At 45.5% G+C, this 72089-nt stretch overlaps 1 protein-coding gene and 3 pseudogenes across 1 annotated transcript; all 4 read right to left on the reverse strand.

Annotated features, from left to right (window-relative positions):
* Positions 1-7063: 7063 nt before the first annotated feature.
* Positions 7064-8039, reverse strand: LOC127032819 (olfactory receptor 6N1-like; annotated as a pseudogene).
* Positions 8040-10772: 2733 nt separating this feature from the next.
* LOC127032815 (olfactory receptor 6N1-like) lies at positions 10773-11753 on the reverse strand (annotated as a pseudogene).
* A 9999-nt stretch (positions 11754-21752) lies between these two features.
* Positions 21753-22771, reverse strand: LOC127032812 (olfactory receptor 2AP1-like; annotated as a pseudogene).
* A 2995-nt stretch (positions 22772-25766) lies between these two features.
* LOC127032811 (olfactory receptor 6N1-like) lies at positions 25767-26797 on the reverse strand. The gene is given in 2 exon segments (XM_050920423.1): positions 25767-26780; positions 26783-26797. Coding segments are annotated over 2 exon segments (1029 nt in total).
* Positions 26798-72089: the final 45292 nt, after the last annotated feature.

Consider the following 72089-nt stretch of genomic DNA (forward strand, 5'->3'; position numbering starts at 1 on the left):
CCTGACTAATGATTTAAATTATGATTTAAATCAATTTGATTTAAATCAAATCCACTATGGTTTAGGTAGGGCCAGTGTCACAGCCTCATGTACCTGTTTATTATTCAAGAAATCTTAAGTGACACTTTCACTGTATGACTAGATGCTTAGTCGCCATATTCAAAATACCATTAGACAAACACTTGACAACAAACACATTTTTGGAGTATAGAGAACCAAACTCATATTCCTATATTTTCAGGACTGTTTAAAAAACATTTTGCAAGTGAAATTTCAGGGCTATTGCATGAAAAACCCTTAATGAAAGTCTGAACATTTAAAAAGAAATCTTTATTAGTCCCTTTCCACTGAATAGTAGGTCATACAGTCTATTAATAAAAAACAAAAAAAATGAATGCACACACAACATTGAGAGTACTGAAAAGTATTAATAATAGTATGTGAAATACTTAATTCCTTTGGAAAGTAAGCTCATAGGCAGAAAATCTACCATTGTGCTTTATACAGACTTCCACTTCTGTCACTGTGTCACACACATAAGGAGCAAAGAGGTATCACCACAAAAATTACCCTCAAAACTGTGATACTCACATCACCTCATTGCGCTGTCATTTAATTTTTGAGATATTTTCTTTAGCCTTTGTCTTCACTGTTAAAACTTAACTTGTCTTATATTGTTTTCATTAGTTTTATTAGCAGTGAGAAAAAGGCCTATGTCTGCATAATGGAGACACACAATATATTATATACATCTGGATAATTCTTCAGTGGATGATAATGTCAGATCCTTCTCATTCTCAGTATGCTGAGCTGAGTTGAAGTGTCTGTCTTCCCATCATCCAGATTGCTGGGACAATCACTTCTCACTGTTCAGTCTTTGTACCTCAGGTGTTTCCGGTGTTCTTGTAGGCTGTCATTGTTCTTTTTGTTGAAACTTTTTGTTTCTTCCTCCCACTTTCTGGAAGGCTCTTGTGCTGTGACCTGGGTCAAACAGCACCCACTGTGTAGAGGTATCTGATCGTGGTCAAGTAGTTCCCGTTGTATAGCATCATCGTTCAGAGGTTCCTATTGCACACAGTTCCTGGGGAAATATTTATGTGTTTGTGCATTCCTTCAATAAGCCACTGACATTGTCTAGCCTCATCCAACAGAGCACATTTGAAATACAGAGACATGGTCAGTATTTCTAGCCTCAGATACAGGGCTAAGATACAGGATGTGGACTTGAGCCTGAATACGATCTTAGCGGGAGCGGGAAAAAATCCGTTGATTATCCTTCATGTGGGAACGAACGACACAGCTAGTTACTCACTGGACTGTATCAAGGAGGACTATGTCAGACTGGGGAAGAGGCTTAAAGACATCGAGGCTCAGGTGATCTTCAGTGGGATTCTGCCGGTTCCTAGAGCGGGGCGACGAAGGAGTGACAAGATTATGGCGATCAACAGATGGCTCAGGGAGTGGTGTTATAAGGAGGGCTTTGGGATGTACGGTCACTGGGAAGCATTTACGGATAGACAACTGTTTGCTCAGGATGGACTTCATCTCAGCAAGGAGGGAAATAGAATTCTAGGATGGAGGCTCGCCGACCTCATCAAGAGGGCTTTAAACTAGAAAGTTGGGGGAGATGGTTGGGAAATGTTCGGGAGATCTCCACGCCAGAATATAACCTGGAGAGGGAAGTAAACAAAGTGAGCGGGGATACCCTTGCGGCCCCAAGATTTGATCCAAGGAGGAATAGTGGAGTAGAAACCAGAGTAACGGGTGATGCTGGTGGTAGAAAGTTTGTGCACGACGGGGGAAAGAATGTCACTGACGCCAAATGCCGAAAATTAAAAGGTTTGTACACTAATGCGAGGAGCCTAGGTAACAAGATGGAGGAACTGGAGTTACTCGTGCAGGAAGTGAAGCCGGATATTATAGGGATTACCGAAACCTGGTGGAATAGTACTCATGACTGGAGCACGGGTATTGAAGGCTATGTGCTGTTCAGAAAAGACAGGAAGAAAGGCAAAGGTGGTGGAGTAGCCTTGTACATCAATGATGAAATTAAATGTAGCGAAATAAGATGCGATGGAATGGATAAGACAGAGTCCGTCTGGGCAAAAATCACACTGGGTAAAAAAGCAACTAGAGCTTCCCCTGAGATAGTGCTTGGGGTGTGCTACAGACCGCCGGGATCGGATTGGGATATGGATAGAGACCTCTTTAATGTCTTTAATGAAGTAAACACAAAGGGGAAATGTGTGATTATGGGGGACTTCAACTTCCCAGATATAGACTGGAGGACGAGTACTTGCACGAATAATAGGGGTCAGATTTTTCTGGATGTGATAGCGGATGGATTTCTTCATCAAGTAGTTGAAGCACCTACAAGAGGGGATGCCATTTTAGACTTGGTGTTGGTGAGCAGTGAGGACCTCGTAGAAGAAATGGTGGTAGGGGACAACCTTGGTTCGAGTGATCATGAGCTGATTCAGTTCAAACTAGATGGAAGGATAAACAAATGTAGATCTGCGATTAGGGTTTTTGACTTCTCGAGGGCTAATTTTAAAGAGTTAAGGAAATTAGTTAGGGAAGTGGATTGGACGGAGGAATTAGTGGATTTAAATGTGGAGGAGGCCTGGAATTACTTTAAGTCACAGCTGCGGAGACTGTCGGAAGCCTGCATCCCGAGAAAGGGGAAAAGAACCATGGGCAGGAGTTGTAGGCCAAACTGGATGAGCAAGCAACTCAGAGAGGGGATTAGACAAAAGCAGAAAGCTTACAGGGAGTGGAAGGAAGGCAGGATCAGTAAAGAAAGCTACCTTGCTGAGGTCAGAACATGTAGGAATAAAGTGAGGAAGGCTAAAAGCCACATTGAACTGGAACTTGCAAAGGGAATCAAAACCAATAGTAAAAGGTTCTACAGCCACATAAATAAGAAGAAAACAAAGAAAGAAGAAGTGGGGCCGCTATACACTGAGGATGAAATGGAGGTTAAGGATAACCTAGGCATGGCCCAACATCTAAACAAGTACTTTGCCTCTGTTTTTAATAAGACTAGTGAGGAACCTTGCGATGATGGAGTGATGATAAACGGGAATGTGGATATGGAAGTGGATATTACTGCAACTGAGGTAGAGGCCGTACTTGAACAGCTCGATGGGACGAAGTCGGAGGTCCCGGACAATCCCCACCCGAGGATATTAAAGGAACTGGCGCGTGAAATTGCGAGCCCGTTAGCGAGAATTTTTAAGCAATCGATAAACTCGGGGGTTGTGCCGTATGACTGGAGGATTGCTAATGTAGTTCCTATTTTTAAGAAAGGGAATAAGAGTGATCCGGGTAATTATAGGCCTGTTAGCTTGACGTCTGTAGTATGTAAGGTCTTGGAAAAAATTTTAAGGGAGAAAGTAGTTAAGGACATAGAGGTCAATGGTAATTGGGACGAATTGCAACACGGATTTACTAAAGGTAGATCGTGCCAAACCAATCTGATCTCCTTCTTTGAGAAGGTGACGGATTACTTAGATAAAGGAAATGCGGTAGATATAATTTACCTAGATTTCAGTAAGGCGTTCGACACGGTTCCGCACACGGAGCTGTTAGTTAAATTGGAAAAGCTGGGAGTGAATATGAAAGTTGTAAGGTGGATAAGGAACTGGTTAAAGGGGAGACTCCAGAGGGTCGTATTGAAAGGTGAACTGTCGGACTGGAAGGAGGTCACCAGTGGAGTCCCTCAAGGATCGGTTTTGGGACCGATCTTATTTAACCTTTTTATTACTGACCTTGGCACAAAGAGCGGGAATGTGCTAATAAAGTTTGCGGATGACACGAAGCTGGGGGGTATTGCTAACACGGAGAAGGACAGGGATACTATTCAGGAAGATCTGAACCACCTTGTAAACTGGAGTAATAGAAATAGGATGAAATACAATAGTGAAAAGTGCAAGGTCATGCATTTAGGAATTAATAATAAGAATTTTGGATATACGTTGGGGGCGCATCAGTTGGAAGCGACGGAGGAGGAGAAGGACCTTGGGGTACTGGTTGATAGCAGGATGACTATGAGTCGCCAATGTGATAAGGCTGTTAAAAAAGCAAATGCGATTTTGGGATGCATCAGGCGGGGTATTTCCTGCAAGGATAAGGATGTGTTAGTACCGTTGTATACGGCGTTGGTGAGACCCCATCTGGAATACTGTGTGCAGTTCTGGTGTCCCATGTTCAAGAAGGATGAATTCAAACTGGAACAGGTTCAGAGACGGGCTACGAGGATGATCCGAGGAATGGAAAAACTGCCTTATGAAAGGAGACTCAAAGAGCTTGGCTTGTTTAGCCTGGCCAAAAGAAGGCTGAGGGGGGATATACTCGCCCTATATAAATATATCAAGGGGGTTAACGTTAGGGAGGGAGAGGAATTATTTAAGTTTAGTCCTAATGTAGCCACGAGGACGAATGGGTATAAACTGGATATTAGGAAGTTTAGACTTGAAATTAGACGAAGGTTTCTGACCATTAGGGGAGTGAAGTTCTGGAATAGCCTTCTGAGGGAAGTAGTAGGGGCAAAAGACTTTCCTGGCTTTAAGACAAAGCTTGATAAGTATATGGAGGGGATGTTATGATAGGATCGTTAATTTGGGCAATTGATCTTGAATTACCACCAGACAGGTCTGCTCAATGGTCTGCGGGGAGATGTTGCATGCGATGGGTACTGAGTTGCTGCGGAGAATTCCTTCTTGGGTGCTCGCTGGTGACTCTTGCCCACATGCTCAGGGTTTAGCTGATCGCCATATTTGGGGTCGGGAAGGAATTTTCCTCCAGGGCGGATTGGCAGGTGCCCTGGAGGTTTTTCGCCTTCCCCTTCAGCGTGGGGCACGAGTCGCTTGCTGGTGGTGTCTCTGCAGCTTGAGGTCTTCAAACCATTTTTGAGGATTTCAATAACTCGGTCCTGGGATAGGGGTTGTTATAAAATTGGATGGGTGGGGTTCTGTGGCCTGCCTTGTGCAGGAGGTCAGACTAGATGATCAGATTGGTCCCTTCTGACCTATGAGTCTATGAGTCTATGAGATACAAACATTACATGCATACAAGTTGGATAAACACAGTCAACAGGTCTTAAGTTTTCCAGTGATACCCCATATCAGCCACCTTGCATAAAGTATATATTAGCTATGCCATACCCATATCATATCCATTGGCAGAGACCCTGGATATTTTTTGCCTTCCTCTGCAGCATGGGGCATGGGTCACTTGCTGGAGGATTCTCTGGACCTTGAGGTCTTTAAACCACGATTTGAGGACTTCAATAACTCAGACATAGGTTAGGGGTTTGTAACAGGAGTGTGTGGGTGAAATTCTATGGCCTGCATTGTGCAGGAGGTCAGACTAGATGATCATAATGGTCCCATCTGACCTTAAGTCTATGAATCATAAGCATATTTTCATAAAGAATATAGAGTATAATGTCATACCCCACATATATGTTTGCTGATCTGCAAATAGTTTGGGTGCAAACGCTCATGACAATAGTGCAGAGCCATGCAAGCTCCATGATTCCCTGAAAGGTGTAAACATTATGTAAATGTTTATGTATGGGATACATATAAAATTAGTGGATAGTTAACAATGCATTATAGGAAGTTGGATCCTATGGCCACAACCATCCCTGTCTGACCTGTTTGGTACCCAGCATACACTGCCAAACAAAGCTTCCCAAAATACAGTGGGTGGACAGTGGGATATCCATTCATGGTGCACCTCACTCTGAATCTATACAAGTGCTTCTGGTGAGTACCCTGACTGCTGAGACAAGAAGCCCAGGAGGCACGCGCACAAGTGATATAGTAACCTGTAGTGAGGCAGTGTGGCTCCCCTCCAGCCCAGAGGAGGAAGAGCCCAGCTGGAGGCCAGAGTGGTCGGAGCTAAAGAGCTCTGAGCCTGCCCCTCAAAGGGTCAGGCGCCAACCTGGAACTATAAAAGCTGGCCCTCAGAGCTCAGTCGGGGCCCAGCAGCCGGAGTGAGCAGACGTCCCGCAGGGAGCTCAAAACTGGGAAACTCCTGCGATGCAGGGCAGCCACCCAGACTGGCCTGAGCTCCCCGACACCCACTACCCAGAGGAGCCACCGGAGTTCCGCTGCACCTACTACCCGGAGGAGCTGCCGGAGCTACCCTGGGCCGACTTTCCGGAGAAGTTACCTGACCTACCACCCAGCCCCGTCTGCAACGAGCCCATGCTCCTGGACCCTGCAGAGGCTGATGTCCTGACCCAGGTAGGCCCCAAGGGGGAGTACAGAAGTAACCCAGGGGCAGCCGACCCCAGTCTGGCTGCAGCCTTGCTGGAGCCTATGTCAGTGTGTTGTGGCCAGGATCCCCACTGACTGAGCAGCGGATCGCTAGCCGCTGCTAGGGCCCTAGGCTGGGATGCAGTGGAGTGGGAGGGCCTGCATCCCCCCTGCCACCCATTCCAGGTGGCAGACTCCCCCTCTCCCTGGCCTAGGAAGGCCAAAGAGTGTCATTGTTGCTCAGCCCTGCCCAAGAGCCTGAGCTTCCTGACTCAGTGTTTGCTGCCCCGCCCTGACCTAGGGCCAGGGTCTTAACTGTTATTGTTGCTCAGCCCTGTCCAAGGGCCTAAGCTTCCTGACTCTGTGTTCATTTCCCTGCCCTGACCTAGGGCCAGGCTTATAGTGGTAGTACGGCTCAGCCCTGCTGAAGGATCTGAACCCCTTGCCCCACAGGGCTGGCGATTGCTGCGAGGACTGCCAGGCTATTTTCCCGGACCCACCGATGTGTAGTGAGCCGGTGTGGCTCCTCTCCTCCCCCCGGAGAGGGTCGAGCCCTGGCTGCACTCGTGTACATAACCATAGTGACTCTATGGTGACATAACTTGAGTTAACTCATACTTAAAGTGTAGATATGGCCTCAGGTCTATGAAAAGTTTGGGAGAAGTAACAGGAACAGTATGAAAGTAGACTAAGATTCATCCAGGTGTTTAGGCTCAAGGCCTTACTGCACCCTACAGGCTCAGGAACAAAGAGGCATACATAGCTTAAATCACCCGGACAGCTTTGAAAATCTCAAGCTAAGTTATTATCTTGGAGTCTCTGCACATTTTTGTGAAAGCCACATTTACTGACTGCCTTGCACAAGGCTTCCTTGACTTCTCTGTTTCTCAGGCTGTATATGAGGGGGTTTACCAAGGGAGTCAAGAATGTATAGCAAAGAGAGAGCACTTTGTTCAGGTCTCTCAGTGTATCACGTTTCGGTATCAGGTACACAATCATTAGGGTTCCATAGACAATTGTCACCACAATGAGGTGGGAGGAGCAGGTGGAAAAGGCCTTTTGCCTCCCAATGGTGGAAGGAATTCTCAGGATGGTAGTGATGATACACACGTAAGATGTCAGGGTTAGTAGGAATGGAGATCTGGTGAATACAGAGACTGTTATGAAATCTAGCAATATGACCTGGTGGGTGTCACTACAGGAGAGTTCCATCAGTGGGATGAGATCACAATAGAAATGGTCAATTTCATTTGGGCCACAGAATAATAACTGTGATAAGAATGAGATTAAGATAATTACAGCCAAACAACCATTTAACCATGACCCAGCAGTCAATTGGAGGCAAAACTTGCTATTCATAAGAGTTGAATAGTGCAGGGGTTTACATATCGCTAAATACCGATCATATGACATTGCTGCTAGGAGACAGCATTCTGCACATGCCAGAGAACCACAGAAATACAGTTGTGTGATGCAGCCACTGACTGAGATGGTTTTGTCCCCAGTCAGGAGACTGGCCAGCAACCCGGGCAAGATGGTTGAAGTGTAGCAGGTCTCCAAGCAGGACAAGTTGCCCAGGAAGAAGTACATGGGTGTGTGAAGGTGCTGGTCAGCCACAATGAGCACCATGAGGAGGGTGTTCCCAGCCACAGTTGCCATGTAGATCACTAGGAACATCAGGAAGAGAAGAATTTGCAGGTCAGGGAGATCCTCGAATCCCAGGATGGTGAATTCTTTGATAGTCGTTTGGTTTCCGCAGTCTCTGTCTGCCATGGTTTGAGTCCAGGAACAATAAAACAAACTGTGCAATTGAATTGGAAGTACATAGAGTTAAAAGTTAATCAAGTCTCATGATTTAATTCCATAGGTATTCGGAAACTCCCCTTCCTGTCTTGATTACAGGCTGCAATTTTAAGCCTATATGTAGAGTTCAGAGCAAAGTGCCATAAGTCTCAGTTTATTTCTCAGAGTTTGAGAAAAGGTGGGTGAGGTAATACCTTTTTTGGACCAACTTCTGTTGATGAGAGACAAGTTTTCAACTACACAGAGCTCTTCAGGGTTTTGCAGACAGGACTCCGATTCCACTGAAGTTCTTGTCTTTGATCATTCTGCAGAAACTGGACTTTCTCATTAAAGAGACCTTCAGTTACCTGAAGGGATAAGCTGGAGCATGTGATTTACCTTTGGAAAATGGGCTTCCCCTTCAATTTAATAAGTGTAAATGCTCTCTCATATTTGTATTCTTTCTTCATGCTTTTCAATACGGTCGCACTTCAACCTTTCTTTGACCTGGTTCATTTTGTGCTTCCAAAGCTTTGTAGCTAACAATGCTCTATGTGACTCTTAATTATACAAGTCTATTCTACATCATTTTTTAGTCTAATGATCCTTTGTGGAAAATATTTTAGATCATGGGCAAACACCAGTCTACATTTTTGGAAGATGCCTGTCCAAGGTGATGGGCTGTTATAATGTACAGTAGAACCTCTGAGTTACAAACATCAGAGGTATGAACTGACCGGTCAACCACACACCTCATTTGGAACCGGAACTACGCAATGAGGCAGCAGTAAAGACCAAAAACAAAAAACAAAAAAACCACCACACCAATACAGTACTATGTTAAACATAAACTACTAAAAAAATAAAGGGAACATAAAAAAAAATTTCCAAGGTAAGGAAAGTGCTTCTTTGCTTGTTTCATTTAAATTAAGATGGTTAATAGCAGCATTTTTTTCCATTTCTGACCTTCACCACTCCTTCACGTCCTGTACTCTGCTGCCATCTAGCGTCCATTTCTCAGCATGACAAACTGTTTCTCTGCTATCCTGTATTGCATTCTTCTTTTCGCTTTCCCATTCTTAGCTCTTATGTCACCTGGTGCCCATTATTGAGTATAACAGCCCATTTCTCACTACTTAACATCTGCTACTATCCACAGTTAATTACATAGCACAGAGGTCCTTTTCTCTTCAGTGCTCTTTACTCACCACGTATACACCATGATACAGCTTCACCTCCCTTTTCACTTCCTTCAGTTGGCCATTTAGCAACATAACATCTCCTTTCTTGCCCTTCCACTTTGGCTGCTGTCCACTGGGCAGCACCGCTACACCTGTCCCATTCCTCTGCCCTCTAGTGGCCCTGCACTGCATAATCTCATCTCTCCTCATTTCTTACCCACTGCTAGGTGTGCGCTACTCCAAATTATAGCCACTGAGAACCAAATCCACATCATGATTGCAACATTAGTTGCTATGAGACCGCATACAACAGTAGTGGCTTTCAAAGTATTAGCAGGGGTTTCCCCTCCATCCAGTGCTTTTGTGTTGATGTGGGGTCTGCTTCCAATGGAAATGCATAGATTGAATCTACAGTGACAGAGTCCTCCTTGCTCTCCTGGCTGAGATTCTCAGAGGCCTCTAAGGAAGTTGAGTCCAACTCCCATTTCAAAGTGATTTGGGTGCCTAACACCATTAGGTCCCTTGGAAAATCCTTTCCACAGTGTTGGACCCCTACCGTCATCACCGTTGCCCAGCTCCTCTACCTCTGGCCAAGCCCTAATGTGCTCCCAGTGACTGAGCCAGCAGTGCCATGTTAGGCATCACAGGCATTCTGCCTATTGGTAGGTGGCAGCTGCTTCCTCTCGCCATAGGTTGCATCATGCCCTGAGGAGAGGGCCCTGCATGTAGCAGAGCTGAGTAAGGCATTTGGGGCTGACTGGACACTGTGCTCTGAGAACTAGCCCTCTCGGAACATGTGCTTGTTGCAGTGAGTTTTGGGGACACTCGTTGTAACAGGTCCCCTCCCTTTGAACTTCTCTGTGCAGCTGGCGGCAGAAGAGCAGCTGCTGCCCTGAAGGTCTGTAGGAAGAGTCCCCAGTCAGTGACCGTTTGACTGACTCAACTGCAGAATTAGCCTCAGTTCTCTGTGTGCCCTGGTAAAACCCCAGCTAGGTCTGGACAGTCCCTTTAGACCTCGCATGTGCATCTACTTCTCTGTGATTGCCCAACCTCTCCACCTCAAAGGGCCCAGTGAGCCTGGAGCAGTTGCTTTGCGGAGCTGGTCACAGCTGGGTGTAGCCCAGATAAGAGCTATGGTGAAGTGTTCAGAGGTCATTGCTGGGGCCTGGTTGTTTGCCTCTGGCCTGTGTGAGCGCAGTGAAGGTGGTTGGTTTGCAGAGGGCTATGCGGGCAATAAGCATAATTTCAAGGGTGGCAGATTTCCCAGGCTTATGTCCCCACAAATGCAACACCAGAAGTTACTATTTTTATTGTCCAAACATTTGTTTAGATCAAAAATGACTTTTTTATTGTTAAAATTTTGTCTCCACTCTGCCTACTGCCCAGTTAAAAACGCCATGATGGAAACATGGTTATGGCCATCTCCCACCCTGATCCTTCTGCTGAGATGGACAACACTGAGTGCTGAGATTTTCAGAGGGAGTTTTCAACTTAATTTTAATGGGCGCTGATTGCTGAAATCACCCAGGTAGCTTTGAAAACCTCAAGTTACATTATTATGTAGGTGTATCTGCACGTTGTTGTGAAAGCCACATTTATTGACTGCTTTGCACAAGGCTTCCTTGACCTCTCTGTTTCTCAGGCTGTAGATGAAGGGGTTTACCAGGGGAGTCAGGACCGTGTAGCAAAGAGACAGCACTTTGTTCAGGTCTTTCATTGTATCATATTTCAGTAGCAGATACACAGTCATTATGGATCCATAGAAAATTGTCACCACAATCAGGTGAGAGGAGCAAGTGGAAAAGGCCTTTTGTCTCCCAGTGGTGGAAGAGATTCTCAGGATGGTGGAGATGATGCACATGTAGGATGTCAGGGTTAGTAGGAATGGAGGCAGGGTGAATACACGGACTATTATGAAATCCACCAATATGACCTGGTGAGTGTCACTGCAGGAAAGTTCCATCAGTGGGATGACATCACAATAGAAATGGTCAATCTTATTTGGGCCACAGAATATTAACTGCGATAGGAATAAGACAAAGATAGTAATAGCCAAAAAACCATTTAACCATGACCCAGCAGCCAACTGGAGGCAAAACCTGCTATTCATAAGAGTTGAATAGTGCAGGGGTTTACATATCGCTAAATACCGAACATAAGACATCGCTGCTAGGAGATAGCGTTCTGTACAACCCAGAGAACCAACTAAATACAGTTGTGTGATGCAGCCACTGACTGAGATGGTTTTGTCCCCAGTCAGGAGACTGGTCAGCAACCTGGGCAGGATGGTTGAGGTGTAGCAGGTCTCCAAGCAGGACAAGTTGCCCAGGAAGAAGTACATGGGTGTGTGAAGGTGCTGGTCAGCCACAATGAGCACCACGATGAGGGTGTTCCCAGTCACGGTTGCTATGTAGATCACTTGGAACATCAGGAAGAGAAGAATTTGCAGGTCAGAGAGATCCCTGAATCCCAAAATGATGAATTCTTTGATGGCCGTTTGGTTTCCTCAGTCTCTAGCTGCCATGGTTTGAGTCCAGGAATAATAAAATACCCTGTGCTATTGAATTGAAAGAACATAGAGTTAAAAGTTAATCAAATCTTGTTAAATAATGTCATAAATATTCAGAAACTCACTCCCTCTACTGTTACGGGATGAAATTTTAAAACTAAATGTAGATTTCAGAGAAAAGTGCCAGGAGTCTCAGTCTGAGGACAAAACACTGCTCTGATGGAGAAGAGGGTGTGTATGTGGATACCAATGATTACTATGACAGCCCGGTTCTCTGGCAGTCAAGTACTGATAGACAGAGAAATGATCTTATCTGTCATATCATATCCCATCTGGTGACATATCAGAGTGTACCACTGATGCTTAAATGCTCTATTTCACTTCTGAAAATGCTCAGAATCATGCCATGTCTTATGAGTAAAAAATAAATAAATAAATCAACTGAAATTTCCAATGTGGTCTAGTGTCTGTAGGCACTGATCTTCTGTTAGAATTAATGGGAATAAATCATAGAATATGAGGGTTGGAAGGGACCTCAGGAGGTTATCTAGTCCAACTGCCTGCTTAAAGCAGAACCAATCCTCAACTTTTTTTTTTTTGCCCTGCAACCTGAAATGGCCCACTCAAGAAGTGAGTTCATAACCCTGGGCTTAGCAAACCAATGCTCAGACCACTGAGCTATCCCTCCCCCTATCAATTGAATGATATATCCTGGTATATTTAGTCTTTCAGTACATGTAGAAAAGGAGCAATTTTCTCCCCCTCACAAGAGATCAGTTTGTTATAATTTATGAAGTTGTGTAAATTCTCCCTTAGTTCCTGTGATGGTGATGTGGTGAGGGAATGACAATCCCTCTTCTGTTTCCCGACATTGGCTATGTAGCAGTAATAAAATACAGCTGTTTGGGGGGGTGGGTCTTAGGAAGAGGCAGAACCAGGTTGATGTGCAACCCTAACTAAGGAGTGACCCTCCTCACTCCATAATAAATGTGGGATGATAACAGACGAGCAAGAAAGGCACTGGGGTGGTGGGGGAAAGATGCTGTCCCTGAACTCAGATTCTAGAAACAATCTGGCATGTGTGATCCAGGCTAGTAAGACTCTATCACCACTCACCACCCCATTGAAAAGTCATGGAAGATGAGACACATTATAGAAGACTGGAAAAGGGCAAATATAGTGCACGTCTATAAAAAGGGAAATAAGGACATCCTGGGGAATTACAGACCAGTCATCTTAACTTCTGTACCCAGAATGGAGCAAATAATTAAGCAATACATTTGCAATCACCTAGAAGATAATGAGATGATATGTAACAGTCAGTATGGATTTGTCAAGAACAAATTGAGTCAAACCAACCTGATAGCTTTCTTTGACAGAGCAACAATCCTGATGGGTAGAAGTGGTATATCTTGACTTTAGTAAGGCTTTTGATACTGTCTCGCATGACTTTCTCATAAACAAATTAGGGAAATACAGCCTAGATGAAGCTACTATAAGGTGGGTGCATAACTGATTGGAAAACTTTTCCCAGTTTTCCTACTCTTTTCCCAGAGAGTAGTTATCAGTGGTTCACAGTCAAGCTGGATGGGCATAACGAGTGGGGTCTTGTAGGGATCGGTTCTGGGTCTGGTTCTGTTCAATATCTTCAATGATTTAGATAATGGCACAGAGAGTATGCTTATAAAGTTTACTGTTTATAAAGTTTATTAAGTTGTGTAGCTCAAAAGCATCTCTCGTTCACCACCAAAAGTTGGTCCAATAAAAGATATTACCTCACCCACCTTGTCCTTCTAATATTCACAAATCAAATTCATGCTCCTGTTCAGAAGGTGGTATAGAAATGCAGTCAGGAAGACGGTGCTCACCTGTAACTACAAGACAACCCAAGCTTGAAGTGATGAGGTCTCGTTTCTCAGGGTTCGGCAGCCAGGGGTTCTTGATGCACCTCTTTCTGCAGAAACTGTGAGACAGTAGAATGGGAAACTTCTATTTTCCCTGCCCCTTACTCTAAGAACAAGTGGAACTTACAACAAAATTAAAAGGTGGGTGTAGTGGGGTGGCTGCCCCATTCCTGCCCTGAAGGGGTTAAAAGCAGCCCTGGAGAGGGCTGCGCCTGGGTAAAAGGGATTAAGAACAGCTGGGGAAGCTGAGTGAGTAGCTGTGGTCAGCTCAATCATGGCCCACCTGGCCCTTATAAGAGGGCTATGGGCCAGAAGGAAAACACCCACTCTCTCTAGCTTCTTGAGAGAAGAACCTGGCTGCCTTGGAGCTGAGAAGGGCACCTGTGGTGGAGGAGGACTGGGGAAGGGCAGAGGGAGCTGGGGAACTCCAGCCAAGTAAAACCTCAGGCTGCAGGCCTTGCTAAAAGGCAGAGGGGGCCCCAGGCTCCAGCACACCAAGTGCGTGAGGGCAGCAGACAGGCTGCCCTTGGCGGCTTGCCTGCAGAGGGTCCGCTGATCCCACGGCTTTGGTGGACCTCCCACAGGCAAGCCACTGAGGGCAGCCTGCCTGCCGTGCTTGGGGCGGCAAAAACCCTAGAGCCGCCTCTGCTGAAAGGGCCAAATAGGTACCAGGGCTACAGAGAGGCAGCTCAGAGATAGGCAAAGGCAGCAGGTCCTAACTCCCTTGCCGATGATGAGTGGTTTACAGAATGCAGTCTGCCCGAGGGAGTGGAGGATACACAATGACTGGCAGTAGCCACTGAGGCAAGGTGTGGATAGAGGGTGGGGGTTCCTTTGGGAGGGGAAACCCAGAGTGTGGGGGCACTACCACAGGGCAGCACCCCTAGATAAAGGGGCACCGAGATCCGAGAGGTATACGGGGGCTAGTGGCAGGTGAGACACCAGCCTGCAGAGGGCACTCTGGGCTGGAAGAGCTAATTCCTGAGACAACCTGCAGGAGGCGCCGTGCTGGTGAGTCATTGCCCCGCCACACACACAGTGTGCAACTTAAAATCTATAAAGTTAAATACTTGTTCACCCCAATTGTAATTAAATTGTGGAATTCACAGGGATGCTGGCAGATTAAGTTCTAGCTCATGCCAGGGTACCCCCTGTTTCAGCAAGACACTAACAGATACGAAGGTGGAATTAGTCTGGCTCACTTGTGGGTTAATATTAATAAAATGGGAACTAGAATTATAAAAAAGGGTTTAATGTTTGGACTCTCTTGAATGCTGCATTAATCTCCCCTGTAATGTCTGTTTCATATTGTAATTTAATATATGAGCGGTTATAGTGAGCTTCTGTGAATATGGATCACCACACAGGAGAGGAACATTAATGAGTGTGAAGAGCTGCTCTGCCACAGAACTTAAGCCTCCCCTGAAAAAGGAAACCTATCAATACCAGTTAGGGTGAACAGATAGCAAGTGTGAAAATCAGGACAGGAGATGGGCGGGTGGGGGGTTAACAGACACCTGTATAAGACAAAGCCCCAAATATTGGGACGGTCCCTATAAAATTGGAACATCCGGTAACCCTTATACCGGGTGGGCTATAGGTGGATATTGCAGCTGTAATCTCCCTACAACTGGATTGAGAAACAATCAACAAAAGGACTAGAGACTTATTGTTCTGCTCTCCTCCCTATGAAGATGAGTCATGGAAGTCGACTGAGTTTGCAGCTCAGAGCAGATGTCAGGAGGGGGAGAAAAATTCCAAGCAAAAGGAACTAGGGATCTCTATGCTGATTGGACCCTTGGGGCAAGGTGTTTCTAGACATTAGCAAAAGATCCCCAGCTGCTTAGCCTGGGTTAGTCCTAAAGGTCAAATACAGCGTGCTGCTGAGAGAAGCCTGATTACCTTTTGAAACCTGAGACTGTGACTCATTCCTGGCTCTGTTTGCTTGCTTCTATCTTGTAAATAACTCTCTTTTCCTTTTCCTATTTAATAAATCTTCCTATACAGTAGTTCACTATAGGATTGGCTCCAAGCGTCGTCTTTGGTGTGAGACCTAAAGTGCAATTGATCTGAGGGAAGTCAGGAATAACCTGAATATTGCTGTGATCCTTGGCGTAAGGGGTCGTGTACCACAGATACACTCACCTGGGTGGCAGGACAGAGCGGTGCAGCCAAGGGGAATTTCTGGGGGTACTCTGTCAAGGCTGTTAAAGTGCCTGAGGAGTTTGCACTCAATGCAGTTGGTTGTTTCGGGCTTGTCTACATCACAAAGTTGCAGCGCTGGTGAGGGGGTTACAGCGCTGCAACTTAGGAGGTGTACACATCTGCAGGGCATCACCAGCGCTGCAACTCCCTGTTTGCAGCGCTGGCCGTACTCCCGTTTTGTCTCGGGTGTAGAGGATCCAGCGCTGGTGATCCAGCGCTGGTAATCAAGTGTAGACACTTACCAGCGCTTTTCTTGACCTCCGTGGAATAAGCAGGTATCCCAGCATACCTGAGGAAGCCTCTCTGGTAATCAAGCAGGTCTCCTTCCCCGGTTTGCTCTCGCGTTCCCCGAACCCCCGAGCAAGCAGGTCTCCTTCCCTGCGGTTTGCAGTGGGGTTCGGGGAACGCAAGAGCAAACCGCGGGGAAGCTGGTCTCCTTCCCCGGTTTGCTCTCGCGTTCCCCGAACCCCCGAACAAGCAGGTCTCCTTCCCTGCGGTTTGCTCTCGCGTTCCCCGAACCCCCGTGCAAGCAGGTCTCCTTCCCTGCGGTTTGCAGGGGGGTTCGGGGAACGCGAGAGCAAACCGCGGGGAAGCTGGTCTCCTTCCCCGGTTTGCTCTCGCATTCCCCGAACCCCCGAACAAGCAGGTCTCCTTCCCTGCGGTTTGCTCTCGCGTTCCCCGAACCCCCGTGCAAGCAGGTCTCCTTCCCTGCGGTTTGCAGGGGGGTTCGGGGAACGCGAGAGCAAACCGCGGGGAAGCTGGTCTCCTTCCCCGGTTTGCTCTCGCATTCCCCGAACCCCCCTTGAAGCCGCCCAACAGCGCTGCAGTGTGGCCACATCTAACACCACTTGCAGCGCTGGTTGCTGTAAGTGTGGCCACTCTGCAGCGCTGGCCCTATACAGCTGTACTAATACAGCTGTAACAACCAGCGCTGCAAAATTGTAGATGTAGAAATACCCTAAGTTTCGACCTGACAACCAATGAGGGGTTTGTGCCCTGGTTTGTAACTGTCTGTCCTGAGTTTGGTACTCACATTCTTGCATCTACATTGAGAGCATCACACTCACTGCCACAGGAAGTCATTGATATGAAAGACTTAACTAGACTGCAGAAGAGATTGGATGTTACTGATAGCCATATAAATATCCAGAGTTATCATAACAACAATAGAGATTGGCTTAAGCCCCAAATCATTAGGCTTAATAACCATTCCAAAACTAACTATTATAGACCAACACGACACATGTGAGGGAAGATTATTCTAGAACTGCTATTACAGTGTTCTTACATTTGCCTCCGAAACATCTAGTACTGCCTGCCCTCGGAGAGTGATACTGGCTAGGATGGCCCTTGGGTCTGATATTATTACATTCTCCTAGAGCGACACAGAGAAACTCCAAATTCCAGTTAGTTCAATAATCTGTACTTTTGATATTTCAGCCTCTGACAGGCTCTTCCCTGAAAAAAACAGCTGACCTGGCACAGATAACTTTGTAACACTTTTTGGTGAAGATCGATACAAAAATCATTTGAGAGGAGGTTGTCAAACTGTCTATAGGATTGCAGCATTAATTCTAATTGGAGATTAAGACACGCAATTCCTAGGTGGCTTCAATATCTCAACCGTAGCACCTAAGCGATGTCTATATCTTGTTTATTCCCTGGGTTCAGCTGATTCATGGATTCTCTTGCAACCTGCCAGACTCAGATACAGTGAAACAGTTTATTTACTTTTAACTAAAATAATTTATTTTTCAAATTCCCTCTCATCCTCCTAATTTTATTCTTACACTTTACTCACTTAACGACCCATTTTAATATTTCTTTTTATCAGCTTCAATTAGTTTTGATATCCATTACTCTACTCCAGGCTTCAACTGTCTCTCTCTCCAACCAAATTGGTTCAGTGAAAGATACCACCTCACCCACCTTGTGTCTCTAATATCCTGGGACCAACACGGTTACAACAACACTGTTAACAATATTCACAAGACACATTCATGCCCATGTTTGGAAGGTGTTGTGGAAAGGCAATCAGGAAGAGGGTGCTCACCTGTAACCACAGGACAGCTCAAGTTTTGAGTGATGACCTCTTATTTCTCAGGGTTTGGTGGCCAGGACTCGGTTTCTTCCACTGAGGTAATTGGGTCTCATCATTCAGTAGAAACTGGATCTGCTCAGCAAAGACACCTGCATTTACCTGAATGGATGAGCAACTGCTGTGATCTGTCTTAGAACATTAATGAGCTGGTGCATGTGATCTACCTTTGGAAAATGGGCTTTCCTTTCGATTTAATAACTGTAAATGCTCTCTCATATTTGTATTTTTTCTTCATGCTTTTCAATATGGTCCCGCTTCAACCTTTCTCCCACTTGGTTCATTTTATGCCTCCAAAGCTTTGTAGCTAACAATGCCCAGCGTGACTTGCAATTATACAACTCCCATTGTACATCATTTTTTGTATAATGATCCTTTGAGGAAAATATTTTAGATCATGGCATAGACATGCAGAGTCACCCCTGCGGTGCCTCCTGCTGGTCTCTCAGGGAATTAGCTCTTTTATCAGCCAGGAGCACTCTCTGTAGGCCGGTGATTCACCTGTCTTCTGGTCTCCGTGTCCCTCCCTGGATCCCGGTGCCTCTTTAACTGGGGTGCTGCCCCCTGGCAGTACCCCACAGTTCTGGGTCTCTCCCTCCCAGGAGAACCCACAATCCACTATCCCCACCTTTCCTAAGTATCAAGCTACTGCCAGTCATTGTCTAGCTCCCACACCCTGGGGCAGACTGCAGTATCAGCCTACTCATCACTGGCAAGGTTGGGTTTGGACCTGCTGCCATTGCTTACCCCTGGGCTGCCGCCTGCAACACCCAGTACCTGTTGGCCTTGTGGTAGGCCGCAGCCTGGGGCTTTCCACGCCGGAGTTTCCCAGCTCTGCTCCACTCAGGTACCCTGTCTCTAGCTCCCTGCAGCCAGGCCCATCTCCCTCTACAAGCAGTGGGAGACTGACCCTTCTGGCTTCCCTGGCCTTTTTAGAAGGCCCTGTTGCCCAGTTTGGGGCGTGGCCCCAGCTGCAGCCACTTCCCCCAATCAGCCAGCTTTTTACCCTGCCCAGGCCCAGCCCTCAGCAGGGCTTTTCCAACCCCTTTCAGGCTGGAGCGGGTGGTCACCCTGCTACACATGGACAAACACCAGCTTACATTTTTGGGAGATACCTGTCCAAGGTGATGGCCAGTTATAATGTACTTGCACTGCTCCTTAGTTAGTATTCAAGAGATGCTGCCATCTAATGGGCATGTTTGAAACTAGCTGCCCATATTCCACGCTTACAACATGCTTTCACCTAGTGGCCATTTTACAGTATAACTTTCCTATTATTGTATTGCCTACTGAAATCATGGTCACTGGTCAGTATTTCTGACACCCCCCTCTCATTTCCTCTGCTCTGCTGCCATCTAGTGTAGATTTCTCAGAATGGAAGCCTGTTGCTCTCCTTTCCTCGACCGATTGTTCTTGCTATAGCTGACTCTTACCCGTTCTTGACTCTCATGTCACCTGGTCGCCATTATTTAGTATAACTAAAAGCCCATGAGTCACTCCATAACATCTGCTATTAGCCACAGTTCATTACACAGCACAGAGGTCCTCTCCTCTTCAGTGCTCCCTGCTCAACACTTATACACCATTATACAGCTTCACCTCCCTTCCCTTCACCTCCTCTATTGGTCATTTGGGAACATAATGTCTCCTTTCTTGCCCTTCCACTTTGGCTGGTGTCCACAGGGTCAGTCTTGTCTGTTTAAGTGGAAGGACCAGGGATGGAGGTGGCTATATCCATGGTCACATCATGGAGTTTTTAACTGGCTATTAGGCGGAGTGGGGACAAAATTTTAAACAGTTTTTTTTATATCCATAAAAAAACATCCTGATGACTGTTTGACAGACCTGACCCTAGGAACAGCCTCAGCTACACTGGCAAAACACCCAGGTGGGTCAAAAGAACAGCCATTCTGGGTCAGATCAATGGCCCTTCTAGCCCAGTATCCTCTCTTCCAACAGTGGCCAGTGCCATAGGCTAGGGACACTATCCCTGCCCATCCTGGCTAATACTCATTGATGGACCAAACCTCCCTTAATCTATCCTTGGGTCTGGGCAGTCCCTGTTCCCCTTGGCTTGTGAGTCTACCTCTTTGTTTTTCCAACCTCCCCACCTTCAAGAGTCCAGTGAGCCTGGAGCTATTGCTTTGCTGGAGCTGGTCACAGCTGGGCATAGCCAAGAAAAGAGCTATGAAGTTGTTCCTAGGACGTGTGCAGGGGTCACTGCTGGGCCTAGCGGATTGAATCCGGTCTGTGTGAATTCAATGGAGGTGATTGGCTTGTGTAGGTGAGAGAGAGAGTTTGGGGCACTGGGCCTGGTGTAAGACCTGAGGCCTGAACCATAGTCAGCAAAGTCCAGCCACGCCATGAACCAAAGTCAGGCCATGTATTACAGCAGATGCTTACAAGTTCACTGTCCGATACATGACCTGGGCAAAGGTATTACTAGCGTTGCTAACACACAGGCACTCCTAAGAAGCAACAGACACTGGGTATGTGTGTGAACACACTCAGGAGATTAGCCCAGGCACATCCTGACCTAACACCAGGTAAGAGGGTTTGACAGAAGGGATGAATAGGGATGAATAGGGATGTTTTGCCCGAGACACCTGGAGCAAGGTACAAGGGGAGGTAACAAGCAGATGTCATGAAACACGTGAGGTAGGACATAAGTTGTTTATCTCAGTCTATGAATGTCGGGGTACCTCAATTTAACCCTTTGTGTGGCCCAGGGGACAGCAGAAATTCCCACACCTGACAGAGCTGCTTCTTGGCACTTGGCACCCATGTGTTAGTGTATCTGTAACCACAGAACCAGGATGCTAGAACTCTGCCTTGAGGGCAATAAACCTGGCTAAGTGCCTTTGTCACCAAACCGTGCCTGTGGTCTTTCTTGCTGGGTAGTACTATCAAGGTCTGCTGAACTATCTGTCTGCCCAGGCCTGCGACAACATACGGAGAGAGCAGGCAAACATGTAGACTGATGACAGTTTGCAGAGGGCTATGATGGCAAGAAGCACAATTACAGAAGCGGCAGTTTTCCTAGGCAACATCCCCATCTATGCTGCCCCAGGAGTTACTCTTTTTATTGTCCAAACATTTATTTTGATCAAAAATGACTTTTTTATGGAAATAAAAAATTGGTTAAAAATTGGTCTCCACTCCACCTGGGGCCCAGTTAAAAATTCCATGATGGTATCACGGTTATGGCCACATCTCTCCCTGGTCCTTCCACGTAGATGGACAACAGTGACCTGAGCTCTGGCTGGATTCTGTGTTGTATCCTTAGGGGCACAAAAAACGATCTGTAGCAACAAATATGATGATGTCACCCATTGTGTTTTGTTTGTATTGACTGTCTGAATTTGATTACAAGACTTTATTATTTTACAAAGAGAAAAAATAAACATGGGATATACCAGGAATTTACGTTCATTGTTAGTGAATTTTGTGCCTTACACAATGTCAGTTCTGTGTGGTTTCAGAAACTGTACACACTCCTCACAGAGGATGAACATTTAGCCAACACCCTGCAGAAAAATACCATCATACTGTGTGTGTCAGTGCTGAAAATGAGAGAGTGACAAAGCTGTCAACATCCTCACTTTCCTGGAAGATGTGTTACATGGATACAGTGGGGGACCATAAAGACTATCTCAGTAAATCCATGCAGATCATCTCCTTTTCTTTTTCCTTTTCCTTTTCACATTAGTGCTGAGATTTTCAATGGGAGTTTTCAACTTAATTTTAATGGGGGCTGATTGTTTGAATCACCCAGGGAGCTTTGAAAACCTCAGGCTAAGTTATTCTCTAGGAGTCTCTGCATGTTTTGGTGAAAGCCACATATTTACTGACTGCTTGGCACAAAGCTTCCTTGACCTCTCTGTTTCTCAGGCTGTAGATGAGGGGGTTTACTAGCGGAGTCAGGACCGTGTAGCAAAGAGCGACCACTTTGTTCAGGTCTCTCAGTGTATCATGTTTCGGTAGCAGGTACACAATCATTATGGATCCATAGAAAATTGTGACCACAATCAGGTGAGAGGAGCAGGTGGAAAAGGCCTTTTGTCTCCCAGTGGTGGAAGGGATTCTCAGGATGATGGCGATGATGCACACGTAGGATGTCAGGGTTAGTAGGAATGGAGGTAGGGTGAACATGGAGACTATTATGAAAGCCAGCAATATGACCAGGTGGGTGTCATTGCAGGAGAGTTCCATCACTGGGGTGGAATCACAATGGAAATGGTCAATTTCATTTGGACCACGGAATATTAACTGTGATAGAAATAAGAGAAAGATGGCAGTAGCCAAACAGCCATTTAACCAGGACCCAGTAGCCAACTGGAGGCAAAACCTGCTATTCATAAGACTTGAATAGTGCAGGGGATTATATATCACTAAATACTGATCATAAGACATCACTGCTAGGAGATTGCATTCTGTACTTACCAGAAAACCAAAGAAATACAGTTGTGTGAAGCAGCCACTGACTGAGATGGTTTTGTCCCCTGTCAGGAGACTCGCCAGCAACCTGGGCAGGATGATTGAGGTGCAGCAGGTCTCCAGGCAGGACAAGTTGCCCAGAAAGAAGTACATGGGGGTGTGAAGGTACTGGCCAGCCACAATGAGCACCATGATAAGGGTGTTGACAGTCACGGTTGCCATGTAAATCACTTGGAGCATCGGAAAGAGAAGAATTTGCAGGTTAGGGAGATCCGCAAATCCCAGAATTATGAATTCTGTGATGGCTGTTTGGTTTCCCCAGTCTCTGTCGGCCATGGTTTGAGTCCAGGAACAATAGAACACCCTGTGCAATTGAATTGGAAGAACATAGACTTAAAAGTTAGTCAAGTTTCATTTTAGTAAAGTTTCAATTAATTCCATAAGTATTCGGCTACTCCCCTTCCTGTCCAGATTACAGGCTGAAATTTTAAACCTAAGTGTAGAGTTCAGAGCAAAATGCCAGAAGTCTCAATTTGAGAACAGAACATTTGTATCCATGTAGATCAGCCTCTGCCATGATCAGAGCAATCACTACTAAAACAGCTCATATCTCTGGTAGACGAGTACTGATAGATCAGACTAATTCTTTTTCTACCATTATATCCCTTTAGTGACATCTTAGAGCTTAACAATGATGCTTAAATGCTGTATTTCATTTCTGGCAATGACCAGAATCATGCTTTGTCTTAGGATTCAAAATCAAACAACTAAAATCTTGGACTGAGATTTTTCAATGCGGTCTAGAGCTCTTAGGCACTGATCTTCTGTTAGATTTATTTCCATTAATTCTAACAGTATATACTGGCATATGCAGCATTTCAATTGCCTGTAGGAAAAAGAACAATTTTCACTCCCTCACAAGAGATCAGTTTATGCCATAAAATATGAAGTGGTGTAAATTCTCCCATAGTCCCTGTGATGATGATGTGGTGAGGAAATGACAATCCCTTTTCTGTTTCCCAACATTAGCTATGTAGAAGTAATAAAATACAGCTCTTTGGAGGGTGGATCTTAGGAAGAGGCAGAACCAGGCTGATGTGCAACCCTAACTAGGGAGTGACCCTCCTCACTCCATAATAAATGTGGTATGATAATAGAGGAGCAAGAAAGGCATTGAGGTGGTGGGGGGAAGATGCTGTCCCTGAACTCGGAGTCTAAAAACAATCTGGCATATATGATTCAGGCTAGTAAGACTCTATCACCACTCACCACTCCACTGAAAAGCCTTGGAAGATGGGAGACATTCCAGAAGACTGGAAAAGGGCAAATATAGTGCCCATCTATAAAAAGGGAAATAAGGACAACCTGGGGAATTACAGACAAATCAGGTTGACTTCTGTACCCAGAAAGATAAAGGAGCAAATAATTAAGCAATATATTTGCAAACACCTAGAAGATAACGAGGTGATAAGTAACCATCAGTATGGATTTGTCAAGAACAAACTGAGTCACATACCTACCTGATAGCTTTCTTTGACAGAGTAACAAGCCTATATCTTCTGACAGTGGCCTGTGCCATAGGCTAGGGACATTATCCCTGTTCATCCTGGCTAATACCCATTGACGGACCTATCCTTCTTTAACCTATCCTTGGGTCTGGTCAGTCCCTGTGCTCTGGCTTGTGAGTCAACCTCTTTGTTTGCCCAACCACCCCACCTCCAAGGGCCCAGTGAGCCTGGAGCTATTGCTTTGCTGGACCTGGACACAGCCGGGCATAGCCAAGATAAGAGCTATGAAGCGGTTCCTGGTGACTTGTCCAGGGCTCACTGCTGGGCCTAGCAGATTGCATCTGGCCTGTGTGAGTTCAGTGGAGGTGGTTGGTTTGCGTAGGTGAGAGAGTGAGCTTGGGGCACTGGGCCACGTGAGGCCTGAACCATAGTCAGCAAAGTCCAGCCATGCCATGAACCAAAGTCAGGCCATGTATTACAGCAGATGCTTACAAGTTCACTGTCTGATACATGACCTAGGCAAAGGTATTACTAGCGTTGCTAACACACAGGCACTCCTAAGAAGCAACAGACACTGGATATGTGTGTGAACACACTCAGGAGATTAGCCCAGGCACATCCTGACCTAACACCAGATAAGAGGGTTTGACAGAAGGGATGAATAGGGATGTTTTGCCCGAGACATCTGCAGCAAGGTACAAGGGGAGGTAACAAGCAGATGTCATGAAACACGTGAGGTGGGACATAAGTTGTTTATCTCAGTCTATGAATGTCGGGGTACCTCAATTTAACCCTTTGTGTGGCCCAGGGGACAGCAGAAATTCCCGCAGCTGACTGAGCTGCTCCTTGGCACTGGGCACTAGCGTGTTAGTGTATCTGTAACCACAGAACCAGGATGCTAGAACTCTGCCTTGAGGGCAATAAACCTGGCTGAGTGCCTTTGTCACCAAACCGTGCCTGTAGTCTTTCTTGCTGGGTAGTACTATCGAGGTCTGCTGAACCATCTGTCTGCCCAGGCCTGGGACAGCATACAGAGAGAGCAGGCAAGCACACCAACTGACAACAGTTTGCAGAGGGCTATGATGGCAAGAAGCACAATTACAGGAGTGGCATATTTCCCAGGAAACATCCCCCCTCATGCTGCCCCAGGAGTTACTATTTTTATTGTCCAAACATTTATTTTGATCAAAAATGGCTTTTTTATGGAAATAAAAAATTGGTTAAAAATTGGTCTCCATTCCACCTGGGGCCCAGTTAAAAATTCCATGATCATACCATGCTTATGGCCACATCCCTCCCTGGTCTTTCCACTTAGATGGACAACAGTGACCTGAGCTCTGGCTGGATTCTGCGTTGTATCCTTAGAGGCATAAGAAACGATCTGTAGCAACAAATATGATGATGTCACCCATTGTGTTTTGTTCGTATTACATTATCTGAATTTGATTACAAGACTTTATTATCTTACATAGAGAAACAACGAACAAGGGATATACCCAGTGATTCACTTTCATCGTTAGTGGATTTTGTGACTTACACAAAATCAGCTCTGTGCGGTTTCAGAAGCTGTACACACTCCTCACAGAGGGGGAACACTTAGCCAACACCCTGCAGAAAAATACCATCATACTGTGTGTATTAGTGCTGAACATGAGAGAGTGACAGAGCTGTCAACATCCTCACTTTCCTGGAAGATGTGTTACATGGACACAGTGGGGGACCATAAAGACTGTCTCAGTAACTCCATGCAGATCATCTCCTTTTCTTTTTCCTTTTCCTTTTCACATTAGTGCTGAGATTTTCAATGGGAGTTTTCAACTTAATTTTAATGGGAGCTGATTGCTTAAATCACCCTGGCAGCTTTGAAAACTTCAGGCTAAGTTATTCTCTTGGAGTCTCTGCATGTTTTTGTGAAAGCCAAATATTTACTGATTGCTTTGCACAAGGCTTCCTTGACCTCTCTGTTTCTCAGGCTGTAGATGAGGGGGTTTACCAGCGGAGTCAGGACTGTGTAGCAAAGAGAGAGCACTTTGTTCAGGTCTCTCAGTGTATCATGTTTCGGTAGCAGGTACACAATCATTATGGATCCATAGAAAATTGTGACCACAATCAGGTGAGAGGAGCAGGTGGAAAAGGCCTTTTGTCTCCCAGTGGTGGAAGGGATTCTCAGGATGGTGGAGATGATGCACGTGTAGGATGTCAGGGTTAGTAGGAATGGAGGCAGGGTGAATACACAGGCTATTATGAAATCTAGCAATATGACCTGGTGTGTGTCACTGCAGGAAAGTTCCATCAGTGGGATACCATCACAATAAAAATGGTCAATTTCCTTTGGGCCACAGAATAATAACTGTGATAGGAATGAGACTAAGATAATTACAGCCAAACAACCGTTTAACCATGACCCAGTAGCCAACTGGAGGCAAAACCTGCTATTCATAAGAGTTGAATAGTGCAGGGGTTTACATATCGCTAAATACCGATCATATGACATTGCTGCTAAGAGATAGCATTCTGTACATGCCAGAGAACCACAGAAATACAGTTGTGTGAAGCAGCCACTGACTGAGATGGTTTTGTCCCCTGTCAGGAGACTCGCCAGCAACCTGGGCAGGATGGTTGAGGTGTAGCAGGTCTCCAGGCAGGACAAGTTGCCCAGGAAGAAGTACATGGGGGTGTGAAGATGCTGGTCAACCACAATGAGCACCACGATGAGGGTGTTCCCGGCCACAGTTGCCATGTAGATCACTTGGAACATGAGGAAGAGAAGAATTTGCAGGTCAAGGCGATCCCCGAATCCCAGGAGGATGAATTCTTTGATGGTCGTTTGGTTTCCCCAGTGTCTGTCTGCCATGGTTTGTGTCCAGGAACAATAAATCAAGCTGTGCAAATGAATTGGAAGAACATATAGTTAAAAGTTAGTTAAATCTCATTAATTAATTCCATAAATATTTGGAAACTCCCCTTCCTGTCCAAATTACAGCCTGCAATTTTAAGCCTAAATGTAGAGTTCAGAGCGAAGTGCCAGAAGTCTCAGTTTATTTCTCAGGGTGTGAGAAAAGGTGGGTGAGATAATACCTTTTATTGGACCGACTACGTTGGTGAGAGACATGTTTTGGATGACACAGAGCTCTTCAGGGTTTGGCAGACAGGACTCCGGTTCCACTGAGGTTTTTTTCTTTCATCATTCTGCAGAAACAGTATTGTCTCATTAAAGAGACCTGCAGTTACCTGAAGGGATGAACTGGTGAATTCTTTGATGGCCGTTTGGTTTCCCTAGTGTCTGTCTGTCATGGGTTGAGTCTAGGAACAATAAATCTTTTCCTAGATTGAATGGGAAGGACACAGAGTTAAGAGTTAATCAAATCTCATGAATTAATTCCATAAATATTCAGAAACTCCCTCTCTCTCCTGGGTACAGACTGAAATTTTAAGACTAAGTGTAGATTTCAGAGCAAAGTGCCAGGAGTCTCAGTCTGAGGACAGAACATTGCTCTGATGGGGAATAGGGTGTTTTACGGGGATACCAATGACTACTATAACAACCCGTTTCTCTGGTAGCCAATACTGATAGACAGAGAAATGATCTGATCAGTCATATCATATACCATCTAGTGATATACCAGAGCTTAACAATGATGCTTAAATGCTGTATTTCACTTCTGACAATGGCCAGAATCATACCATGTCTTAGGAGTCAAAATCAATAAATACATCAACTGAAATCTTGGATTGAGATTTCCAATGTGGTCTAGTGTCTGTAGGCACCGATCTTCTGTAGTAATTAATGGAAATAAATCTAACACTATATCCTGGTATATTCAGCCTTTCAATTCTCTGTAGGAAAAGAAACAATTTTCACCCCCTCACAAGAGATAACTTTATCATAATTTATGAAGTGGAGTAAATTCTCCATTAGTTCCTGTGATGGTTACATGGTGAGGGACTGGCAATGCCTTTTCTGTTTCCCGACATTAACTGTGTAGCAGTAATAAAATACAGTTCTTTGGATGGTAGGTCTTAGGAAGGGAAAGAACCAGACTAGCGAGCAACACTAACTTGAGAGAGACCCTCCTCACTCCATAATCAGTGTGAAATGATAATACAGGAACAAGAAAGGCACTGGGGTGGGGAGAAGATGCTGTCCCTGAACTCAGAGTCTAGAAACAATCTGGCATGTGTGATCCAGGCTAGTAAAACTCTATCACCGCTCATCACCCCACTGTAAAGTCATGGAAGATGAGAGATATTCCAGAAGACTGGAGAAGGGCAAATATACTGCCCATCTATAAAAATGGAAATAAGGACAACCTGGGGAATTACAGATCAGTCAGCTTAACTTTGGTATCTGGAAAAAGATAATGGAGCAAATAATTAAACAATCAATTTGCAAACACCTAGAAGATAATGAGGTGATAAGTAACAGTCAGCATGGATTTGTCAAGAACAAATCATGTCAAATTAGCCTGAAAGCTTTCTCTGACAATGTGACAAGCCTTATGGATAGCGGGTAAGCAGTAGATGTGGTATATCTTGACTTTAGTAAGGCTTTTGATACTGTGTCACATGGGCTTCTCAGAAACAAACGGGAAATACAACCTAGGTGTATAAGATGGGTGCATAACTGATTGGAAAACTGTTCCCAGAGAGTAGTTATCAGTGGTTCACAATCATGCTGGAAGGGCATATTGAGTGGGGTCCTGCAGGGATCAGTTCTGGGTCTGGTTCTGTTCATTATCTTCATCAATGATTTAGATAATGGCATAGAGAGTATGCTTATAAAGCCTGTGGATAATACCAAGCCAGGAGGGGTTGTGAGTGCTTTGGAGGATAGGATTAAAATTCAAAAAAATCAGAACAAACTGCAGAAATGGTCTGAAGTAAATAGGATGAAATTCAATTCTTCCACTCTACTCTGTGCTGATTAGGCCTCAACTGTAGTATTGTGTCCAGTTCTGTGAGCCACTTTCAGGAATATGGGGACATATTGGAGAAAGTCCAGAGAAGAGCAACAAAAATGATGAAAGGTCTAGAAAACATGACCTACGAGGGAAGATTGAAAAAAATTGGGTTTGTTTAGTCTGGAGCAGAGAAGACTGAGAGGGAACAAAACAGTTTTCAAGTACTTCAAAGGTTGTTACTAGGAGGAGGGGAAAAATTGTTATCCTTAACCTCTGAGGACAGGACAATGAGCAATGGGCTTAAACTGAAGCAAGGACGGTTTAGATTCGACATTAAGAAAAACTTAATAACAGTCAGAGTGGTTAAACACTGGAATAAATTGCCTAGGGAGGTTGTGGAATCTCCATCATTGGAGCAGATTGGACAAACACCTCTCAGGGGATATCTAGATAATACTTAGTTCTGCCTTGAGTGCAGGGGACTGTACTAGGTGACTTCTCGAGGTCCCTTCCACTTCTACAATTCTATGATTGGGGCTCACACTAAGCTGGATCCTCAGCCGGTGTAAATCAAGGTAGTTTCATTTGTGTCAGTGGGCCAGATCCTCAACTGAGGACCTGTCACAGGACATGGATCTCACACTCCATCTCTGAAATTGTGCTATGAATGCTGACTGACACTGCAGTGGGAAGGTGAGGCTAAAACTGTTCATATTCATCTAAAGAAGAGCTCTGTGTAGCTCAAAAGCATCTCTCATTCACTACCACAAGTTGACCCAATAAAATATATTACCTCACTCACCTTGTCCCTCTAATATTCACAAATTCCATTCAATCCTCTGTTTGGAAGCGGATATAGAAATGCAGTCAGGAAGATAGTGCTCACTTGTAACTACAAGACAGCCCAAGTTTGAAGTGATGAGCTCTTGTTTCTCAGGGTTCAGGGGCCAGGACTCAGGATCTTCAGCTTGATGGTCCTCTTTCTGCAGAAATTGGGAGAAGGTAGAATGGGGATCTTTTGTTTCCCCTGCCCCTTATTACAAGAACAAGTGGAGCATGCAACAAAATTAAAAGGTGGGCAACTTAAAATCTATAAAGTGAAATACTTGTTCACTGAAAGTGTAATTAAACTGTGGCACTCACTGTGATGCTGGCAGACCAAGATCTAGCTCATGCCAAGGTCCCCCGGTCTCAGCAGGACACTAACAGATACACAGCAGGAATGAGTCTGTCTCACTTGTGGGTTAATATTGATGTAAGCAGAGTCAGGATGAGCTCTACCCTGACATCTGGTGGTGAATTATGGTGAGTGTGGAAAAGAACTTAGGGGGTTGATCTTGTTTGCATAGGCACACCCACTCCGTGTAGCATGAGCCCCAAATGGTCACTTTGAAAGCTGTGGGATCGCCAATTTCTCCGTTATTGGAGTACGAGGAATAAAGTGTTGTTACCCTGATTATGTGAATGAAGGACTGTGAGTCTGTTTTTTGAGAGAGGGTTTCACTACCAACTAAGTAACACTCACTAGACAAGGGATACGGGTTCCAAAACCCATTGAATTGAGAGAGGTTGGGGGCAGGTGTGTGTACCTGATGACATGGGCCCCTTTTGAGGGCCTGACACACCAATTGCACCTCCTTCTGTCTCTCCACTGTTGAATAGCAGAGCTAATTTTGATTCTATTAGAAGTCTAGCTAGAAGCTGCTGAGCTGAATTCACTTTGTGCCAATGGTGCACTGGGGCTCCCCTACTACAAGCTGAAATAATTAAGAGCTGAAACCAACAAATTAGTGAAAATTACTGAGCTGAGATCACTGAGTGCTGTGTTAACTAGTGGGGGAGCCTGAAGATATATTGCTAAGCAGCTAGCAGAGCAGTTTGCAGGATGGTTGGAGTGGCGACCGCAGTGGAGTGGAGCAGCTGGTGGAGCGGAGCAGCGTGTGCGACGACGGTTGGAGCAGCCCACAGAACAGTCAGTGGAGCAGAGCGGAGCAGTTTGTCGGGACGGCTGGAGGAGAGGAGTGGAGCGGAGCAGCTGGAGTAGCAGAGCCGTTTGTGGGGAAGGCTGCAGCAGATCTCCACAGAGAGGAGGGGCAGTCGGCCTCGGCCCACATAAGATGCCCCTTAACATCCCGTGTGCACCTCTCCCCAATTCCACCCATGCTGGGGAGGAGGGTAAATCTCTGCAATTGAACTTTTGAACTCTGGGGTGACACTGACCAGGGACAGGGTTGTTGGACTTTGGGGTGATTTGGACTTACAACCCTGAGGGGAAAAAGACACTGCCAAGCTTACTTGGAGGTGGGTCTTTTGCTCATGGTTTGTGTTATGAATCCTGTTTGTGGTGTTTCCCCAATGTAATGCCTCATTATTTCCCTCCTGTATTAAAACGATTTTGCTACACTCAGACTCCGTGCTTGCTAGAGGGGAAGTATTGCCTCCTAAAGGTACCCAGGTGGGTGGAATGTAATTATCCCAGATCACTTGGTTGAGGCTCGACCCGGTTTTGCATTACATTATTGAAACGGAACCGCTGGATACTGAACCCAGACCTTGTTGCTGCCAACTCAGAGGGGCAGAAGGGTTACATTAATAATATGAGTATTAGAATTATAAGAAAGTTTTGACTGCTTGTCAGTTGCTACCTGCATTAATCTTCCCTGTAATGTCTGTTCCATATTGTAATTTAACATTTGAGCTGTTATAGTGAGCTTCTGTGAGTATGAATCACCACACAGGAGAGGGACGTTAATGACTGTGAAGAGTTGCTCTTTCACAGACATGAAGCCTCTCCTGAAAAAGGAAACACATCAGCACCAGATCGGGTGACCAGATAGCAAGTGTGAAAAATCAGGACAGGCAATGGGGAGTAATAGACACCTGTATAAGACAAAGCCCCAAATATTGGGACTGTGCCTATAAAATCGGGACATCTGGGCACCCTAATACCGGGTGGGCAATGGGTGGATATTCCAACTGTAATCTCCCTACAACTGGATTGAGAAACAATCATCAAAAGGACTAGAGACTTATTGTTCTGCTCTCCTCCTTATGAAGATGAGTCATATGAGTAGATTTCATTTGCAGCTCAGAGCAGATGGCTGGAGGGGGATAAAAACCCCAAACAAAAAGAACTAGGGATCTCTATGCTGCTTGGATGCTCGGGGCAGCATGTTTCTAGGCATTCACAAGAGATCCCCAGCTGCTTAGCCTGGGTTAGTCCTAAAGGTCAAATACAGCTTGCTGCTGAGAGAAGCCTGTATTACCTTTTGAAACCTGAGACTGTGACTCATTCCTGGCTCTGTTTGCTTGCTTCTATCTTGTAAATAACTCTCTTTTCCTTTTCCTATTTAATAAATCTTCCTATACAGTAGTTCACTATAGGATTGGCTCCAAACGTCGTCTTTGGTGTGAGACCTAAAGTGCAATTGATCTGAGGGAAGTCAGGAGTAACCTGAATATTGCTGTGATCCTTGGCGTAAGGGGTCATGTACCACAGATACACTCACCTGGGTGGCAGGACAGAGCGGTGCAGCCAAGGGGAATTTCTGGGGGGACTCTGTCAAGGCTGTTAAAGTGCCTGAGAAGTTTGCACTCGGTGCAGTTGGTTACTGAAATCTAAGTTTAGACTTGACAACCAATGAGGGGTTTGTGCCCTGGTTTGTAACTTTCTGTCCTGAGTTTGGCACTCACACTCTTGCATCCAGATTGGGAGCATCACACAGTCACTGCCATAGGACATCATTGATAAGAAGGACTTAACCAGATTCCAGAAGAGACTGGATATTCCTGATAGCCATATAAATATCCAGAGTTATCATAATAATGGCAACAATAGAGATTGGCTTAAGCCCCAAACCAAGAGGTTTATTAAACATTCCAAAACTAACTATTATAGACTGATATGACACATGTGAGGGGAGACTATCCCAGAACTGTTATTTCAATGTTCTTACATTTGCCTCTGAAACATCTAGTACTGCCTGCTCTCGGAGAGCGATACTGGACAGAATGGCCCTTGGGTCTGATCTAATCTGGCAATTCCTATATTACTACATTCTCCTAGAGCGATACAGAGAAACCCCAAATTCCTGTTAGTTCAATAATCTGCTCTTTTGGTATTTCAGCCTCTGACAGGCTGTTCCCTGAAAAAAAGTTGACCTTGCGCAGATAGCTTGTAACACTTTTTGGTGAAGATTGATACAAATAAATCATTTGATAGGAAATTGTCAAACTGTCTTTAGGATTGCAACATTAATTCTAATAGGAGATTAGGACACCCAATTCCTAGGTGGCTTCAAAATCTCAACCATAGCACCTAAGCGATATCTATATCTTGTTTATTCCCTGGATTCAGCTGATTCATGGATTCTCTTGCAACCTGCCTGACTCAGATATAGTGAAACAGTTTTTGTTATTTACTTTAACTAAAACCATTTGTTTTCCAAATTCCCTCTCATCCTCCTGATTTCATTCTTATACCTTACCCACCCAATATGCCATTTTAATGTTCCTTTTTATCATCTTCACTTAGTTTTGATTTCCATTATTCTATTCCAGGCTTCACCCTAGTTATCTTGAGCCAGATCCTTACCTGAGGACCTTTCACAAGGCATATATCTCAATTTCTCCATTGTTAAATGGTACTATTATCACCGACTGGCACTGCTGTGGGAAGGCTAAGACTGCTAATATTCACAGAGTCAAGGTGAGTGAGGTAATGTCTTGTATTGGATCAACTTCTGCTAGTGAGAGGGACAAGCTTTTGAGAGCTAGAGAACTTGTCTCTCTCTCCAACTGAAGTTGGTCCAGTAAAAGATGTCACGCCACCCACCTTGTCTCTCTTATATCCTGGTACCAACATGGTTACAAGAACACTGCTAACAATATTCACAAAGCGTGCTCATGCTCCTGTTAGGAAGGTGGTGTAGAAACGCAGTCAGGAAGAGGGTGCTCACCTGTAACCACAGGACAGGTCAAGTTTTGAATGATGACCTCTTAATTCTCAGGGTTTGGTGGCCAGGACTCGGTTTCTTCCACTGAGGTAATTGGGTCTCATCATTTGATAGAAACTGGATTTGCTCAGCAAAGACACTTGCATTTATCTGAATAGACTAGAAACTGGTGCGATCTGTCTTAGAACATGCTCTTCCTCCTCCATTTACAAAGTGCATGGAAGGCTATATCTCCTGTGATCCCATCTCTGCAGAGATTGAGCCTGGGGAGTTAGCGCTGTATTTCTGTGCAGACAGTACAAACAATTGTCCTCATGCAACCAACCTCCCTCACCCAGAGGAATTGCCTTTCTGCTACCAGCTGTATGAGATCATTGCTCTGCATGGCTGAAATGTAACATAGTGCGCTGGAGTGCATGGCCATGCAGAGGCTGAGACTTACTCAGCAATCTTTGCTCATGTCAATTTTCCCATTGCCTTTCAGTGGAACAATTGCATAGGAAACAATGGCTAAAATAACTCAAGCCTGCCAGATTGGGTGCCGAAGCCACATAGTTTAACAGACACACAGGAAACTGAATGTAAAGTAAATGTATTCCATAGTTTGCAATTAAAAGATTTGGATGAAAGAATATTTCTCTCCCAGTCACAACCCCAATGGAAATATTTCTCCCAAGAAACTTTGATGTTATCAGTAATTACTAATGTTTGTTTATTTAACAATATTCTCACCCTTCTGCTGATTGGCAGCAGAATTCGGGGTTTTGTTGATTGGTTTCCCGTTGGAAAACCAGTGATGTGGAGTCTGGGTAGTTTCTTAGCGTAACATGTTTGTTTTTATACTATTCACACCAGTCCTGGAACAGAGATGACCACAGACAACATGCCAGAATCCTCCTTTTAGGGATCTCAGCCCATATGTCAGGAGCAGGACTAGCATGCAAGGACCTTCCCCCACACAATACTTTCAGCCCAGGACCCTAAGAGTGAAAGCTGGGTCATCACCAGTGAGTGGGAACTGGGCAAGGCAGGGTAATTCTCTGTATCTTCTCTCTGACAAGTGTAGCTGTGATTCTCTCTAATGCTGTTGCATCATGAACTAACTTCACATATTTTCCATGCAACAGCCTTCAGGGCTGCATCCTAATAGCTATTGCAATAGCTTCTCTATAGTTCCAGTGTGGTTCCTCGAATGTGCCCTGCGGGTTGCCTGACCATTTTGTGTGTTGGAGTCTCATTTCTGAGAGATTCCTGCCTCTCCCAAAGGAACAGAACATACCAAACTGGGAGAACTACTGGGAAGCCACCAGACAGGTGGGAAGCACAATGTTCTGTTTCCATAGGAACATAGGAATTGCCAGACTGGGTCAGACACTAGCTCAATCTAGTCCAATATCCTGACAGGGGCCAGACCCAGATGTTTAATAAGAAGGTGTAAGAATGCCACAGGAAGCAGAGGTGGGATAATCTGCCCCCCTTATAGCTCTCATCTGGATCTCTAATACTTAGAGATTGGCTCAAGCCCTGAAGCATGAGGTTTAGTATCTTTTCCAGAATGTTGGTTATCATTAATTAGGATAACTCTGAGCATTATCCATGTAAATATCCAATCCCTGATATTCCAAACATGTTAAACCAAGCTGATAGTTTTCTTTGACAGGATAACAAACCTTGTGGATGGGGGGAAGCCATAGACATGGTATATCTTGACTTTAGTAAGGTTTTTGATAGTCATGCATGACCTTCTTATAAATAATGAGACCATTGTTTCTTGTTCTGTCAACTGCCACCACCGAGAACAGCTTAGATCCAACCATTTTGGAACCCCCCCTTCAGGTGGCTTGACATCGAGCCATCGATCCAATCCATACTTCTTTTACTTGCTGGCAAGAATACAATGGGAGATTGTATCAAAAGCTTTGCAAAAGTCAAGATATATCACATCCACTGCTTTCCCCATATCCACAGAGCCAGTTATCTCGTCATAGAAGGTAATCAGGTTGGTGAGGCATGGAATCAATTAGTGGACTATAAGGTGGATAGAAAGTTGGCTAGATTGTTGGGTTCAATGTGTAGTGTTCAATGGCTCGATGTCTAGTTGGCAGCAGAGTGCCTCAGGGGTCAGTCCTGGTGCCAGTTTTGTTCAACTCAATGATCTGGATGATGGGATTAATTGCACTCTCAACAAGTTCGCAGATGACACTAAACTGGGGAGAGAGGTAGATATACTGGAGGTTAGAGATAGGGTCCAGAGTGACCTAAACAAATTGGATGATTGGGCCAAAAGAAATGATAAGATTCAACAAGTGCAGAGTCCTGCACTTAGGAAGGAAGAATTCCATGCATCTCTACAGGCTGGGACCAGAGTCTGCTTCCTTCTTCTCCATCTGCTGACTTGCTTTCCTCTGATGTGCTTTTCTTTCTCGTTGCTTCCTTCATGTCCATGTGTCATAGAATCATAGAATATCAGAGTTGAAAAGAACCTTAGGAGGTCATCTAGTCCTACCCCCTGCTCAAAGCAGGACCCATCCCCAACTAAATCATCCCAGCCAGGGCTTTGTCAAGCTTGACCTTAAAAACCTCTAGGGAAGGAGATTCCACCACCTCCCTAGGTAACCCATTCCAGTGCTTCACCACCCTCCTAGTGAAAAAGTTGTTCCTAATATCCAACCTAAACCTCCCCCATTGCAACTTGAGACCATTACTCCTTGTTCTGTCATCAGGTACCACTGAGAACAGTCTAGATCCATTCTCTTTGGAACCCCCTTTCAGGTAGTTGAAAGCAGCTATCAAATCACCCCTCATTCTTCTCTTCTGCAGACTAAACAATCCCAGTTCCCTCAGCCTCTCCCCATAAGTCATGTACTTCACCTCCTAATCATTTTTGTTGCCCTCCACTGGACTTTTTCCAATTTTTCCACATCCTTCTTGTAGTGTGGGGTCCAATACTGAACACAGTACTCCAGATGAGGCTTCACCAATGTCAAATACAGGGGAATGATCATGGCCCTTGATCTGCTGGCAATACCCCTATTTATACAGCCCAAAATGTTGTTAGCCTTCTTGGCAACAAGAGCACAGCATTGACTCATATCCAGCTTCTCATATTCAGTGTCCTGGAAGGTGCATCAGAGAGAGAGAGAGAGTGTGTGTGATCATTAAGGGAGCCTTAAGCCAGTTCTGAGCAGACTCCATGTCCTCAACTCAAACTGAGCATGAACCAATGATGCAGCATTGCATTTCACGGGTTTGCAGACAACCTGAAATTCTAGCCCCAACATAGTTCATCCCTCAGCTCCCTTAGCCATAGTTGTCCCTTGCCTGAGTGCACCCCACCTCAGCCAGAGCCCCTCTGCTCTTCCTGACCCAGAGCTCCTATCTCTCATTTCCAGGTCCTTCCTCAGTGTGCCCTGCCTCAGTCTGATCTTCTGTAATTCACCCTGGGGCCTTTCCTTAGTGCCCACACCTTTGCTAGAGCCCATCTGTCTCTCACCTTCCCCTCCTCAGCACTTCCTGCCCCAGAGAGATCCCCCATCTCTCTCACCTCCTGCTCTTCTCTCTGGCTTCCCACCTCAGCCACAGCCCCACGTGTCTCACCTCATCCCCCCCATTTCTCACCTCCCACTTCAGTGTGACCTGTCTCTCATCACCTGCCTCAGGGCTACCTGCCTTTGCCTGAGCCCCCCCGTCTCTCACTTCCCGCATCAGCCTGAGCCCCCACACCCCTCACTTCCCATCTCAGATTGAGCCCCCATCTCTCAACCCAACCTCACCCTGAGCTTGTTATACCAATAAAATAAAAACCATCAGGATCTTATTAAAGGGGATAAGACATTTATGTTACATTTATTGTAAGCATAATAATAAAACAAAAGATAACAGTAAGCTACGTTGTTTGGCTACGTATTCCTATCATTTACTTATTTCTTATGTATATATATTCATTCACACAATCATTCATTCAAGTTCTCTATAGATGTCATACTCACCAGCCTGAAAGTTACTCATGACAGAATACTGGCCAGGTATCCTGTCCACGAGAGTGGAGCCGAGTCCATGTCAGATGCGCACCTGATGCTCCTGGAGGGTGGTAGCAGAATCAGAGACTCAAAGTTCTTAGTCTTTAGAGTCCATTTTTATAGGGATTTATTCCTATGTCTGTCTATGGGAATTGCCTCATCCTGCTGTTGCTGAATCAATCAGTAGATGGCACATTCCTGATGGCTTCATGCTGTCAGATGTTTGTTTTTCTCATCCTTTGAGATGGTGGGGTGGTATCCAGTTTGTCCTCCGGGGGTCATCTGGTTGTTCCCACTTGCAGGGCCGGTGCAACCATTAGGTAAATTAGGCGGCTGCCTAGGGCGCCAAGATTTGAGGGCGCCAGAACGCGGTGCCCAAAATGTCTGGGATGCTCACCCTGCACTGCGGCTTTGATCAGCTCTGGCTGGCCGGCCGGGAAGTGATGTCATTCCTCCTTTGGTTGCCGGGGGCGCTGCGCTGCTCCCTGCTGCTCTAGCTCTTCTCCAGCCCTCCTCCCCCCACCCCGCTCAGCCCCGCCCCACTCCCCTGAGCTCTGCAGCAGGGCCAGGCCTGCACCCACAGAGACCCGGCCCCAGCTGCGCCACTGGGAAGTGCTGGGGGGTGGTTCCCCCCTGCCCTCAAAGCCAGCCCCACCCCCCCACAGAGGCCTGCCCCCCTGCCCCTTCCAGAGGCGAACCCACCACCATGGAAGCCTGCGTAGGGCCCCAGAATATCTAGGGATGGTCCTGGTACCCGCCACCCTGCCTGCAGCCAGCCCCTGCTGCACCCCCTGCCCTGCCTCCAGCCAGTCCCACACCTCCTGCCTGCAGCCAGCCTCCAGCCAGTCCCACACCTCCTGCCTGCAGCCAGCCACACACCCCTGCCTCCAGCCAGCCCCTGCTGCATCCCCCTGCCCTGCCTCCAGCCAGCCCACACCCCCTGCCCTGTCTCCAGCCAACCTCACAGCCCTCTGCCTCCAGCCAGCCGCTGCTGCACCCCCCATGCCCTGCGTCCAGCCAGCCCCACACCCCCTGTCTCCAGCCAACCCCTGCCGCACCCCAGTGCCTGAAGCCAGCCAGCCCCACACCCTGTCAGGTTATTCATTTATTTTCATTAAATATGTAGACTAAATTATGAAATTAATAAATTTTCAAGCTGAACATGTATTAATTCTAATGAACAATGCTATATTATGCAGTATTCATTTTTTAAAGTTTATAATCGATGCTCTGGGGGAAGGGGTGGGGGAGGGCATGCAAGGTGAAAGTTTTGCCTAGGGCACAAAGTATCCTTGCACCGGTCCTGCCCACTTGACACCTTCTTCGGCGGATGGATACTGTATTGCCAGACTGGCACCTCCCTGATCATTCATGTAACCCAAACATTCATTCACATACATTCCTTCCTTTAATCACATTTATTTTACTGTCTCCACTACTTTTGGGGTGTTACTAATTTGTTTGAGACTCCCTGCCCTTTGATTACAGAGGGAGGGTTTTTTTCTGTGTTGCCTCTAAGAGCAGTTGCTGTTACAATGTATCAGTTTTAAGTGCAGCAAAGAGTCCTGTGGCACCTTATAGACTAATAGACATATTGGAGCATGAGCTTTCATGGGTGAATACCCACTTCTTCGGATGCATGCAGTTTTAAGTGGGGAGTTAATTAACGGTTCACACAGTGTCAATTACAAAGTATCGCCTAGAGTCAATTGCTGGCTCAGGCTCACAGCCGCGGTTAATTATAAAGTATCAATTACAAAGTAGGCTTAGAGAACAGAGTCAATTGACTGTTGATAAGTTTTACTTTCTGGAAACGGATGCAATCAATGGACAGTAGCTTGTAAATTACCAATAAATCCAAGAGATCTTTTACTTGGTAATGTTATGAGAGCAATTATGGGGAATCACTTTCATTTCTAATATAAATCTTCTTTAATATCCCTACAAGCTAACCTATCACCCTCCCGCCTAAACAAGAGCCCCGCCTCTCCCTTCGCAACTCAGCCCAAGCCCCCCTGCCCCTCGCTTCCCCCTCAGCCCAAGCTAACCTATCACCCTCCTGCCTAGACAAGAGCCCCCCAACTCTGACTTCCCCCCCGAGCCCCTTACTTCCTCCCTCAGCCTGAGCCCCCCTTCTCCTCCCTTCCCCCCTCAACCTGAGCTCCCCTGCCCCTCAATTCTCCCTCATTGGTCTCTCCCCAGCCACCCAGTCTCAGCGCTTCCAACTGCATCAATGGAGCCACCTAAGCACTTTGCACCTGGCCTGAGCCCATCAGCTCCCTGCTTCAGACACAGCCCTGCCCGCAGCTTGGCCCCACCCCTAGTCTACCCTTCTTGCTCCACCTGAGACACAGACCTCATCCTCCCCTGGCTAGGCCTCACCCCTACCCTTCTCTGTATTGCCACCCCTTCCACACTCCTCACCCTCTGCTGCCCCTAGTGCTCATTGTACAGTATAGTCGCTGCTTCCCCACCCATCACCCTCTACTGGCCCCTGCAGTCATTAAACAGTATAGCCACCCCTTCCCCACCCCTCATACTTTGCTGCCCCTAGTGCTGACTGTCTGCCTGAGTGTGCAGAGAACCTGAGACTATAGCTTTCAGAGGGGGGAGCTGCACCATTCATCTCAATGGAGTGTTGGACCCACTGCTCCCTGGGGCCTCCAACAACCCCACCTCAGCAGCGGATAATGTGTGTGTAGTTGGAGTTGAAGAACACATTCCCAGTGCATTACACCTGTTGTATTTTAATGTTCCTCTGTGTCAGAGTGCAACACCTTTAGAGCAAATTAATGAAAAAATAAAACTAGTTTACACAAAGGGTTAAATTTCCATGGAGTTTCTGCCTATAAATCTTGCTTTGTGCCATTAAAAATACATTTTCAGAGGCAGTCACAACTGCGATGGTTGTCAGTGATGGCCAGGTGATGTATAGGTTATGGGGCACAACAAGAAAAAATATTCCCATCATGGAGTCTTCAAATAGAGACAAACTTGTGCAAAGACTCAAATCTCTTGCACCTCAAATTGTCACCATAGCTGTGAAATGAAAAATTAGGGTTTCACTATTTGAGGGCACTGTTTGTGATCCCAGGCCCATTAGCTTCAGGATGGCAAACACCAGACATATCCCTTCCACTTCTTTCCTATCAATCTGAGAGTTTAATAGGCCAAAAGGGACAATTAGTAGTAGTAGTAGTATTGATCTCTGACAGTTGTGCTTTCATGTCTGTCCAAGATCACAGACTTATTGTGCTCGCATGGCTTCAACACTGTATGAAACGATCCCTGACTTGATGGCCTTACATTCTAAATACATAAACCAAACCAAAGATGGGAATAGAAACAGATGCACAGCAAAGAAAGGTGACTGTCCACAGGCCAGCCAGCAAATAAGTAGCAGTTCCAGGAAGCAAATGTGCCCTTAGCCTGGTTTGGAGGAAAGGAAGGAAGGACAGATATACTGTCTAACTGTTGCTGCATAGGATTTCTGATGAGAACTTAGCATGGATACTGTACTGGATGAGTGATATGCATAAATTATAATGGAAGTCAGATGTCAGCAGAATCTCTGGGATGGGAAAGTGGCTGAAATAGAAAGACCTCTCTAGATGGCTGCAGAAAATGTAGGATAAGAAAGAGTCAGCTATAGAGCAAGATTCTCAACTCCGGCAAAACTTGAAAAGTTCTGTTTATTTCAATGGGCAATGCCAGCAAGGAATCTGGCCCACTGTCTCCATCAGAACTACAGCAGTTTACACCAGAGTAGAATATGGCCTGTAATGTTGTATTAGAGAGCGCAAGGAAAGGGATGTTATGCTTCACAATGACCACTAGGTGGCAAAAAGTGTAGGAGGGGGAAGAAGGGAGAAAAATAGTCAGCTATATTGGCCACTAAATATCGGTACAGGATTCCTGATGGAAAAGAGATTTATTCTTTGAAGTGTCTGGTAGATGACAGTGCTTTAAGGAATTACTAATGGACAGCTATTCCATGAAATAACCATTACAAGACAGCAGAGGATGAATATTAACAAAAAGCAGTGGATTGTAATGCACGATCATACTGCACAGTCATCACTCAAGGTAAACTAGTGCTTCATGGTGATGTGAAACATCCTCCCTTCCCCCCGAGACTCATTAGGCAGTTTCTCTAAATGCAATTATATTTGGGGAAAAACAAGTCAAGACACACCAGGAGACACAAAATTATCCATAATGGCTATGAGTTGAAGTGAGACCTTATTAAAAAGTTTTGGAACCAAATTGTACTTATTTAAAAATTTGGAATTGGATAAGAAACAACAATCTCCTACAGGGATCTGTAATCAGAAATAAGTGGATGGTCTTATTCATGCCCCAAAACACTAGTTTAATTCAGGTCAAAATAGAATAGCTGTCATCTGAAAGAAAACTTATTGATAAAAATGCCAACTTCAGGGAATATGGACAATACATTGTGATGCACAAATACAGTGGTTACACAGACTATACCACAATATTTGCATTGATTGATGTGTGTACACACATCTGTATGTGTGTAAATTGTTCATCTGCAAAAACCACTCTCCTCTTCCATATGGTTTTAGATAGCCTCCAGTTTGCTCTTTTCTAAACCTCGTAGAGCAAGTTCTCTTGAGTTCAGGTGATAGCCAGCATGACAGCCTTGAATGGCAAACAGGAAGGCTGGGATTTCCAAAGGAACCTAAGGTAATTACACACCCAAATCCCAGTTGGATATGAGTGTGTAGTGAGGCGGTGTGGCTCCCCTCCGCCCCGGAGAGGGTTAAGCCCCAGTGAACTCAAGTACATGGTACCTAACTCCCTTGGGCTCCTTTGAAAATTTCAGCCAAATTTAAGGTGGTCAAGGATTAGTTCCAGTATAAGACCCTCATCTGTGCAGTGCCAGGATATTTAGGATTGAGAGGTGGGACTCAGTACAAACTTCTTCACAGCTGCCTTACCCTCCCTCCAACCATGAATAATTGGTCACACACAAAGCTTTTTCTGAGTGTTCTGCTTTATTGGAAGGTGCTTTGTGCAGTTAAAGGTGGGGGGAGGAGCTTGTAGTGTGTGTGTGTGGAGGAAATACTGAGAGGGAAATCAAAGATCTCAGAAACAGTTAAGGCACCAAAGTTTAAAGTCCACATTTCATTTTGCAACCATGCAAAGACACTTCAAATCCAGCTTGACAATAAAGGCCCCAGTTATAAAAGTCCCTTCTCTGATTTCCTGACCAAAATGTCTCCTGAATGTTTTCAGATCCAGCTTTGAGAAATCCTGAGTGACACTGTGGAAGAATATAGACTTAGTTAAAGAGATTGTTAACAAGTCCATTTAAGACTGTAGGCTATCCTCATAAGAGGAGAGCATGAATGATCAACAGAATTCAAGCCTGAGGACCCTTCAGACTTCTCCTGTGTATTTGGTTGAGGTTGGAGCATTTTGGGAATAAGCATCTCAACATGCAGATGTGGTCAAATGTTTTTTGTAGAATGAGCTCCAGCAAATGACACTTGTACTTCTCCTGTAGCAAGAGGCTACCACAATAGTGACCCGCAGGAGGTGGAATGTGTGTCCAGTTAAGAAACGCAGCAGTGATCAAGATGAAGAGACACACTCCAGGGTGTTTGTTAGACCCCTCTCAGCTCCCATCCATTGGTGATGACCCAAGCTGGAGATTGCTGATTGGCCCAGGTGTTGTCCTCACTAAATCACTGGTGGGTCCCTGGTAACTGGCTCAAACCATTGATCTGGAATGTGTGCCATGCATTCCCTACCTACGTTTTGCTGCTGTTACTGTCTGGGCTGCTAGTTTTCAGTGAGAGCCAGGCGTCCTGTCTGGGGCTGGCTTGGGTTACACTTTGGACTCAGCTCCCCATCTTGTGCTCTCATTTTTCTGCCAGGTCAGGGTTCTTGCCTTGCTCTAAGACCCTGAGCAGCTTTGCCTTGTTTTGTTTTTTGTGGTCTGCCTCACTGCCTGCACCTTGCCTTCTTGGACCTGTTTATGGAAAATTCCTCTCACATTTCAGGGTTCTGTCCTCTCATCACATTTGATCCAGCAGGATCCTTTCCTTTTCTGCCCTGGTCCATCTCCAACCTGGCCTGAGGATCCTGGCCTCACTGCCCACCTACCTGTCTTCAAGATTGCAAGGAAGGCAAGAGACACAGATAAAACTCTGTCTTCAGTCCATACCTTGAACCAAGCGCTGCTTTCCTGACCCTTGGAGTGATATGATACAGCTCTTGGTAGCCGTAGACCTCTTTCAGCTCTCATGGCTCTGGTTTCCTAATAAATCTTCATTTGGGCCTGCCACCTGAGCCCCTTTGGGAACTTCACAGGGTTGTAAGGTGGCCATGTGGATGGAAACTTGAGCTCATTTCAGGTGGCAGCTGGTACATCCCTCTGTCACGTGAGGAGGAAGTGGAAGACAGGATGGAGTTGGATGTTCAAAGCTATCTCAAGGAATAGGACATCCAATTCTAATTAAAATATAATAGGATTTGGGCTTCAAATCTCTTAGGCAGCTTTGAAAACTCTCAGGCTGGATGTGAATGTTCTAACTTCTGGCCATTAATAAATCCTCATAGTTCCTCTAGTGGATGAGGTGCACAAGGAATGATGCACTGGGCCTTTAAAATTCTCCTGCTTCAACCTATGGCGTGTTTTTTCCACAGTTCTAGAGTGGTCTGAAAACATCCTTTGAGTTTCCTATCCCTTGCAGATTAGAGATCTCACTCCATTAATGATGTTTCCACTGTTGAAAAAAAAATATGATAATTAATTTTTATTCCCACTACGATGCTCATTATTAGATGTATCAAGGGAGACTTCACCTTCTCATATGAAGGATGAACAACAAATCAGAAGACACATTCATTGTCTGGTAAGAGATACAAAACTAAACGTACCATGGATCTCACCAGAACTAGAGAGTTCCTTCAAGTATCTGCAGCTCTCTTACTGAATGAAGTGAAGTACATGAAAGAGGTATGGTTAGATGACAGACTAAGAATCCCATAGCCTGGTCTCCAAACTTCTGAGCCCAGAGATCACAACAGAGACTCAACTTTGTTTTACATCAGGTAAACAAACCTTTCCCAGTCCTTCAGTTTAAAATTTGAATCATTATCTGTTTCTGTGGTCTCCACTGTCATAGAATGAAATAATTTCACCATCCCTCTCCTAGTTTCAATCCACTAGGAGATTAATTTCTCCAATTCTCCAGCCCAACTCAGGATTTTTCTACCACTAGGCTGAATTTCCATCATGGCATTATTGAGGACAATTGGCTGGATTTTTTTTTTTACAATTGTATTTGGTAATTATATTTTGTTTGGTTTTGTGGTGGCTGGTTTTCATTTCAGACTTTCAAAAAGTATATATCGGGGTTGGCAACCTTTCAGAAGTGGTGTGCCAAGTTTTCATTTATTCAATCTCATTTAAGGTTTCGTGTGCCAGTGATGCATTTTAACGTTTTTAGAAGATCTCTTTCTATCAGGGCCAGCTCCAGGGTTTTTGCTGCCCCAAGCAGCAACCCCCCCAAAAAAAACAAAACAAAAAAATCCACGATCACAATCTGCAGCTCTACCACAGCCGCTAGAGCCTTCGGTGGCAATTTGGCGGCAGGTCCTTTGCTCCGAGAGGGAGTGAGGGACCTGCCACTGAATTGCCACTGAAGACCCAGATGTGCCGCCTCTCACCATTGGCTGCCCCAAGCAGCTACTTGCTGGGCTGGTGCCTGGAGCCAGACCTGCTTTCTGTAAGTCTATAATATATAACTAAACTATTGTTGTATGTAAAGTAAACCGGGTTTTTAAATTGTTTATGAAGCTTAATTTAAAATTAAATTAAAATGCAGAGCCCCCCAGACCAGTGGCTAGGATCCAGGCAGTGTGAGTGCCACTGAAAATCAACTCGCATGCTGCCTTTGGTACATGTGACATAGGTTGTCTACCCCGGTATATATATTTAATATTCAGTAAAATAATGGTTTGGGAGCAAGTTATGTTAGGTAGCTAGGTAATCTCATTTCAACATTTCATCAAAACAAAATAAAAATGTAGGTTTTGAACATCCTGTGATCTTTTCAAATAAGTAGAAATGGAATTTTTTTCAGTTAAAAATTGTGTTTTGGAAAACCTTTTTTTCCATCATTTTGCAAAACATCTGAAAAAAAGTAATGGCAAATTTTAATTCTGTTCCCTTCTAAAATCTCCCATGAAAGTAACAGGCATTTTTAAATCAGATTTGGTATCTATAGTAAAGTGTTTTGAATGAGAAAAGTGGTCTATAAATATAAATCTTCATCGTCCCCTCTGATATCAAATACTCATAGCCCTCGTCCAGACTAACCCGCGGCATCGGCGGGTTAAAATCGATTGCTCGGGGATCGATATATCGCGTCTAGTCTGGACGCGGTGTATCGATCCCCGAGCGCGCTTACATCGATTCCGGAACTCCATCAATCCGAACGGAGTTCCGGAATCGACACGGAGAGCCGCGGACATCGATGCCGCGCCGTCCAGACTGGTGAGTACCTCGATTTTAGAAATTCGACTTCAGCTACGTTATTCTCGTAGCTGAAGTTGCGTATCTAAAATCGATTTTAATTCCTAGTCTGGACGTGGCCATAGCAGAACCCCAGAGTAGGTGATTTGTACTTCTACCCTAAGAGGAGGGATACCTCAATAGATGAAACAATGACCAGATTTTTTTTCCCCACACAGGATGGTGAGATAGTGAAATATCAGGCTGAGATCTGAAAGGGGCTTAAGGTTTAGGCACTTAAATGCTATTGAAACATCAAAGATCTGGTTATGGGGCCATTAGATAAACAGAATTAGGTTATAGCATTTAATTGATAAGTATACAATAATTTTTAATTTTATCTTCTCCAAATTGTGGTGGGATCATAGACTATCAGCTGTTAAGATTCATAGATAGACATTCCAAGGCCAGAAGGGACCATTGTGACCATCTAGAACTTCCCAGACAAAAAAAAATCTCCCTAGTCTGGAAAGACGCAACAGTGAGGCTCATAGGATCTTGGCTTTAAATATTATCAAGTTATATTGATTACTATGTCCCCAAATTTCACTTTAGTATTTTTTTTATATTGAAGAATTTGCTTTGTTTCCCCTACATACTCTGAATGGCAAACACAGACTGGAGAAATCAAACGACCATCACCAATTTCATCCTCCTGGGATTTGGGAATCTCCCTGAATTACAGAGCCTTCTCTTCCTGGTTTTCCTGGTGATCTACATCGTGACCATGTCTGGGAACATCCTCATTGTTGTGCTAGTTGTGGCTGATCAGCACCTTCACACCCCCCATGTACTTCTTCCTGGCAAACTTGTCCTGCCTGGAGACCTGCTACACCTCCACCATCCTGCCCAGGATGCTGGCCAGTTTCCTGACTGAGGACAGAACCATCTCATTTAGTGGCTGCATCACACAATATTACTTTTTTTTTTTCTGGCATCTACAGAATGCTATCTCCTAGCAGCAATGTCTTATGATCGATGTTTAGCGATATGTAAACCTCTGCACTATGCAGCCCTTATGAACAGCAGGTCCCGTCTCTGGCTAGCAGCTGGGTCTTGGATAAGTGGATTCCTATCTGGTATCGTATCAACATTATCAATGTGTCAGTTAATTTTCTGTGGTCTCAATGAAATTGACCATTTCTTTTGTGATTTTGTCCCAATGATGAAGCTCACGTGCAGTGACATTCACCTGATGAAAATTTTGGCTTTTACACTATCCTTGATTTTCTCTCTGATCCCATTTCTTTTAACTGTGACATCCTACATTTATATCATCTCCACAGTCCTGAGCATCCCTTCCACCACAGGGAGGAAAAAAGCATTTTCCACCTGCTCCTCTCATCTCATAGTGGTTACACTTTTCTACGGGACCATAACTGTTGTCTATATGTTTCCAGCAACCCATAGGCTGAAAGACTTAAGCAAAGTGTTCTCTATCTTCTACACAGTCCTGACTCCTATGGTCAATCCTCTCATATATAGCCTGAAAAACAAAGAGGTGAAGGAGGCCATGAGGAAAGCTCTTAGGAAATATATAACTTTCCAGAGTTCAAAAATTTTACTAAACTGGGGGTTTTTTAGGTTAAAATGAACTAGATACACAAATATTTAAAAAATTATCCACATGAAATGTTCTAACTGAGGAGATGGAGAGAAAGAACCACATCCTTGCTAGTCACATTGCTCAGTGCATTGCTAGAAGCTGCTCATGCATAGGCTTGGAAGGATTTCGATTTTTTCCGTAAGCATTGGTAAACATCGATTTCACTGTACACACAAACCACCGAAAATATATTTCCATCAACACCAATCAAAACTTACAGATGGACAAAGTAAGAAAAATGCTTCTTGAGGACATATTTGATTTTAATTTACAGATATTTACTTTGTGTATTTTGACATGTGATATTGACAATTTGTATTTTAAGGATTATAAAGCTTTAACTTCACAAATCTCAGTGTCGGTCATTAAATAATTGTTTGACATCCCTAGTCTGACACATGCCCCATAATTTGGGGGAACAATGAACATTTAAATCAATAAAAATAAAAAATAAAATGCTTAAAAACAAACAGTGATATTCTCCACTGAAATTATTTAAAAAATATCAAAATTTAATTTAGCCAAGCCTACTCATATACCATGGAGATGGGTGTCATATAAACAGATGAATAGACTAGAATGGAATAGAACAAACAAATCTTGTATAGGTTGCATCAGGACACACCCCTGCCACCCCATACCTTATCAGGATGGAAATCAGAAGGTCAAGGAAAAGCCCCCTGATGTCCCTTGCTACATACACATTGCCTGCAATGCTGTGGGTAAAACACATCATGACACTAGGAGGCTTTTGCTTCCATCTCTAATTCACACTGAAGTGCAATACATACCCCAGCTTCATCACACTCACCCTCCAACCCAACACCCCAATGGTGACCTAAGCATCATTACAGTTGAACAACTTCCAACTGCATGGAGCATGTGACTGATGTGCTGATCTGTTGATACAAAGGTGCCTGAGGTCCCATTGTGGTTCAGCGAACTGGTGCTGCGGGGCACAGGAGAGCCAGGAGGGCTGGAGGCAGAGTGGGGAAGGGGTCAGGGAGCTGATGCAGCAGGGGTTATGGATTCATAAGGGGCTAAGAAGGACTAAAGGTCGTGAGTGGGATGGATTTATTTGGGCAGGATGTCCCAGTAGTAGGAGCGAGAAATTAAGTCTAATCCTACAAAGTGTCAAATTTCTGGTTAACAGAAAGGAATCTACTGGGTTGAAAATGGCATAAATTTAAGCACAGCTGGTAACATCAGCTTTCTGGGTCATTTCTTCTCTGTGGGGGTGGAGGGGTTGAAAAAAAGTGAGATACTCCCTAGGAAAAAAAAGTCTTTAAAGCAACAATTTTTAGATCTTTTATTAGCAACATTCCCACACTTCAAATGATAAAAAAAACAAAAACCTTCTTTACCTAAACCTCATTTTAAATGGTTAGTTTCTCTTTAATGTACACACCAGTAGTAGACAATCCATCACCATCCTTTGCACTATCAAAAGAAATCTGTACCACAGTCTTCATGATCACAACAGTATCAGACCTGAGAGCAGCATATACAATTTCAGCTGAAATGGTTAACGTGTGGCAAAACCGTAAGTAATGCTACGGTCTGGTCCTGGAAGCCACTGAGTCTGGGATTTTTATATGACCTCCGCAATTTCAGCCCCGGGCTTCAGTGATTTCTTGTTTATTGCCTACGTTCTGCCTGTGACTTTTTCTAACAATAGCTGTGACAAAATCATAACCTTAGTCATAAGCAATGGAGAGCTGGGTGTTCTAATGAGAAGTGTAGATGCTTTTAATAACATGCAGTGTGTATAGCACATAGCAACATCTACCGTTCAGGTTGTCTGACACTTCCCAGATGAGATTTTCAGCTGCTTATAACTTTTGCAAATTTTAAATAATTCAGCTGAAATTTCCCATGCAGAGTCTCTTTCACTCCCTCTTGCACATATGGACACCTTCTTTGCACCGTGTCTTTTTTCTCCATCATCCTCTCACTCATTTCATTCCTCATAATCACAGTATGCTTCCTTCATCAGATGCTCATCTTCCCCCTGCCCCCCGCATGCACCTTACTGCATGACCCTGTGCCCTGTCCATCTCTTTTGACCTGATTCTGCATCCTGAATTATTAATGCAATGAGACTGCCCATCCAGCCCTACCCAGCCTCAGAACAACCAGTGAAAGAGAAGACACTGCCCAGACCAAAAAGATCATGTCCCAGACTGGGGAATTAGACCCACACGCAGAGCAACAAGAGTTGTGGCCAACCTGCCAACCCAGAGCATCTGTCCATGGACCAGCTACCTCAAATATTGAGAACTTCAATAAAAAGCCACATTCCCCCACCCCCATTTTTGCTGTTCTCTCTCTTCTCTCCCATTTTGTCTGTTTTCTGACAAGCAGGAAAAATGACCACAAAACTCACAGCTGAGTAAAAATCCAAGAACACAACTAACTCTGTCTTCCCCACTAAGGACTCTGATGAAAGAAGGATTCAAACCAAGAACCAGTCTCTGAATGAGGCACTTAGATAAGTTTTAATTGAGATGAGCAGTTATAGAAACCAAATTCCTGATTCAAAATGCTTTATGACTTGTATACTAACCAATGCAATTCCAAATTTTTGCATGAATTTTCTAGTGTGCTTGTCATGAGTCTAAGCAGGCTGAGGTTTCTGTATTCCAAACCCCAAGGCATATGTAATGTTGTACAGTGACAAGGTCATGTGAAGAGCTTTGACTCTGTGGGCTCATTGATTCCATTAAAATTGACAGCATTTCCTAGCAGCAATAATATGGAATAGACCAAACATGGCCAAAGGTAAGAAATGAGAGGTTATGTTCTTAGGTGTCTAGAGGGCAGAGGACGTAAGGAATGGGAAGAGTGTGGTGATGCTGGTCAGTGACCAATGGACAGCAGCAGCAGAAATGGAAGGGCAGGAAAGGGGAAGTCACACTGCCAAGTGACCAGCAGAGGCCAGTGTAAAAAGGTAAAGCTGTATAATACAGGCTAGAAGGCACCAGTATAAACGGTGAAGAAAGAACTTTGTGGAGCAATGGACGTCTATGCTACGTAATGAACTGGAAAAATCTTTAGAAACCAAAGTGAAGAATATGCGAGTGAGCAATGCATAAATTAAGATATTGAGGATCCCTGTAGTCACGTTACTTAGGGAATAAGAGGCAGACAGCCAACCCATTCCTAGGATACCAACATTACCTAAAGTCAGGAAAAGTGTACCACGGTGGAACAAGGAATGTGAAATGGTAGCAGATGGTAAGGGACGAGAAATGGGCTGTTATACTGAATGATGACCAAAGGGAACACAAGAGCATCAAGGATGGAAAGAGGCAGCTAATAGCATCCGTTGGAGCTAACTCTAGAAGAGAGGAGAGGGTAAGAACAGAGCAATAGACTGTCAAGCTGCGTAATCGACACTAAGGCCAGCAGATTGGAAGAAATGAGGAAGGGTCAGCAATATTGACTAATAGATTTCAGAACAGCGTAAAGTAATGTGGAAAGGTCAATGATGCTGCAAGATGTCCACTAGAGGGCAGCATATTCTAAGCAGGAAAAATGGGCAGCTATTTTCTGAAATGCCCACTAGATGGCAGCAGATATAGGATTATTATTAATTATTATTTATTATGTTACATTATAACAGGCCACCACCTTGGACAGGTATCTCGGAAAAATTTAAACTAGTGTTTGTTATGTGTAGTATTTTCCCCCATGGGATTTTTCTTTCATTTTATAAGGAATCAAGAAGTCATATTGGGCAATGTTTGCAAAAAAAGCTTTGGAGACATAAAATTAGTCAGCTGGGAGACAGGCTAAAAAACCATCACCATAAAAATGAACAATGCCTAAAAGGGGTTGAGAATTTTGTTTTCCCAATCAATTCTGCACTCATGCTAATAATAAATAAATATAAAGTAGTTTGTTGACCAAAGGCTGAAACAAACTATTTTATTTGGGTTCATATGAGAATTTTTTTTAACCAAAAAGAACATTGTGCTAGTATACTCGCTTCTGGAAGGCAAGTGTGTGGAGAACAGTGTAATGCAGAAACAGAATGGATCTATAGACAATATCAAAAGAACTTAAGCAGCTGTGTGTGGGGGGGTGCAGGGGAAATGGGACGGGGGACTGCAATCTAGTGGATGGAGCTTAACCTTGTCAAATGTGCCCTCTTATGTTGGTGTCTAATTCAAGTATTCCAGAATTCAGATACTGGTCTGTGCTTTGAGCAGGATGACCCCAGTTTCACCTATTCTGTTTTCATAGGAACATAAGAATTGCCAGACTGGATTAGACAATGGTCCATCTAGTCCAATATCCTGACAGTGGCCAGACCCAGATGTTTAATAGGAAGGTGTAAGAATGCCACAGGAGGCAGAGGTGGGATAATCTGCCCCCTTATTGCTCTCACCTGGATCTCTAATACTTAGAGATTGGCTCAAGCCCTGAAACATGAGGTTTTTCACACCTCAGATATTTCCATCTAGGACGTGAGTTCAAATACATTGTCCTGCTCCTTATCTCTTCAGTCAGGAAGACCAGGGACAGGGGAGACTAGTTAGGCAGCCTCCAAATGTCCAGGTTCCATTCTGTAACCAGGGAGGGGCTCAAAAAGAACTGAATATAAAAAAGGACACATTTATGGAAAACCCTTTCCAAACTGTTATCTCTACAATCTCTCTGGCACTTTTGCAGGTACAGGTTTGAAGACTCAGTGATGTTTGGGATGAGCATTGGCCAAAGCAAAGATCAGAAAACCTAAGAAGTTTACTTTAAAACAATGTTTTCCACAAAAGTGGGCACTGTGCATCACCCCAGTAGACTGAGAATCCTGGAGATTTCCTTTCCCATTTCAAAAGATTTATTTTCTGTTCTTTTGGGAGAGGCAGGAATCTCTCAGAAATGAGACTCAACACACAAAATGGTCAGGCAACCCATGGGGCACATCCCATGAATGACACTGGACTATAGAGAAGCTATTGCAATAGCTATTAGGATACAGACCGAAGGGCTGTTGCATGAAAAATATGTGAAGTTAGTTCATGATGTAACTGCATTAGAGAGAATCACAGCTACACTTGTCAGAGAGGTCATACAGAGAAGTACCCTGCCTTGCCCAGCTCCCACTCAATGGTGATGGCCTAGCTTTCACCCTTAGGGTCCTGGGCTGAAAGTATTTTGTGGGAGTCCTGCTAGTCCTGCTCCTGACGTATGAGCTGAGATCCCTAAAAGGAGGATTCCGGCATGTTGTCTGTGGTCACCTCTGCTCCAGGACTGGTGTATATAGTATAAAAACAAACATGTTACGCTAAGAAACTACCCAGACTCCACATCACTGGTTTTCCAATGGGAAACCAATCTGCAAGACCCTGAATTCTGCTACCGCTCAGCAGAAGGATGAGAATATTGTTAAATAAACTAACATTAGTAATTACTGATAACATCAAAGTTCCTTGGGAAACATATTTCCACTGGGGGTGTATAGGCTGTTCGGCCGGGGCTCGTCCCCCTCTGGGATGGCGGGGAGCCAGACCACCTCGCTACTTTGGTTGGGTGTGTTGGGGAATTAGCTTGGCTGTGTGGCAAACAGTCAGCAGCTCTGTCCCTCTGGCGAGGGATGAGGAAACAGTTCAATAGTAGCAAGCCCCGGCCCTAGATCAGGGCAGGCAACAACCAGTCAGCAGCTCAGGCCCTCAGGACCCGGTCCCCAGGTTTAAAGTCACAGCTCTGCATGTCTCAGTTATAGGTTCATGCTTGAGCCTCCTGGGTGGCCCTTAAGTTTTCCCGGGCAAGCTCCCCGGCCTGAGCGAGGCGTTCCTGGAGCTGGAGGACATACTTAAAGAGGCCTTGGGTAGGTGATGGAGCTTGTTCCCAGTTTTTGTGCATCAGGTCGAGCAACCCCCATGGGCGGCGGCCATACAACTCAAAAGGGGAAAACTTTGTAGAGGCCTGGGGCACCTCCAAGATCACCAGAAGCAAAGAAGGGAGTAGCTGGTCCCACTGGTGCAGTTCTTCTGGGGGGAATTTGTGCAACATATCTTTTAGAGTATGATTAAACCGTTCAACCAAACTATCAGTTTGTTGATGGTAGATAGTGGTGTGCAACTGCTTGATCCCCAGGAGCCTACACACCTGCCGCAGCAGTTGGGAGGTAAAGTTGGTGCCCTGGTCTGTGAGAATTCCCCGGCGCCTACACGAGCAAAGACCTTCACGAACTCGCCCACAATGGTTTGGGCGGTGATGCTCCACAGTGGTACTGCCTCTGGGAAACAAGTAGCATAATCTGTTAGGACCAACACATACTGAAACCTCGCAGTGCTTTTTGGGGAGGGCCCCACCAGGTCCATGGCCACGTATTCGAAGGGTGTTTCGACTATGGGCATTGGGACCAATGGGGTGTGCGTGGGGGCTGCGGCTAGCTGGCACTCTGGGCAGGAGTTACAATAGTTCCTTACTTCCTCATGCACGTCGGGCCAGAAGAAGCGTGTCAGTATCCGAGCTATACTTTTCTCATGGTCCAAATAGCTGGTAGCAGGGATGTCATGGGCGAGTTTCATTACTGTTCGCCAGTGACATTGAGGCACGAGTAGTTGGCTCTGGGGTTCTCTAGTGCGTGGGACCTGTTCTACTTGATAGAGCCGATCCTGTCGCAGTTCAATGTGTGGCCACTGCTTTGCCCGGTGCAGGTCAATTATGGCCCCATCGACTGTGGTTAGTTGCTCATAAGTGTGACTGAGGGTGGGATCTGCCCTTGGGTCATGACAAAAGTCAGTATGAAGCAGGGGTTCAGCAGGATCATCTGGAGGGGAGTCCTTGGGCTCTTCTTCCAGTCTGTTGGGGTCTGGTACCTCCTCTGCCTCTGACTGGGTCTCAGGGAGGCTCCCTTCCAGTACTGGGGTAGTTGCAGGCCTCTCATTGGCATTGGAGTGGAGGACTTCCAGGAAGTCTGGCCAGTCCCGCCGCTAGGATCACTGGGTAGGCAAGCCGTGGAGCCAGGCCAACCATCAATCACGTGACCCCATGCACAGTCAGTCGGACTTGGGCACTGGGGTAGGGCTGTATGTTGCCGTGAATGCATTTTAGATAGATCATCCCCAGGCACGGGTCAGCCTGAAGGCTTTGGCGAACCAGTGTCTGGCCGCAGCCTGAGTCAATTAGGGCCAAGGTTGGGTGATCCCCGACAACCACTGGCACTGTAATCTTGGCGGCTTGTGAGCGACGGGTGTGGGCTTCTCCCGTGCAGACCTGGCCGAAGCTGCAATCCATCTCAGCACAGTCTCATTGTAAATGGCCATATTTCCCACAGGAAAAACAGGGTCCAATATCCGAGCGTCCAGGCTGGGAGAATGTTCCCACCTGGCCCCAGGGAAGGCTTTGGTTGGTCCCTCGGGCATCTGGTTGAGGTGCCGGGGCATGTCGAACCGGGACCTTGGCTGGTCGGGGTCGGGACTCCGGGCCCCGTGACAAATTTCATGGTTCACTGCAGTTGGCTCCCCTTTTCTCTGGGTTAGGGTGCTCCAGTCCTGGCAGGGCAGCTTGAGTGATCGGTCTCACTGGTGCCTCAGTGACGAGAAAATCCTCCATGAGTGTGATGACAACCGTTAAGGTTGTAGGCCGATGGTGGCGGACGCAGGCCCTCCCTCACGATGGGAGTATATGGATGAATTGCTCCAGAATAATTTGTTCAACGAGCTCATCCAGGGTTTGCCTTTCGGGTTGTAGCCACCGATTGCAGGCTTCCCTCAACTCTTGGGCTACCATCTGGGGTCAGGCCCCCATACGGTAGACCAAGCTCCAGAACCTCTGTCGGAAGGTCTCCGGGTTAATGTCCAAGGCATGTAAGATTGCTGCCTTTACCTGGGTGTAGCCCCAAACCGCGTCCATGGACAGGCTCCAATATACAGTTTTGGTGGTCTTGGTTAAATATGGGGCCAAAATTGTAGCCCAATGGTCTTGGGCCCAGTGTGTGACTAACGCCACCCTTTCAAAAGTTACCAGAAAAGCTTCTGGGTTGGCGTTGGGGCCATCTTTGTTAACCAGATGGGAGGGACCAGGGTGGGGGGCCCAGTGGCACCCACAGGCTGGGGCTCTGCTGGATGGGGCAGCAAGGTTGCCAACTGCTGCAGGCACTGCTGCTGGTGGTCCTGGTTCTGATGTCTCAGCTCCAAAATCAGCTGTTGCTATTGGGTCCCAACCAATGCTGGACCAGCTGCTGCTGCTGTTGTTGGCTTTTGGCTAAGAATTTAATAAGCTTGTCCATATCCATGGTCGCTCGGGCACGCTCCACCGCAGATCCCTTCTCACAAGGATCAGGGAATCAATGCCCATATTCTCCACCACGTGTAGGTTGTTCTGCCTGGACTTGTCCCCCTCCGGGGTGGCAGGGAGCCAGATCACCTTGCTACTTTGGTCAGGTGTGTCAGTCAGCAGCTCTGGCCCTCTGGGGGCGGGGGCTGAGCAAACAGTTCAATAGTAGTAAGCCCGGGCCCTGGATCAGGGTGAGCAACAGTCAGTAGCTCAGGCCCTCAAGCAGGGCTGAGCAGACAGGTTCAAATGCAAACCCCAGGCTCCTGGCTCCAAGCAGCCTGGGAGAGGGGGAGACTACCACCAGCAAGGTAGGTGGCAGGGGGGACGCAGGCCCACCCACTCCACTGTGTCCCAGCCCAGGGCCCTAGCAGCAGCAGAAGACCTGCTGCTGTGTCAATGGGGATCCTGACCGCAACCCACTGACATTGGCTCTGGCAGTGTTGCAGACAGACTCAGGTTGGCTGGCTCCGGGCTACTTCCTACCTCCCCCTCTAGAGGTACCAAGGTCTGGACGGCATCCTTCACGGGGTCACACACCATGGGCTCCTCGGGGTAGCTGGCGAGCGGTAGGCCTGGCAGTTCCTCAGGGTAACAGGTGAGCTGTAGGCTTGGCAGCATCTCTGGGCTCGGGCTACCATCAGGCGTTAGCTGGTCTGGCCAGTCCTCATGTCAGCCACCGATCACCATGGTCTCCCCATCGGGAGCTATGTCACAAGCAACTTGTCACTTTGGTGGCTGAGTTCCAAGTGAGCTCTGGGGTCGGGCTTTTATACCTCCTGTCCTGCACCCTGACCTCTGAGGGGCAGGTGCAGGATTTGCTGGTTCTGCCCACTTTGGTGTCCAGAGAGGCTCGTCCCCCTCTGGGTGGCAGGGAGCCAGACCGCCTCATTACGGGGTGTAAGTGGGAGAAAGAGATTCTTTCATCCAAATCTTTCAATTGCAAACTATGGATTAAATTTGCTTTACATTCAGTTTCCTGTGTGTCTGTTAAACTGTGGCTTCAGCACCCAATCTGGCAGGCTTGAGTCATCTTAGCCATTTTTTCTTATGCAATTGTTCCACTCCAGGCAATGGGACAATTGACATAAGTAAAGATTGCTGAGTAGTTTCATGCTCTGCATGGCCATGCACTCCAGGGGCGCTACATTATATTTCAGCCATGCAGAGCAATAACCTCATACAGCTGGTAGCAGAAAGGCGATTCCTCTGGGTGTGGGAGGTTGGTTTCATGAGGACAGTTGTACTGTACCCACAGAAAACACAGGGTTAACTCCCCAGGCTCAACCTCTTCAGAGGTGGAATCAAGGGAGATGCAGCCTTCCGTGGAGAAAGCTACAAATATGAGGACTCTGCACTTTGTAATTGAAGGGGGAAGAGCATGTTCTAAGACAGATCGCAGCAGCCGCTCATCCATTCAGGTAGATGCAGGTGTCTTTGCTGAGAAGATGCAGTTTCTATCAAATGATGAGACCCAATTATCTCAGTGGCAGAAACCGAGTCCTGGCCACCAAACCCTGAGAAATAAGAAGTCATCACTCGAAGCTTGAGCTGTCCTGTGGTTACAGGTGAGCACCCTCTTCCTGATTGCGTTACTACATCACCTTCCAAACAGGGGCATGAATGTGCTTTATGAAAATTGTCTGCAGTGTTGTTGTAACTGTGTCGCTCCCAGGATATTAGAGAAACAAGGTGGGTGGGGTGATATCTTTTACTGGATCAAGTTCTGTTGGAGAGAGAGACAAGTTCTCTAACTTTCAAAAGCTTGTTCCTCTCACCAGCAGAAGTTGGTCCAATAAAAGATATTACCTTACCCTTCTTGTCTCTATCAATGCTAGCAGTTTTAGCCTCACCTTCCCACAGCAGTGCCAGTCGGTGTTAATAGCACTATTTAACAATGGGGAAAGTGAGATATATGTCTTGTGAAAGGTTCTCAGCTAAGGATTTGGCTCAGGATAACTAGAGTGACACCTGGAATAGAATAATGGAAAACAAAACTAAGTGAAGCTGATGGAAAGGAACATTAAAATGGGTTATTAAGTGGGTAAAGTGTAAGAACGAAATTAGGAGGATGAGAGGGAATTTGAAGAAAATAAAAAACAAAAACTGTTTCACTATATCTGAGTCAGGCAAGTTGCAAGAGAATCCATGAGTCAGCCGAACCCAGGAATAAACAAGATATAGACATCGCTTGGGTGCTATAGTTGAGATTTTGAAGCCACCTAGGAATTGGGTGTCCTAATCTACTATTAGAATTAATGTTGCAATCCTATAGACAGTTTGACAACCTTTTCTCAAATGATTTATTTGTATTGATCGTCACCAAAAAGCGTTATGAAGTAATCTGCACCAGGTCAACTTTTTTCAGGGAACAGCCTGTCAGAGGCTGAAATATCAAAAGAGCAGATTATTGAACTAACTGGAATTTGGGGTTTCTCTGTGTCGCTCTAGGAGAATGTAGTAATATAGGAATTGCCAGATTAGATCAGACTCAAGGGCCATCCTGGCCAGTATCGCTTTCCGAGAGTAGGCAGTACTAGATGTTTCAGAGGCAAATGTAAGAACACTGCAATAGTAGTTCTGGAATAATCTCCCCTCACATATGTCATGTTTGTTTATGATAACTCGGTTTGGAATGGATGTTAAACCTCATGGTTTGGGGCTTAAACCAATCTCTATTGTTGCCATTATTATGATAACTCTGGATATTTATATGACTATCAGGAATTTCCAATCTCTTCTGGAATCTAGTTAAGTCCTTCATATCAATGACTTCCTGTGGCAGTGAGTGTGATGCCCCCAATGGGGATGCAAGAGTGTGAGTGCCAAACTCAGGACAGAAAGTTACAAACCAGGGCACAAACCCCTCATTGGTTGTCAGGTCAAAACTTAGATTTCACCAACCAACTGCGCCAAGTGCAAATTCCTCAGGCACTTTAACAACCTTGAGAGAGTCCCTCCAGAAAGACCCCTTGGTCTCTTCTGCCACCCAGGTGGTGTATCTGTGTTACACGATCCCTTATGCCAAGGATCACAGCAATATTCAGGTTCCTCCTGACTTCCCCCAGGTCAATTGCACTTTAGATCTCACACTAAAGAGGATACTTGGAGCCAATTCTATAGTGAACTACTGTATAGGAAGATTTATTAGATAGGAAAAGGAAATGAGAGTTATTTACGAGGTTGAAGCAAGTAAACAGACCCATGAATGAGCCACAGTTTCAGGTTTCAAAAGGTAATACAGGCTTCTCTCAGCAGCAAGCTGTATTTGACCTTTAGGACTAAATCAGGCTACGTAGCTGGGGATCTCTTGCTAATGTCTAGAAACATCCTGCCCCAAGCATCCAATCAGCATAGAGATCCCTAGTTCCTTTTGTTTGGGGTTTTTCTCCCCGTCCTGCGATCTGCTCTGAACTGCAAACTCAATCCACTTGCATGACTTATCTTCATAGGGAGGAGAGCAGAACAATATGTCTCTAGTCCTTTTGTTGATTGTTTCTCAATCCAGTTGTAGGGAGATTACAGTTGTAATATCCACCCATTGCCCACCGGGTATTAAGGTGACCCGATGTCCTGATTTTATAGGCAGAGTCCCGATATTTGGGGCTTTGTCTTATACAGGTGTCTATTACCCCCCATTGCCTGTCCTGATTTTTGACATTTTTCTGGAGAGGCTTCATGTCTGTGGAAGAGCAACTCTTTACAGTAATTAACGTCCCTCTCCTGTGTGGTGATTCATACTCACAGATTCTCACTATAACAGCTCAAATGTTAAATTACAATATGGAACAGACATTACAGGGAAGATTAATGCAGGTAGCAACTGACAAGCATTCAAAACTTTCTTATAATTCTAATACTCATATTATTAATGTAAACCTTCTGCCCCTCTGAGTTGGCAGCAACAAGGTCTGGGTTCAGTATCCAGCGGTTCCGTTTCAATAATGCAATGGAAAACCGGGTCGAGCTCCCACCAAGTAACCTGGGACAATTACATACCACCCCCCTGCCCCGGGCGCCTCTAGGAGGCAATACTGCCCCTCTCACAAGCACAGAGTCTGAGTGTAGCAAAATCATTTTAATACAGGAGGGAAACAATGAGGCATTACATTGGGGAAACCCCACAAACAGGATTCATAACACAAACTGTGAGCAAAAGACCCACCTCCAAGTAAGTTTGGCAATGTCTTTTTCCCCTCAGGGTCTTAAGTCCAAATCACCGCAAAGTCCAACAACCCAAAAGTCTCTGTTCCTGGTCAGTGCCGCACCAGAGTTCAAAAGTTCATCTGCAGAGTTTTACCCTCCCCCACCAGCATGAGTGGAATTGGGGGTGGTGCACACGGGGTGTTAAGGGGCACCTTATGTGGACCGAGGCCAACTGCCTTGCCTCTCTGTGGAGGTCTGCTGCAGTTTTCCCCATGAACAGCTCTGATACTCCAGCTGCTCCGCTCCACTCCTCTCCTCCAGCCGTCCCCACAAACTGCTCCTCTCTGCTCCACTCACTGTTCTGTCGGATGCTCCAACCGTCCCACACGCTGCTCCGCTCCACCAGCTGCTCCACTCCACTGTGCTCGCCGCTCCAGCCACCCTGCAAACTGCTCTGCTGGCTGCTTAGCAATATATCTTCAGGCTCCCCCACTAGTTAACACAGCACTCAGTGATCTCAGCTCAGTAATTTTTGCTCATTTAGTGGTTTCAGCTCTTAATAATTTCAGCTTGTATTAGAGGAACCCCAGTGCACCACTGGCAGAAAATGAATTCAGCTCAGCAGCCTCTAGCTAGACTTCTAATAGAATCAAAATTAGCTCATTCAAAGTGGAGAGACAGAAGGAGGTGCAATTGGTATGTCAGGCCTTCAAAAGGGGCCCATGCCATCAGATATACACACACCGGCCCCCAACCTATCTCAATTCAATGGGTTTTGGAACCCGTGTCCCTTGTCTAGCGAGTGTTACTTAGTTGGTAGTGAGACTCTCTGTCATAAAACAGACTCATAGTCCTTCATTCACATAATCAGGGTAACAACACTTTATTCCTCCTACCCCAATAACCAAGAAATTGGGGATCCCACAGCTTTCCGAGTGACCATTTGGGGCTCATGCTACATGGAGTGGGTGTACCTATGCAAACAAGATCAGCCCCCTAAGTTCTTTTCCACACTCACCATAATTCACCACCAGATGTCAGGGTAGAGCTCATCCTGACTCTGCTTACATCAATATTAACCCACAAGTGAGACAGACTCATTCCTGCTGTGTTATCTGTCAGTGTCCTGCTGAGACCAGAGGACCTTGGCATGAGCTAGAACTTGGTCTGCCAGCATTACAGTGAGTGCCACAGTTTAATTACACTTTCAGTGAACAAGTATTTCATTTTATAGATTTTAAGTTGCCCACTTTTTAATTTTGTTGCATGCTTCCCTTGTTCTTTTATAGAAAGAGTTCTTCTACTTTCTCCCAATTTCTGCAGAAAGAGGACCATCAAGCTGAGGATCCTGAGTCCTGGCCCCTGAACCCTGAGAAACAAGAGCTTATCACTTCAAGCTTGGGCTGTCTTGTAGTTACAGGTGAGCACTATCTTCCTGACTGCATTTCTATATCCCCTTCCAAACAGAGGATTGAATGGAATTTGTGAATATTAGAGGGACAAGGTGGGTGAGGTAATATATTTTATTGGGTCAACTTGTGGAGTGAACGAGAGATGCTTTTGAGCTACACAGAGCTCTTCTTTAGATGAATATGAACAGTTTTAGCCTCACCTTCCCACTGCAGCGTCAGTCAGCGTTCATAGCACAATTTCAGAGATGGGGTGTGAGATCCATGTCTTGTGACAGGTCCTCAGTTGAGGATCTGGCCCACTGACACAAATGAAGCTAACTTGATTTACACCAGCTGAGGATCCGGCTTAGTTTAAGCTCCAATCATAGAATTGTAGAAGTGGAAGGGACCTCGAAAGGTCATCTAGTCCAGTCCCCTGCACTCAAGGCAGAACTAAGTATTATCTAGATATACCCTGAGAGGTGTTTGTCCAATCTGCTCCAATGATGGAGATTCCACAACCTCCCTAGACAATTTATTCCAGTGTTTAACCAATCTGATAGTTATTAAGTTTTTCCTAATATCCAATCTAAACCGCCCTTGCTTCAATTTAAGCCCATTGCTCATTGTCCTGTCATCAGAAGTTAAGGAGAACAATTTTTTCCCCCTCCTCTCTGTAACAACCTTTTAAGTACTTGAAAACTTTTTGTCCCCTCTCTGTCTTCTCTTCTCCAGACTAAACAATCCCAATTTTTTTCAATCTTCCCTCGTAGGTCATGTTTTCTAGACTTTCCATCATTTTTGTTGCTCTTCTCTGGACTTTCTTCAATTTGTCCACATATTTCCTGAAAGTATGTCACAGAACTGGACACAATACTACAGTTGAGGCCTAATCAGCGCAGAGTAGAGTGGAAGAATTACTTCTTGTGTCTTGCTTACAACATCCCAGAATAAGGTTTGCTTTTTTTGCAACAGTGATACACTGTTGACTCATATTTAGCTTGTGATCCACTATGATCCCCAGATCCCTTTCTGCAGTACCCTTTCCTTCTGCAGGATCCCACTCACTATGCCCTTCCAGCATAACTGTGAACTACTGATAACTGCTCTTGGAGAACAGTTTTTCAATCAGTTATGCACCCATCTTATACACCTAGGTTGTATTTCCCGTTTGTTTCTGAGAAGCTGTCATAACCTTAGTCCCAGGTTTGGACCTTAGCGTCCAAAATATGGGGGTTAGCATGAAAACCTCCAAGCTTAGTTACCAGCTTGGACCTGGTACCTGCTGCCACCACCCAAAAAATTAGAGTGTTTTCGGGCACTCTGGTCCCCCTGAAAAACCTTCCCTGGGGACCCCAAGACCCAAATCCCTTGAGTCTCACAACAAAGGGAAATACTCCTTTTTCCCTTCCCCCCTCCAGGTGCTCCTGGAGAGATACACAGACACAAGCTCTGTGAAACTACACAGAGGGACTCCCCCTCTCTGTTTCCAATCCTGGAAACAAATAGTACTTTCCTATTCCCCCAGAGGGAATGCAGAATCAGGCTAGCAATCCAACACACAGATCTCCCCTGATTTCTTCCTCCCACCAATTCCCTGGTGAGTACAGACTCAATTTCCCTGAAGTAAAGAAAAACTCCAACAGGTCTTAAAAGAAAGCTTTATATAAAAAGAAAGAAAAATAAGTACAAATGGTCTCTCTGTATTAAGATGATACAATACAGGGTCGATTGCTTAAAAGAATATTGAATAAACAGCCTTATTCAAAAAGAATACAAATCAAAGCACTCCAGCACTTATATTCATGCAAATACCAAAGAAAAGAAACCATATAACTTACTATCTGATCTCTTTGTCCTTACACTTAGAAACAGAAGACTAGAAAGTAGAAACTACTTCTCCAAAGCTCAGAGAAAGCAGGCAGACAGACAAAGACTCAGACACAAACTTCCCTCCACCCAAAGTTGAAAAAATCCGGTTTCCTGATTGGTCCTCTGGTCAGGTGCTTCAGGTGAAAGAGACATTAACCCTTAGCTATCTGTTTATGACACGCCCCCCAAATTGCAGACAGTGGGGAAGCTCACTGGCGGCGATTTCCTTCTAGAACTTTAAAATAAACAGATTACTACAACACATGCACCTTTACATATACTACTAAGTATATAACTATCAGACTTCTACATTTTAAGAACACTTTTTAACTACTGAATTCCGGGAAACTCTCACGGGAGAGTGCATCAGCAACTTTATTAGAAGCGCCTGTGATGTGTTGAATTTCAAAATCAAAATCTTGGAGAGCTAAACTCCAACGAAGAAGTTTCTTGTTGTTCCCCTTGGCAGTATGAAGCCACTTTAGTGCAGCATGATCAGTTTGTAGTTGGAACCGCCGTCCCCAAACATATGGGCGTAGCTTTTCCAGGGCGTACACAATGGCGTAGCATTCCTTTTCACTGACTGACCAGTGACTTTCCCTCTCAGACAGTTTCTTACTGAGAAACACGACAGGATGGAAGTTGTGATCTGTTGCTTCCTGCATGAGCACTGCTCCTATACCACGCTCAGATGCATCTGTGGTTACTAGGAATGGCTTGTCAAAGTCCGGGGCCCTGAGCACAGGGTCAGACATGAGCATCGCCTTAAGCTGGGTAAAGGCCTTTTGACACTCATCAGTCCACTTAACGGCATTTGGCTGGGTCTTTTTGGTCAGGTCGGTCAATGGGGCAGCGATTTGGCTGTAGTGTGGTACAAATCGCCTGTAGTATCCGGCCAAGCCTAAGAAGGATTGGACCTGCTTCTTTGACTTTGGGACAGGCCACTTTTGGATAGCATCCACCATGGCCTGTAGGGGGTTTATGGTTCCTCGACCCATCTGGTGCCCCAGGTAAGTCACTCTGTTTTGGCCTATTTGACACTTTTTGGCCTTAACAGTTAGTCCGGCCTGCCTGATGCGCTCAAAGACCTTTTCCAGGTGTAGTAGGTGTTCGGGCCAGGAGTCTGAAAAAATGGCCACATCATCGAGGTAGGCAACTGCAAATTCTCCCAGTCCAGCTAGTAGACCATCTACCAGCCTCTGGAAGGTGGCGGGTGCATTTCGAAGGCCGAAAGGAAGGACATTGAATTCATACACCCCCGCATGGGTGACGAATGCTGACCTCTCCTTGGCAGGTTCATCTAGCGGTACTTGCCAGTACCCCTTGGTTAAGTCTATTGTAGAGATGAACTGGGCACGTCCCAACTTTTCCAATAGCTCATCGGTACGTGGCATTGGATAGTTGTCCGGACGAGTTACAGCATTTAGCTTACGGTAGTCCACGCAAAAGCGTATTTCCCCATCTGGTTTGGGTACCAGAACCACTGGAGATGCCCATGCACTGGTAGATGAGCGGATTATACCCATCTGTAGCATGTTCTGGATCTCCCGTTCTATAGCAGCTTGGGCATGAGGAGACACTCGGTAGGGTGGGGTTCTGATTGGGTGAGCATTACCTGTATCAATGGAGTGGTATGCCCGTTCAGTCCGTCCTGGGGTGGCTGAGAACAATGGGGCGAAGCTAGTGCACAGCTCCTTGATTTGTTGCCGCTGCAGACGTTCCAGGGTGGTTGAGAGGTTCACCTCTTCCACGCCACCGTCTTTTTTCCCGTCGTAGTAGACACCGTCAGGCCACTCAGCATCATCTCCCTGGACTGTAAACTGACAAACCTGTAAGTCTCTGGAATAGAAAGGCTTGAGAGAATTAACATGGTACACTTTAGGCTTTAGTGAGGAATTGGGAAATGCTATGAGGTAGTTTACAGCTCCCAGGCGCTCTTGGACCGTGAATGGCCCTTCCCATGATGCTTTCATCTTATGGGCCTGTTGCGCCTTCAAGACCATAACCTGGTCTCCTACCTTGAAAGAACGTTCTCTGGCATGTCTGTCATACCAGGCCTTTTGCTCTTCTTGAGCATCCTTTAGGTTCTCTTTAGCAAGGGCTAAAGAGTGTCGGAGGGTGCTTTGTAGGTTGCTTACAAAGTCCAGAATGTTAGTTCCTGGAGAAGGCGTAAACCCCTCCCATTGCTGCTTCACCAACTGTAATGGCCCCTTAACCTCGTGACCATACACAAGTTCAAATGGTGAAAACCCTAAACTGGGATGTGGTACAGCCCTGTAGGCAAACAGCAACTGCTGCAACACTAGGCCCCAATTATTGGAGAATTCGTTGATGAATTTTCGTATCTTGGCCCCCAAAGTTCCATTGAACCTTTCCACCAGGCCATTGGTTTGATGGTGGTACGGGGTGGCAACCAAGTGATTCACCCCATGAGTTTCCCACAGTTTTTCCATGGTCCCTGCCAGGAAATTAGACCCTGAATCTGTAAGGATGTCGGAGGGCCAACCTACCCTGGCAAAGATGTCTGTTAGGGCCAGGCACACAGTGTTAGCCCTGGTGTTGCCTAGAGCTACTGCTTCCGGCCATCAGGTAGCAAAGTCCACTAAAGTCAGTACGTACTGCTTTCCTCTGGGCGTCTTTTTTGGGAAAGGGCCCAGAATATCCACAGCTACTCACTGAAATGGGACCTCAATTATGGGGAGTGGCTGGAGAGGGGCCTTGACCTGGTCTTGAGGCTTTCCCACTCTTTGGCATACCTCACAAGACCGGACATACTTGGCAACGTCCTTGCCCATCCCCTCCCAGTGGAAGGACTTCCCCAACCGGTCCTTGGTTCTGTTCACCCCAGCATGGCCACTGGTATGATCATGGGCTAAGCTTAAGAGCTTCTCCCGGTACTTAGTTGGAACCACCAACTGTTTTTGCGGCTGCCATTCTTCCCGGTGTCCACCAGAAAGAATTTCCTTGTATAAAAGTCCTTGGTCTATAACAAACCGGGATCGATTAGAAGAGCTGAGAGGCGGTGGGGTGCTCCGTGCCGCCGCCCAAGCTTTCTGAAGGCTGTCATCTGCTTCCTGCTCAGTCTGGAACTGTTCCCTTGAGGCTGGGGTCACTAGTTCTTCCTCAGACTGTGGACTTGGGCTTGGTCCCTCTGGAAGCGATGTAGGTGATGGGGTTGTTTCCGTTGCTGGTGAACCGCTCTCCGCTGGTGCACCTGAGGGTATTTCAGGCTCTGGCTGAGCCTTTTGGGTATGGCTGTCTGTTGCTTCTGCCAGTTTTGGCTCGCTGGCGCCCTCTGGCGTTGAGTTAGAAGATGGGGTTGCAATGGCTGGTGCTGGTTGCTGTTCCAGTTCCGGGCCTGGGACTGGAGATGCTGTGGCTGTTTCAGTGGTTGGCATGGAATCCGGGTCCACTACCTCTGTCTGGGTCTCTGGTAACACAGACGGGGCCTCTGTGGACGGCTCAGGAACAGGAATGGGTCTGGAAGCTTGCCTGGTTTGGCTACGTGTAACCATTCCCACTCTCTTGGCCCGCCTCACCTGGTTGGCCAAGTCTTCCCCCAGTAGCATGGGGATAGGATAATTGTCATAGACTGCAAAAGTCCACATTCCTGACCAGCCTTTGTACTGGACAGGCAGTTGAGCTGTAGGCAAGTCTACAGCTTGTGACATGAAGGGGTAAATTGTAACTTTGGCCTTTGGGTTGATGAATTTGGGGTCAACGAAGGATTGGTGGATAGCTGACACTTGTGCCCCCGTGTCTCTCCACGCAGTAACCTTCTTTCCGCCCACTCTCAAATTTTCCCTTCGCTCCAAGGGTATTTGAGAGGCATCCGGGCCTGGGGATCTTTGGTGTGATGGTGGTGAAATGAATTGCACTCGCATGGTGTTCTTGGGACACTTGGCCTTGATATGTCCCAGTTCATTACACTTAAAGCATCTTCCATCTGATGGGTCACTGGGCCGAGGTGAGTTACTGGAGACTGGTGAGGTTGAAGGGTAGGGTATCTGTGGCTTTACTTGGGTGGTATGTGGGGTCTTTGGCTGTCCTCGGTTGTAGGGTTTATGGTCTGTGTGCCCCCTGGGGTAATCGTTCCCCTTGACAGTAGCTTTCTTGCTTTCTGCCAGTTCCATCCATTTGGCTCCAATCTCCCCCGCCTCAGCGATATCTTTGGGATTTCCATCTTGTATGTACCGTGTGATGTCTTCAGGAACACCATCCAAGAACTGCTCCATTTGTATGAGGAGGTTCAGTTCTTCCAAGGTTTGAATGTTGTTTCCTGTTATCCAGGCCTCATAGTTTTTTGCAATGTAGTAGGCGTGTTTGGGAAATGACACCTCGGGTTTCCACTTTTGGGTTCTGAAGCGCCGACGGGCATGATCTGGGGTTATCCCCATTCGGTATCTGGCCTTGGTTTGAAAAAGTTTATAGTCATTCATTTGCAGCTTAGGCATTTCAGCTGCCACCTCTGCTAAAGGTCCACTGAGCTGTGACCTCAATTCTACCATGTACTGGTCTTCGGGGATGTTGTACCCAAGACAGGCTCTTTCAAAATTTTCCAAGAAGGCCTCGGTGTCATCACCTGCCTTGTAGGTGGGAAATTTCCTGTGCTGTGGAGCAATAATTGGCGCCGGGTTGTTAGGGTTGGCTGGCACATGCAGCCCAGCTTTTGCCAACTCCAGTTCATGTTTTCTCTGTTTTTCCTTCTCTTCATTCTCTTTTTGTTGTTTTTCCATTTCTTTTTGTTGTTTTTCCATTTCTCGGCGGTGCGCCAACTCTTCTTCTGCTTGTTTCCTTCGGTAGGCCACCTCTTCTTCTTCTAGTTTTCTTTTGTGTGCTGCCTCTTTGGCTGCCTGTTCTCTTTGGTAGGCTGCCTGTTCTCTTTGGTAGGCTGCCTCTCTGATCTGTTCTTCTCTTTCTTTCATCTCCATCTCTTTTTGTTTTATTTCCAGTTGTCGCCTGTGTTCAGCTTCTTTGATTTGTTCTTCCGCCTCAATTTTTGCCTTAGAAGTCATGATTCCTGTTTTCTTGTGTTGGGGTGCCCTCCGGTGTTTATCTTCTGAACTGCTGGTTCTCTGTTGCCTCCTGAAGTCTGCCTAGCAACAGTGTTTTTTTCCTTTTCTCTCTCTAGCTAATGTTCAATGAAGGGAAACCAGAAAAACCACTTTATTTGCATGCCTATAAGTGCTGGTACTTGCCTCCTAATGGGAGGGCTATTGCATGACAAAAGACCCTTAACAGTTTGGTAATGGCTTCTTGCTTAACATGCAAGCCACAAACTACCAGAGAGAGCAGAAAAAAAAATTCTCTCTGGTTCCCTTTTAAAACCAACTGCTTCTCTCTCTGCTAAAAAGCCCTTAGCAGAGAAAAGAAAAATATAATATTCCTACTGGCTTCTGGATTCTGTCTATATCCCACCACTGCTACACCATGTCATAACCTTAGTCCCAGGTTTGGACCTTAGTGTCCAAAATATGGGGGTTAGCATGAAAACCTCCAAGCTTAGTTACCAGCTTGGACCTGGTACCTGCTGCCACCACCCAAAAAATTAGAGTGTTTTGGGGCACTCTGGTCCCCCTGAAAAACCTTCCCTGGGGACCCCAAGACCCAAATCCCTTGAGTCTCACAACAAAGGGAAATACTCCTTTTTCCCTTCCCCCCTCCAGGTGCTCCTGGAGAGATACACAGACACAAGCTCTGTGAAACTACACAGAGGGACTCCCCCTCTCTGTTTCCAATCCTGGAAACAAATAGTACTTTCCTATTCCCCCAGAGGGAATGCAGAATCAGGCTAGCAATCCAACACACAGATCTCCCCTGATTTCTTCCTCCCACCAATTCCCTGGTGAGTACAGACTCAATTTCCCTGAAGTAAAGAAAAACTCCAACAGGTCTTAAAAGAAAGCTTTATATAAAAAGAAAGAAAAATAAGTACAAATGGTCTCTCTGTATTAAGATGATACAATACAGGGTCGATTGCTTAAAAGAATATTGAATAAACAGCCTTATTCAAAAAGAATACAAATCAAAGCACTCCAGCACTTATATTCATGCAAATACCAAAGAAAAGAAACCATATAACTTACTATCTGATCTCTTTGTCCTTACACTTAGAAACAGAAGACTAGAAAGTAGAAACTACTTCTCCAAAGCTCAGAGAAAGCAGGCAGACAGACAAAGACTCAGACACAAACTTCCCTCCACCCAAAGTTGAAAAAATCCGGTTTCCTGATTGGTCCTCTGGTCAGGTGCTTCAGGTGAAAGAGACATTAACCCTTAGCTATCTGTTTATTACAGAAGCCCATGTGACACAGTATCAAAAGCCTTACTAAAGTCAAGATATACCACATGTACTGCTTCCCTGCTATTCACAAGGTCTGTTACGCTGTCAAAGAAAGCTCTCAGGCTGGTTTGACATGATTTGTTCTTGACAAATCCATGCTGACTGTTACTTATCACCTCTTTATCTTCTAGGTGTTTGCAAATTAATTGCTTAATTATTTGCTCTATTATCTTTTTCCAAATACCGAAGTTAAGCTGTAATTCCCCAGATTGTCCTTATTTCCATTTTTATAGATAGGCATTATGTTTGCCCTTTTCCAGTCTTCTGGAATGTCTCCCATCTTCCATGACTTTTCAATGGGATGGTGAGTGGTGATTGAGTCTTACTAGGCTGGATCACACATGCCAGATTGTTTCTAGACTCTGGGTTCAGGGACAGCATTGTCCCCCCACCCTAGTGCCTTTCTTGTTCCTGTATTATCATCTCACTCATTATGGAGTGGGGAGAGTTACTCCCAAGTTAGGGTTGCACATCAGTCTGGTTCTTACCCTTCCTAAGACCCACCATCCAAAGAACTGTATTTTATTACTGCTACATAGTTAATGTCAGGAAACAGAAAAGGCATTGCCAGTCCCTCACCATGTAACCATCACAGGAACTAAGGAGGAATTTACTCCACTTCATAAATTATGATAAAGTTATCTCTTGTGAGGGGGTGAAAATTGTTTCTTTTCCTACAGAGAATTGAAAGGTTGAATATACCAGGATATAGTGTTAGATTTATTTCCATTAATTATTACAGAAGATTGGTGCCTACGGACACTAGACCACATTGGAAATCTCAGTCCAAGATTTCAGTTGATGTATTTATTGATTTTGACTCCTAAGACATGGTATGATTCTGGCCATTGTCAGAAGTGAAATGCAGCATTTAAGCATCATTGTTAAGCTCTGGTATGTCACTAGATGGTATATGATATGAAGGATCAGATCATTTCTCTGTCTATCAGTGTCATAAACAGATAAGTAAGAGTTAATAGAACAGAAGCACTTCATATTTCTTTTGCCTGTAAAGGGTTAACACAATCAGTGAGCCTGGCTGTAACCTGACCAGAGGACCAGTCAGGGGACAGGATACTTTCAAATCTTGAGGGAGGGAAGTTTTGTGTGTGCTGTTAGTTTTTGATTGCTGTTCTCTCTGGGTTCTGAGAGTGACCAGATGTGCAACCAGGTTTCTCTCCAATCTCTCTGATACAGTCTCTTATATGTCCAGAATAGTAAGTATTAGGTAGATAAAGAGAGTTAGGCTTATGTTTGTTTTCTTTATTTGCAAATGTGTATTTGGCTGGAAGGAATTCAAATTTGTGTTTTGCTGAAAGGATTTTAATTTGTACTTGTATACTTAGGCTGGGAGGGTATTCCCAGTGTCTATAGTTGAAAGACCCTGCAACATGTCCCATCTTAAATTTACAAAGATAATTTTTACTGTTTTTATTTCTTTAATTAAAAGCTTATCTTGTTTAAGAACCTGATTGTTTTTTTATTCTGGTGAGACCCCAGGGGACTGGGTCTGGATCCACCAGGGAACTGGTGGGGAGAAAGGAGAGAATGGGGAGAGAAAGGTGAATTTTCTCTCTGTGTTAGGATCACTTTCTCTCTCAGGTAGAGTCTGGGAGGGGGAGAGAGAAGGAGGGGGGAAGGTGAATTTTCCTCTCTGTTTTAAGATTCAAGGAGTTTGAATCACAGTGATCTTCCAGGGTAACCCAGGGAGGGGAAGTCTGGGAGAGGCAACGGTGAGGGAAAGGGTTTACTTTCCTTGTGTTAAGATCCAGACTATCTGGGTCTTGGGGTCCCCGAGCAAGGTTTTGGGGGGACCAGAGTGTACCAGGCCCTGGAATTCCTGGTTGGTGGCAGCGCTACAAGTACTAAGCTGGTAATTGAGCTTAGAGGAATTCATGCTGGTACCCCATCTTTTGGATGCTAAGGTTCAGAGTGGGGAATTATACCATGACATGGTGGGAGAAGTGAGATAGATAGATAAGTTAGAATCCAAAAGCAAGTGAGATTTTTATTTCTCTCCCTGCTAGCTATCTGCAGGCAGACTGGGGTTTGGGTTTAGAAGCAAAAGCCAGTAGGATTTTTTCTTTCTCTTTCCCTGCTAGCTGTGTGTAAAGCAGGCTAAAGGAGAT

Source organism: Gopherus flavomarginatus, chromosome 12, assembly GCF_025201925.1.
Source record: "Gopherus flavomarginatus isolate rGopFla2 chromosome 12, rGopFla2.mat.asm, whole genome shotgun sequence".
Lineage (NCBI taxonomy): Eukaryota > Metazoa > Chordata > Testudines > Testudinidae > Gopherus > Gopherus flavomarginatus.